We start from the raw sequence: 68,695 nt of genomic DNA, 5'->3' as shown, positions 1-68,695 counted from the left end.
GGCCCCATACCTGTGGCTCCTCCCTTCTCAAACCCAGCCCACAGTTTGGGAGCCGGGCACCAAGCCTCCGGGGAGAGGGGGGTTAAAGGTGAGCGGGCACGAGCAGTTCCCAGACGGGGATTGGCAGGCGCCTGGGCCTGCGGCCCGGACCATGGCTGTCCCACAGGCCGCCAGACGGCTGAGCGGCTGCCACCCACGTGCTAAGGAGAGAAGGAGGCACCGGATCAAGGGGCAAAGGACATATGGAGCGGGCGGGGGCCGGGCAGCGCCCGCGTCCACACCCGCTGCTAAAAGCCTGGCCCAGGGCGCAGCGCGCAGAGCCCTCTGCCGCCGGCGCAGAGAAGACGCGGCCGCTGTGGCCCGCCGCCCGGGAGCATCCCGCGTGCGCCCCGCGGCCGGGCCGCCGGACGCTGCCGGAGGGGACGCTGTGGCACTGCCTGGGAGCCACCCCGCCCGCAGATCGCGCGGAATCCAGGTGAGGGGCTTGGAGGGCATCAGGTGGGTGCAGGGGCCTGGCCCACGGGGAGTCAGTCCCTCCCCTAGGCTGGACCTCCGTCTCTGCACTTGTCAAACGGGGAGCAACCCTTGTCCGGCTGCTGGGGTTAATTCCTGCTCTTGTGTACCTGTCCTGGCTCAGCTGCCAGGAGAAGGAGGCTCGCTCAGGTTTGAGAACCCAGGAGTTCATCCTGCCCGCTCTTCCAGGAGCACAGGGTGAGGTGCATGCAGGTTCCCACGGCCTTCTGGGGTCCCATGGGCTGGGCAAGGATTGAAAGGTGGTCTGGGGACTCTCCATGGAGCTGAGAGTGGGCTGAGGGAGGCAGGAGGGAGTTAAGAGGGAGGGCCTTCCTCCCGGTTGCACCCTCTGCCCCGGACAGGTGTGGGTGCAAGCGGAAAAGCTGGTTCCAGGTGGGCCCTAGGATCCGGAGCAAGGGCTCAGAGCTCCCCCTGGCTGGGCAGGGAGAAGCCAGATGTTACCGTCCGGCAGGGAAGCCCTGTGGATTCATGACCACGAGACGCCTAGCCAACAGGTAGGGGCTAGAGAAGTGGCAAAGCGCACTCCCACTGGTCTGGCCCAGAAAGGCCAGGCCTTCCTTCTGCCTCCCAGCCACCTTACCCCCACCTCAGTGTCTCCTGAGGTCACCCTGGTGGGCAAAGAGGCTGTGGTCAGGCCTGGACTGGGTTTAGGAGCTTTGAGTTCTTGTCTGCATCTGGCTGTGTGACCTTGGGCACATGACTTCCTCTCTGGGCCTGGCTCTCCCTCTGTGACATGGGGAAACTCGTTTCTGGGCCACTTGGAATGGAGATAGGGACAGAATTAAATGGGACACCAGGATGCTTTGGAGGACAGGGCAGCCCACTCCAAGCAAGGTCCTTGTGGTCTGTCGTCGCAAGGGGGATGATATCCCAGGGTCAGCTGAATGAGGTATTGGGTGGGGCTGGGGATCCAGCCCAGGCCTCCATCTTGTCCAGGTGTGTCTCCTTCTGTTCTCTGCATCTAGCCTGCCCATCTCCTGCCCAGACCCCCCCAGATCCGGGGGAGGAAAACTGGGGCCTGGGGATCTCAGGCCCAGGAGCCTGAGCAGTGGGCTCATACTTGCCCCAGGGAGGCTCAGTGCTGCAGCCTCAGTGCAGGGGCAGCTCCTGGAGGAGGGGGGAGATTCCCACTGAGGAGCTCTGTGCTCTCTTGAGAGGGGGATCCTTCTGGCTGCAGCACTATTCCCCACTAAGGACATGATCTACTCCAGGCCGGGACTCAGTTTGGAATCCCGCTCAGGGCTCAGGTTGCGGGCTCAGGACCGGACCTGGGCTCGGGTGAGGGGGCCAGGGTCATGGACCCACCTGGGGTCTTGGAACTCTGTAAACGAAATCCCCTGGCCTGTGTGTGTGTGGCACCAGGGCACGCGACACTGGTAAACTGAGACAGAGGACACAATGAGCTTTGACAGACCACAGAGTGGAAGGCAGGAGAGAGAGGCCATGCTTTTGAGGCTCCCATTGACCCCACCTGCCCAAAAGCCCACTCCTTCCCTTTGGGCAGAAGCCCTACTGGGGCCTCCCTCTGAGGCTGCTCTTGACCTTGCTGCTGGCTCTGTGGGGGGCAAAGGCAGGTGGAAGAGGCCCTTATCAGCCCAATTCTCACTCCCTGGTCAGTACTGATGAAGGGGTTTAGGCTCAGATGTGAGGCGGGGGAGGAAGGAAAGAGAGGTTCCCTCAGGCCCAGAGTAGCTGGGACAGGGGAAGGAGGAACTGAGATTTCCTGGCACCTACTCTGTGCAAGCCACCATGATTTTCTGTCACTGTTTCCTTCTTCTTGACAACCTGAGAGAAAAGGGAGACTGTCTCCACTTTATAGATGAGGAAACAGAGGAAACAGAGACTCAGAGAAGTCAAGGCACTAGCTGAAGGTCACACAGCCTGGAAATGACAGGGCTGTGATTCAAAACAAGGCATCCTGATTCCAAAGCTCCGATGTGTGCACCCACTGCTCCCTCGGACGTGTCCCTTGTCGCCTTCCAGGCCTCACTCTGCTCATCTAAGTGGGATTGTCGGGACTGTGGGCAGCAGCTGTGGGCAAGCGTGTGCTCTGCGTCCGGGGGCAGCACACAAGAGGGGGTGTACTCCCTGATGCCCATGGGTTTCCACACGGTCTGCCCCCGCCTCCCCCGCCTCCTCCTCCCCACCTCACTTTCCTGCTCTCAAGCTTTGAGCTTTGGGAGTAAGACCGCGCACATTTGCCTTTCCTCTTTGAGAGAGCCTAAGCTGACCTCGTGTAGGGGGCCCCCAACAGGGCAGGGCCTGGCACCGATAAATATATAGGTGACGCATCCCTCTGACTGGCTCTGAACTATGGGAGCGGGTCTGTGGCCGTCTGCTAGGTCCTGCCCAGAATCCCCAGGCCTCCCTAATGCTGGGTAGCCCTGAGAGTCATACCAGCTCTTGGCCCACACAGCCCCATCAGCCGTGTGACTCTGGATGAGAGATATGCCTCCCTGGGACCCCTTTCCGTGTCAGTCCAGGGACCCGAAGCCCTGATGGGCTGGTGTGACTCCCACAGCTACCCATAGATGGTTTGAGAAGGCTTTTTCCATCCCCAAGCCCCCTGGGGGAGGAGGTCCCCACTTCGTCTCTCCCACAGCTCCTGGTTCTTTCTCTAACACCGTACTCAGAAGTATTGGCTAGGCAGGAAGGGAAAAAAGAAAGGGTAGGGGCGGGAGAGGAAGGAGGGAAGGAGAAAGGAAATCCACACTCTGGTGCCTACCACTGGCTCTCACACATTTCATTTGATTCTGCCAACAGTCCCATAAGGTAAATTTAACACCATATCCCCACTCCCATTTTAAAGGTGAGAAACCAGTGCTCAAAGCCCGTGGTACCATTCTTTTCGCTGTATAGGAGTCACACTCAAAGAGGAAGTCACACACAGGGGCAGGTTTGAGCACCACAGTCCACACCCTGTCCCCATGCCTCAGTGCCAGGGAGCCCTGAATGGCAGGGGCATCGTCTGACCGAGATGGCAGGGGTCTGGGGGGACCAGGCAGGCTCCCAGCCTTGACAATCATTCCACACCCTCCAAGGCACTCCCCTTTCTACTCTCCCTGGGGCTGACTCTGAACAACCAGGCACAGACCCACCCTGGCACATTGAGGTGGCCAGAAATGCCATCTGGGTACAAAGAAGGACACTGTATATCTGCTTTCTAACCTTCTGTATTCTCATCTGTAGAATGGGTAGACTAACGCCGTGGTACCTGTTCTACTTCTGAGTTTCTCTTGTGAGGCTCCAATCGTGCAGCGTGGAGGGGCCCCGACGTGACACGCCAGGTAGCCTGAGGCAAGCCGCTGCTCCAAACGGAGCCCCTCCCAGTAACATGAGCCTGTTGCCCTTGCTGACTTGCACAGCCTAGCCCAGTTCTGACGTGCCAAACTTCCAAGTAGCGGGTATGAGTCCTGAGCAGGGTCTGTTTGGTCCTTCTCCTTAGTTTCTGGCACCCAGCTCTGAAAACCCTCGAAAACCCTCGGAAATTCCCAGAGCCCTGGGTGTCTTTTGTATGCTAATGAGATGACTGGTGGCTGGCAGCCCCTGACAGTTTCAGGATGGAAGTTGGTCATGAGGGAGATCAAGGTGGGATGAGAAGGTCGGAACCTTCAGTCCCACCCTCCATCTCTCTGGAGGGGAATGGGGGGGAGATTGAGTTCAATCACCAATAACCAATGATTTAATCATGCCTACCTAATGAAACCTCCAGAAAAACTCCTAAATGAAGGAGTTCAGAGAGCTTCTGGGTCAGTGAACACAGCGAGGTGCTGGGAGGGTGGGGCATGCGCCCCCCACCCTCCATACCTTGCCCTGTGCCTCCCTTCCATTTGGCTTTCCCGGGTCGTATCCTTTAGGATAAAATGGCAAACGTAAGCAAAGTGCTTTCTTGAATTCTGGTAAGCAAAGTGCTTTCTTGAATTCTGTGAGCCTTTCTAGCAAATTGGAGTACCCAAAGAAGGGGTGCTGGGATCCCCTGACTTATAGGCGGTCGGTCAGAAGTGCCCGTGATGTCCTGGACTTGTGGTTGGTGTCTGAAATGGAGCCAGTCCTGTGGGTCTGAGACCTTAACTTGTGGGATTGGATGCTAATTGCCAGTAGATAGCATCAGAATGGAATCGAATCGTTGGACACTCAGCCGAGGTGTCCGGGAATTGGAAAAGCAGTGTTGGAAAAGACATCACGCATTTGGCGTCAGAAGGGTTGGGGGTAAAAATGGTCCACTGGTGAATGGTGGCCAGTGCCATTTTTGTAGACTGGCAGACTCTTGGCATGATGGCTCTTCTCGGCAAAACCTCATCTCTTGGCTGTCCCCCATCCCTGCACGGCTGTGTACCAGATTCTCACCCCTGGCTCTTCACTCCATACCTAGGGGGCTAGACTGCTTCTGCCCATGTTATGGGGAGTGGGGGGAGGAGGTGAAGTCCAGAGAGGGTGAATGGTTTGCCTGAGATGACCCGCAGATTCCTGATGAGTCTGCCTCCTGAGCCTTCTGCCCTAAAGAGAAAATGTCCCCCATGGCGTCCTTGGGCTCCGTAGAATGGGAAAGAGTGTTCAAGGGGAACTGGGCCAGGAGGCTGCACCTTCCCCTTCCCCAGTGCCTGGTCAGCCAATCAGGAAGCTTTTTGTTGTTGTTGTTGTTTAGACAGCTTTGATCTGTGGACTTAGGGGTCCTCAAGAAGAAAGGAGGGGGGTTCCCATGCCATCATCTACTCTGCTCTTTCCCCTTGTTTTCTTTACTTTTTTGGAGAATTGTTTTTCCTCGTTTCAAAAGTCATACACAGGGCTTATGCAACTTAAACGTTTACAGAAATTTACAAGCGAATGTCTGTTTCCCGCCTCCCATAAAGACCACCAGTGTCCTAGTTTGGTGGCTATAGGTCCCGACTTTTCTTCTCTTTCCATATGTGAGTGTTCACTGTTATTAGTTCCTACTCAAATGAGATCACACTTCTCACATTGTTTGGTAACTTTCTTCTTAAGTCCGCATTACTTCTTAGCCACCTTTTACGATTTCTACACTTACCATGATAACGATAGCTAGCATCTACCGTCTGTCCATCTGTCCATCTGTCCATTCTTCCTTCCATCCATACATCTACCTAACCTTCTATCTCTTCATCTGTTTTCCACCCAAGGACCCCCTCAGCTGCCCATCCAGCACACATATTAACTGCCTGTTGGTATCACGCCCTCAGTTAAACCAGGGATGCAGGGGTGGAGGGGAGGGGGATGTACAGACACTTATACCATGATTCCTGCCTCCAAGCAGCTCAGCATGAGATACCGAGGCATGCCCACCACAGACTCAGAGAAGGGAAGAAATAGTGCCCGGGACTGTGGAACTTCAGTGGAGGGAGGGCTGATTTGCAGCATGGGGAGGGGTCAGAGAAGGCTTTCTAGAAGGTGTGCTTGAGGTCGGCCTTGAAAGACAAAGTGGGCATTGGATATGCAGAGAAGGGGGAAGGTATTCTGGGAGGGAGCAGTGGGGGTGAAGGCAGGGCTGGGGAACCACAGGGTGCCAAATCATTCAAGGGGCCGGGGTGAGAGTAGGGGGCCAGCAACCCACATAGCTGCCGTGCTCCCCATCCCTGGACCTGCCCCCAAGCCCAGCTCCAGTGGGCACTGAGGCTTCTACGCTAGTGCCCCTCAAAGTGGGACCCGTGGACCACCACCAGGCCACGGATTCCCTTACCAGTTCACAACCAGATCAATACATAACTTGAGAGCAAGTGTTTAGAAACATATCGGTTTAATAGAGTCAACTGATGCCTATTGAATATAATAATAAAACGCTGGGCTTCTAGTTTATTTATTTCTTCAATTGAATTTTTCTAGTAAGTCATTTTTTATCGTATCTGCATACTTACACATCCATGGCAGATTAAAAATAAAAGTGGGCCCTTTGCCCATTTCATTTGGGCTGCAGGTAATTTGAAAAGCACTGCCAGACAAAACATACCCTTGGCCAAGGTGGCTTCATGGTCATTATCTCATTTCCCTGAGAACGGGGCAGGGTGAGAACTTTCATCTCCATTTTATTACGGCTTGACCGGCTGAGGTTCTCACAGACAGTCAGGGGGCGGGGGAGAGATTTGAACCCAGGGCTGACACCATGTTGGGCAGCCTCCCATGAGCTCCTGCCCCAGGCTGGGCTGAGCTGGGGCGTGAGACTGCGAGGGCCCAGGAGAGGAAGAGAGAAGCAACTGGAAAAAGACCAGCAGACAGAGTGGGAGCTAGGATCTGTCAGTCTGGGCTTCCCCAGATGGTCCTAGAAGAACCAGGCCAGGTCCCTGGGACCTGGGGGAACATGCAGTGAGGCTAGTTCCAGCCCCAGCCCCAGCCCACTTCAGTCCCTCTCTGGTCTTCTTCCTTTCTCTTCTCTTTCTGTGCCCCCTCTGCCCCCATCATCCAGCTTCCCAAGGCCAGGACCTTGGCCCATCCATCTGTGCTCCAAAGCCTGTCCAGAGTTTAGCTAACAAAACCACCAGTCTCTGCTCGGCCCTTGGTGGGAACCACAGCATACTTAGATGTTTCTCTTCTCTTGTCCCCCAAGGAGACTAGACGAACAGGGATTATGATTACTTGTTATCTATGAGGGAACAGGCTCAGAGAGGTGAAGTTACTTGCTTGAGGCCACAGAGCAAGTAATCTAAGGCTCTAATTCCTTTTTTTTTTTTTTTAAGATTTTATTTTACTTATTTGACAGAAACAGCCAGCGAGAGAGGGAACACAAGCAGGGGGAGTGGGAGAGGAAGAAGCAGGCTCCCAGCGGAGGAGCCTGATGTGGGGATCGATCCCAGAATGCTGGGATCACGCCCTGAGCCGAAGGCAGACGCTTAACGACTGCGCCACCCAGGCGCCCCCTAAGGCTCTAATTCCTGACCCTGTACTTTTTGACTAGTACAGTTGAATAGTGGAGAGGAGAGGGGAGCCATTTCCATAGGGCCCTGGGGTGCAGCCGATGGCGGGGCTGCGGGTTAGTGGGGAAGGAAGAAATCAGTGGCGTGACCGGTGGGGGTGTCTGTCTGGAAACATCCCCTTCTCCAGCGCTTTGGTTCCTTCCAGGCAGCCTTTAAACCCCATCCCAGGCCAGGAAAAGGCAGAAATGATGTGGGCGGGGCAACCTGTCTTTCCCCTCCTCTGTTGGTAAACAGGTAACACGGGGATTATATTTTTGGATGACCATTTGGCAAAATCTGTGACACCAAAAACATTTCTACTCCTCTTTCTCATTCTTGTCCATCCCCCCATCCCCTACTTCTTCAGCTCACTCAGTGATCCCCCCCATCCTCTTCTGGATCTGATACACCACCTCTCTCCTTCCCCCACCTAGATGCCCAAGTCACCCCCACCTGGGGCAGGCTACGGGTAATAGCTTTGGAGGGGACTCAGGAGGCAGAGTGGCTGATGTGTGTGTGTGTGTGTGTGTGTGTGTGTGTGTGTGTGTGTGCGCGCACGCATGCAAACTTGGTTTCTCTTTTCAAAAACTTTTAAATCTAACATACCTATAAAAAGTGCACATATCAGGGGTGCCTGGGTGGCTCAGTGGCTTAAGCGTCTGCCTTTGGCTCAGGTCATGATCCCAGGGTCCTGGGATCGAGCCCCGCATCAGGCTCCTTGCTCAGCGGGGAGCCTGCTTCTCCCTCTGCCTCTGCCTGCCGCCCCCCCCCACTTGTGTGCGCGCTCTCTCTCTCTCTCTCTGACAAATAAGTATAATAAAATCTTTAAAAAATAAAAAATAAATGAAGCTTTACAGCGCATACACTTCCATGTCAGGTTTCTTTGGTCAACGTATGATCAGTGAGATACATCCATATGGTTGCATTTGGTTGTAGGCGGTTCATTCCAACTGCTGCGTTAATATTCCATAGCCTGGCTGTCCCGCCATGAGCGTATCTGTTCGCCGGTGATAGACATTTGGGTTGTTTCCAGTACTGAGCTGATAAGAACGGTGCTGTATGAACAGCCGTGTGTGTGTCTTTCGGTGCACGTATACACCTGCTGGGTTATAAGGGATGCAGATGTTCGGTGCTAGCAGGTACGGACAAATAGTTTTCCAAAGTGATTGTGCCAAGTTACTCTGACAGCAGCGCGGATGAGACTCTCCTGCTCCCACGTCCTCCCGCACAATCACTAGTCCTTAGAATTCGAGAACGTAGGTTCTTGTGGGCAGGCTGGGTGTGTGTGACTCTCAGCTCTCTTCTTCCATTGTGACCTTCAGCAAAGCCTGTTTCTTTGTCTACAAGACGAGTTGAAATGAGTTGAAGCGGCTCACGGAGCTGGTATGAGGAGTCCATAGACTGGTTAGGTTAGGCTCCACCAACGTTAGCCATTTAGAGTCAGCTCTCACCACAGCACTCTGAATTGCCTGCAGAGCCTCAGTCTCCCCTTCCGTAAAATGGCCATGACACATTCACATGCACACACAATCGAGGGGACAACCAGGAAATGGAATGGTGTCTAAAAGTGCCTAATTCTACTAAGATATAATACAGCTATTATGCAATTCATCCTTTTTCAGTGTCTTTTAGTATAGTCACAGAGATATGCAAATATCACCACTATCTCATTCTAGAACATTTTCACCGTCCGGAAAAGAAACCCCATACCCACTGGCCATCATTCCTCCCTTCCCAGCCCCTGGCAGCGCTAAGCTACTTTCCATCTCTTTGGATATTACAAGCGCCAAATCCTTGCTCTTCTGTATTTTTGAACTCTTGCCAAAGTGAAATGCCTTGCCCTGGAACAGGCACATAGTATACACAGTAAATGTCATCTGTGTGTGTGTGGGGGGGGTAGATAGAGCACACGTAGTAGACAGATATAGTATAAACTCATCCATTTGGGGGCGCCTGGGTGGCACAGTGGTTGGGCGTCTGCCTTTGGCTCAGGGCGTGATCCCGGCATTGTGGGATCGAGCCCCACATCAGGCTCCTCCGCTGGGAGCCTGCTTCTTCCTCTCCCACTCCCCCTGCTTGTGTTCCCTCTCTCGCTGGCTGTCTCTATCTCTGTCAAATAAATAAATAAAATCTTTAAAAAAATAAAATAAAATAAAAAAATAAACTCATCCATTTGACAAAAACCGGCTTGCACACTTGCACTTGGAGGAAAACGGTCTATAGAGAGAAATAAACTGATGGTCCCATTCAGGCAATTCGCCATCTAGTGGGACAGGGAGGAATGTGCACCCCTCACTGTGAAGACAGAGCCAGACGCGATTGAAAGTTGTGTTGGAATAGGGTTGTGGGAACTCCGGGAAGATGTTGGAGGCAGCAGCGGGAAGATGTTGGAGGCAGCAGCGGCACCTGTACTTTGGGCGAACTTTCCCGATGGGGAGGGACAGCCTGGGGGAGGGATCCCAAGAACTAAGGCTGGGACACAGGGCAGGTGTGATGTCAAGCAGGATCGCTGGCCAGCCTGGGCTTCATACACCAGTGCAGACCTGGTCCTGGACCTCTGTGGGCTGTGAGCAAGACTTGGCTATAGAGAGAGGCTGTAAACACCGGGCAGTGGGTGACAGAGGCCAGATGGGAAAGGGAGCACGAGGGTGAGCCAGGCCAGCTCACACAAGCCTGCACTGTCATCTGGGCAAGGGCACCCTCAATTGGCTGTGCCCACGTCCAGGCATGCCAGGGCCCCCATGCCATCAGCTGGTTTGATTTCTCCAGTTAACTGTGGCTAGAATTGTATTTAAGAGGGGAGAGTGGCAGCCTCGTAAGGGAAGGAGCCTGGACTTTAGAGTCAGACCTGGCTCTGCTCTTTCTCACAGTGGGAACTTGAGCAAGTGCCTCACCTCCCTGAGCCCGTTTCTTCAACTGTAAAACGGAGGTAATGTTACTTACTTCAGGATGGTTAAGGAACGAGGATTGGGGGAAGCTGGACAAGGTGGAGGAAGCATGCATTCAAGGTGCTAGCAAGCTTGGAGTATTTATTTATTTATAAAAGATTTTATTTATTTATTTGAGAGAGAGCGAGCGCGCATGCACAAATGGGGTGGGGGGGCAGAAGGAGAGGGATTTATCGTACACTATCGTGTTGTTTTGTTTTGGATTACACACAGAGGGATTGTCTTTTCAGGACTTAGTCCTCCAAAGGCATTACCAGGCCCTGAGGAGGGCAAGAACGGGGTGCAGAGGCTCGTTGAGAGCCAACTGATGTCTAGGGAAAGGAAGGGAAATGGGGTGACACATGTAAGTCACCCCCCTCAGACCCAACTTGCAGGAAAGTCTCTCAAACCACAGGAGACAATTCTGAGATTTTTATCCTGGGGACAGGAGGCCGGGGGGAGCATGGTGGGGAGAGGTGGGACGCTGACGGCATAGACTCAGAACCGAAGGTGTTAACAGCCACTGAACCCTAAGAAATCACTGAATTCAAGAGCCTCATTTTACAGGTAGAGACACCGAGCCCCAAGAAGGCAGAGATTTGTTGGGGTGCTAGCAGTCTCCAAGGGAGAGAAGGCCCTGCTTCCCACCCCATCCCCCACAGTGGCCACCAGCTCTGTTTAGTGTCGTGCATTCCCCAAGTCCTTCTCCACACGTTCCCCAAGTCCCTGCATGCTCAGCATAGGGGTTCAGACACCAGAGGAACAGTCCTGCCTCAGGGCCCACAGGCCAGGGACAAAGCCAGTCAGGCACATCAGGGATAAGTTCAGTCTCTGTGCCAAGGATCCCAAGAGAGCCACTTAGGAATGACTCTCTCTCCAGAGGAGGCAGGATGAGGGGGGCACCCGAGGCCCCCAGTTTGGCTGAGATGAGCAGAGAGAATGCGCCTCCTGCAGACAACAGCAGGGAGGACAAGGGAGGAGAGCACGCAAGGCTCCAGGGTGTAAGAGGTGACTGTCTGCCAGGGACAGAGGGTACCTGGCCAAGGGACGTGGGTGGGTGGGTGGAGAGCAGGGCTTGTGAGCAGCCTGGGGCCATCATTTTAGCATCTCCGATGGTCACAGGGACCCCTGAGGCACTGCCATTTAATTTCGGGATCCTGGGCGGAAGGAAAGCACTCCGAGGGAACCTTTTCCCAGCTTCCAGCCCCCAGCAGACTACCCCCCTTTCCCTCCTGTGACACACCTAGGCCACACCCTCCACCCTTGGCCTCTAACCCTCTCCTCCCCCACCAGAGATAGCCCTGGATGGGAAGTCTGGAATTCTAGACCAGGTTCCGTGGCGGGCCTTCTGTAGAGACTCAGGCGTGTTTCCACTCCTGTGGATTCTGGTGACACCGCCTGACATGGGGCAAGAATCCCACCTTGGAGGATTGTTAAAGGTGCCAGTGTGAGTGCCTCAGACCAAACACCCTGGTTCGTGTTCTCAGGGTGAGAGGAACAGGAGCTGGACCTCAGGGCGGGGAGAGGGGGTGTCCAGATCTCCTGAGCAGGTGCCCTGCCTGGGGGATGTCCAGGGAAGGGTGACCAAGGCTCCTCCTTGCCAGCTGTCAGCCATCACCACTGGATTCACACTCATTAACCCTCTGGGCCTCTGTGCAGGCGTAGTGATGATCATAATGGCAACTGGGGTTGCTGAAACCTTCCTGTGGGCCAGGCCACACAAGACTTTTGAGCGGTGGGTGCTTCCGGCTGTGTGCAGGACTGAGAAGGGTGAATGTGAGCCGAGAGATCAGAGAGGGCAGGGAGAGAGGGGTGTAGTTAGGTGAGAGGCTTCACAGGGGGGTGCCCCTGGAAGCAAGGAACCCCAGGCACTGAGGCACTTTCAGGCTCAGGTGTGAACGACTAATAATCAACTCTTGAGACCCCTTTCGGGCGAAGGAGGGTCACCACAAAAGGAAAGGCGGGAGGGGAGATAAGGACCCCTCCCTCTTCCAAACTCCAGACCCGCAAGCAGCTCGGGGATCCGGACGCTAACATTTAGCACCTTGATTATGCTAATTTAAGCCCCACCCCGCCCGCTCCGGAGGCGCCGCCCCTCGGACGACCTATTGCGGTGGAGGGGCGGGGTCATGCTAATGAGGCCAGTCGGGCCTCGCTAGCGGCGCCGGCGGCTTCTCCGAGCCCGGGCGAGGCAGCGGCGACGAAAGCCATGGCCGGGGCGTTGGTGGGTCTGGCCGCGGGCTTGCACGGCCCGCGGGTCGTCCCCAGCCAAGACTCGGACTCAGACACAGACTCGGAGGACCCGAGTACCCGGCGCAGCGCGGGCGGGCTGCTCCGCTCGCAGGTCATCCACAGCGGTCACTTCATGGTGTCGTCGCCGCACAGCGACTCGCTGACCCGGCGGCGCGACCAGGAGGGGCCCATGGGGCCCGCAGACTTCGGGCCGCGCAGCATCGACCCCACACTCACCCGCCTCTTCGAGTGCATGAGCCTGGCCTACAGGTGAGGGCGGCTCCGGGGCCCGACAGCCTCGGCCCTCCGTGGCGGGACCATGCGCTGGGGCCCCGGACACCCGACCCGGCCCCAAACTTTGGTCCCCGGCTGCTCTCGGACACTCCGACCACATCCTGGACACCCCTCTGCCCCGGCCCTCAGAGTCCACCGGCCCGGGCCCAGCCCACCGGCCTCCGCCTGGAGTGCGCACCTCCAGGTTCCCGTTGCTCACCACCCTCACTCCCTCCCCAGGGCTCGGACCGCCTGCCCTCCACCTTGACCGCCATAGGCCCACCGCGGGCCCCTCTCTCCGTCCCGACTCTTCTGCCCCCAAAGAAATGCCAGGGCATCCTTCGCGCCCCAGGACCCTAAGCCGTCCACACCCTCCACTCTGGGGGCCACCCCACCAGACCACCTCAGCTCTCCGCTCCCTCCCCAGCACCCCCGGCCCAGACCCACTCCATTCCAGCACCCTGGCGACACTCCTCACGCCCATGATCGTCAGGACTCATAGCCAGCGTAGACCGAAACCCAGTCTCTCGTCCACCCTGCACTCCCCAGTGGCCGAGACACCTGTTCTTGACCTGCTAGATCGAGGGGGGCGGGAGAAGGGTGCCCCGGGGGGACCCAGAGGGGGCGCAGCTGGCAGAGTTCTCCAGCGGTCGCCCGGCAGGGGGTGCTGCACGCCGCGTGGGGATTGGTGCCCGGGAGGCCTGGGCTAGCCTACCCCGGCTGCCGCGCGAGGCTGAGAGCCTAACCCTGCCTGGGACCCCTGCTCGGCGCCTCGCAGAGAGCGCGGACCGCGCCCCGCCCCAGCTCCACGCCTGTGTCCCAGGGGAGGGCGCGAACCCGGGTTCTGGCCCAGTGCCCTGGAGCAAAGTTCCCAGGAGCGGAGGGGCCAGGATAAATTATCAACTGAAAACCGTAGAGGTGAAAGGGGGATCGGCCGGCCTTGATCTTTTCTCTGTGCAAATATTCCTCTTCCTCTGCGGCGCCTCCTCCCCTTCTGAGAACCGCTGGATACGGACCGGCCCTTCAGGCTCTGACCAGGAGCCCGGGTGGGGATTGCGGGGGTGTTGCCCACCCCCAACCGCGGCAGCCCAGCCGAGACCCCATTGGCTGGAGGCGATGTAACCTTGGCCCATATGCTCTGGCCCCGGGCCCAGGTCATGTTGCAACCTGATCGTCCAGGACGCCGGACCCGATGTGGAAAGTTCAAATTCCCGTCCCTTTCTTCCCTTCCCCCGCCTCCTGGGACATCACGGGACCGACTGGGAGAGGGCATTTAAGGTCTTGGTACACCGGATGTGGGCACCCCTCCTCCCCAGGCTCTCCCAGGGCGCCCCATTTCTCACCTGCTCCCAACTTTAGCTCCCTGCTTTATACCACATCCCATCCAACCCCAAACCATGGGTGGCCAAAAGGGGAGGTTCAGGGGGCAAGGGACAAGGTTGGGGCCAGAGCACACTCCAAGAACTGCCCCCACTAAGAGGCTGACTAGAATCTGATGTGACCAGGGAGCTGGGGAGGAGAGGACTGTGCTTTCTCCGGAAACACCCAGAATATTCCATCTCTGTGGGGACCCAAGCACCAGGGATGGAGGTGGCTCAGTTCTAGAGGACACTTTGGCTACCCCCACTTCGCTAGAGGAAAAATCTGAGGTTCAGACTGGGACAGTGTTTTAGCCCTTGAATACCCCTAAATATAGGGGTCCCCTGGAAGGGACAGTATTGGGAAAGCCAGGGTGACCCGAGAGAGTGACCGGATGGGAAAGGACAGCAAGGCAAGGGGTCCAGAGGTGTTTGACCGGGAGGACAGCCTGTGGCTGCCTGGCCAGCTTTCATCCTCAGCAGGGCGGTGTGGACAGAGGGAGGACTTCCCTCCTAGGAGGAGGCCCAGAGTACACGGTTCTGTGGGTGGAAGGCCCAGAGAGACAGGTTCTGGAAGTTCCAAGAAAACACTCGTTCAGGGTCAGAGCTGGCTAGCTATGGAAAGCATGGCCTCCGGGAGAGAGCAAGGAGGACCTTCTCAGAGAGACTCTCGGGAAATTCCTATAAGGTAGATTGGGGATGGGGTAGGGGGAGGGGGGTCGGTCGGGCTGAACTAAGAGTCTTAGGTTTTCTCCGACCCATCCCCGAGATTCTCAGACTTTCTATGGGTCATAAGAAGCCTTAAACCCTGGTGCCAGGCTTTTTCCTCCAGGCTGGGCCCCTTGCCTCCCATCCCAGCCAACAGGCCCAGCATAAACAAACTGCTTTCCTCCTGGGCTTGGATGTTGTCACTGTCTCATTTCCCCGAACACCGCCTTGGCCACACACATCAGAGCCTCGGCTGGGAAATGGTGGGAGGGCAGGCAGGCTGGGCGTGGGGCACTGGGTGATCAGAGTGGGCTGGGAGGTTGCTGGGATACAGGCGGGGGCAACAAACTCAAGAGTCCCCCCCCCCCCAGGTGCCACAGAAGAAGCTGGCCCGGGAAGTATCAGTGTACCCCCATCCATGTCTCCCTACTAGACAGATGGTGTTTGTCTAACTTAGGAGGGAGGGGGCCAGCCAGCAGGCATGGGCTATGTACTCTATTTGGGTAATGAGGCCTGTGGTACCCTGGGGTGGCAGTCCTCCCCACTCCCTACCCCAAAACAAACATAGGAGCTTGGAGACCAGAGAGGAGAGGGGACCCAGTGATCCATGCACCTAAGGGGCTGTAGGAGTCAGATTGTCACCCACCCACCCCTTACCCCCAAGATGAGGGAGAAGCCTCAGAAGAAAGCAGGCCTGGGGTTCTGAAAAACGAAGCCTTGGGGCCTTAGCCTCTCATGTGAGCAAGGGTTGGAGAAGGTGGGCCAGACAGGACTGGTATACAGCCCTGGCTTGTGGACCAGGTGGAGGGAGGGAGAAGGGAGGGACCAGTGGGGGTCTAGACCCTGAGCATCTTGACCTCCTAGGTCAGCTCCTTAGGGGTGGTGGACTTGGCCTGTGTCTAACACATCCCGACTTTGAGAGCCAAGCTCCTCACCTGCGTAGGACTCCTCCATCTCGTGGATCTGATTGACCGCTAGGATTAGGATCAGGGTTAGGGGTCGGGATCAGGGTGCTGCCTCCCCACCGCCCACCACTCCCCCATCCCAGCTGTCATCCTTTGGAGACTGACGGCCATTGTCTTGCACATACCCCTGAGAAGGGGCACACCTTCCAGCTCAGCCCAGATCGCCATCCTGGGATTCCGGAGTGGGCAGATGCCAGAAGGGCAGTAAAAAGGCAGCGGCTGGCTGCTTGGAGGCCACTTCTGGAGAAGGGACTCCCTCCCCCACCCAGGCACACCTTCCCCATCCCCTGGAGGCTGAAGGGGGCCAGTGAGACCGGTGGAGAGAAAGCCACCGGGCCTGAGTGAATCTCCACCATGTGACCTTGGGAGTGTCCCTTCACCTTCCTGACGCTCAGTTTTCTTCTGTTAAGAAATGGGTCTGAGAACCCTCCCTAGCGGGCCTACCGACAGATGTCTGTGAGGCCATGGGCATTATTGTCCTGAGGACGGAGCTGACAAACAGGTTTCAGCCCTGGCTTTAGTCCTGGCGGTAGGTTAATGAGCAGCTCCTGCCAGAGAACATGAGGGCCCCCAGCAGGGACCTATTTTGAAGGTTTGACTCTCAGGGTAGGAATTTGAGGCAGGTAAGAAGGAGGTGCAGGATTTTCGGGGTTGGGGAGGAGACCCTCAGGTGGCCCAGTGTGAATGAATACCCAGTGAATGGCAAGAGCAGGGAGCCAGGCCTGCAGGAGCATCCGTCCCCCCTCCCCCCCAGCTTCCCTTTGCCCACCCCCCTGACCCAGCCCTCTCCCTTTGACAGTGGCAAGCTGGTGTCTCCCAAGTGGAAGAATTTCAAAGGCCTCAAGCTGCTTTGCCGGGACAAGATCCGTCTCAACAACGCCATCTGGAGGGCCTGGTACATCCAGTGTGAGTGGGCACCATGGGCCTCACCAGCAGGGGGGCTGCAGGTGGGGGACACCCAGGAAACCCCCTGCGGCCCTTAGGGGCCAGCACCAACATCTGACCCCCAGAGGGTCTCAGGGAACTCGTCCCAAAGCATGCTCTCTATGGGGACTCTAGGCACAGCAAGGGCCACCCCTTAAAAGTCCTAACATGGGCAGAGACTTGGAGGGCAGTTCAAGGCTCTTCCTGCATTCCATCAGCCTAGTCAGTGCCTCAAATGCCAGGTGGAAAGAGGTGCTAGAAGCTGTCCGGGCCAGTGGCATCATGTCATGAATGGGGAAAATAAGGATCTTGCTGGGCTGGGTCTCCCCCAGACTTTACTGAAGTTCTTAACCCCAGCAGGTGCCCCCATGGACCCTGGGGAGAGGCCATGTGGTAGAGTGGAGGGGGCTGCAGACTTGGGACTTGCCCAGAGATGCTTTCCTACCCAGTCTCTGCCCTGGCTGGCTGTGTGACCACAGGCTGTGTGACTAACCTCTCTGAATCTGTTTCCTCACCTACAAAATAAGGCCACAGTCCTCCTTTTCCTGGTTGGCCTGGGGATAACAAGTATGAATGGGCCCGGCGCAAAGCTGGTGCTAAATAAATGATGGTTGAATCTGATATGCCCTTGAGAAGGTCACAGTCGTTCATTCGGGGATTCGAGACCCACCCACCCACCATGGCAAACTGAGCAGCCTCAGACCAGTCGGCCCTGGGTTGGGACCTTGTCCAGCGCAGCGAAGTCCTACTACAGGATCAAAGGCTACCCTGAGCTGGGAACACACAGCCCAGGAGGGAACATACTCAGTATTCTCTGTCCTGGTCCCCTGGATTCCATCCAAGCAGAGGGAGGGAGGGTTTTCTGGTTTCTGTTTATCTCGGGTGCCCAGTACTTCATAAACCATCTTATTTGAGGCTTCCTGGCAACCCTGGCAGATAGGAATTATTACCCCCATTTTATGGATGAGCAAGTAAGGCCCAGGCCGGTAACTTATTCAGGGTCATGGAGCATAAAAGGAACAGAGCTGTGACTGGCTGGAAGTCCAGGGCTCTCCTGCTCTGAGCCCAGTGCTCCTTTCACTGCTCCCAGCTGGCTGGCTTCCAGTCCTCACCTGAGAACACGTAGGATGGCTCACCTGAGAACACGTAGGACTGGGCCCTACCCTAACCAGGAAGCTGATAGGCCAGAGGGAGTCACTGCCACTGCCCCCACCACCCCACACTCTCTACCCTTCCCCCACAAAGCTGGATGGGATGCAAACATTTCTCTCTGGAGAAGAAATTTCTGATGCCCCCCCAGGGTCCTCACCCTGACAGGCAGACCCTGGTCTCTGGCTATTGCCCGAGTTGCTGGAAGCACCCCAGGTTCTGTGTCAGAGAGGGGTTTGAGTCAAGTTCTAGGATGCCCCCCCAAAGTTGTGTGACCTTGGGAAAGTCCCTAGCCTCCCTAGCTGAGGATAGCTCGTCTGTAGAATGGGAATAACAGAAGGTCCTGCTCTGAGATTTGCTGTGAGTTTTCAGTGAGATCATTCGTATCTCAGCATAGTCCTGACACACACAAGGGCTCCGCGCAGGCGATAATATTATCGTGATAATAGCGGCAGCACAAGGCACGCCCCTTCTGCCTGAGCTCTGAGGGTTTGAAGGTGGGCTTCGGGAAAGGGCGAGGGGTGGGGACAGCTGGAGGGCTGCCTGGCTCATCCTACTTGTACTTGACACCCCTCTGCAGGCTCCTGGACTCCAAGATCTCCTCCTTTGTCACACCCCCAGATCATCCTGGTGTCCTCTGAGTTCCCAGACTACTGTGCCCCTCTCGTGGGTGGGATCCCCGCCTTGCATGAGCTCATGTTATGTGTGCGCTTTTCTTATCTCTCCAACTAAGCCGTGAGTGCTCTGATTGACCTGCAGCTTCCCTGTCCCAGCATCTGTCCCAGCACAGGTGCAAGGGGCTAGGTGGCTTCCTGAATGGATGAGCTTATCAGTGTTAAATAAAGCCTGCCCCAGCCCCAGAAGCCGCATGGTCCCTGCTCTTCTGTCTAGAGCACAGGGTCCCTGGGGTGGGGGAGGGAAGGACCAGCCAGGCCTGCTCAGACCTGATCCCCTGGGGATCCTGGTGCTCATGTCCTCATCTGGGAACCCAGAGCAGCTACTCTTTGAGACCCTCCTTGCTCTCACCCCCTGGGAGTCCAGACACCCAGGGGCCCATCCCTTTGTGTTCCCAGCCACGCTCAGCCACCAGGACAAACCCCTCCCCTAATCCCATGGGGATCATTTTGGAGACTGTCCTTTAGCACAGAACTTTGTAAATGAAGCTGAAGGTCCCGATACTTTCATGTTCGGGTGGTCCCCCTCATCTGTTAATTGTCCCAGAGGAAGTTTGCTGAGGGCTGAGGCAGGGAAAGTCACTGTGTGGGTGTCCCAGGGTTCAGAAGCCCTACTGTGTGCCAAGCTCTGTGCCAGATTCAGGGATTTGAGGCTAAAGGGCCACAGCTCCCACTTTTACTCCCCACGGGGAGGCCAGCATGCAGAGAAATGGCCAAGGCCAAGTGGAGAGCCAGGCAGATAAGACTGTGGGACTTCAGAGGAGGGAAGGCTTCCTAGAAGAGGGACTGCCCTGGGCTCTCCTGATGGGTGGGCAGGTGTGGGTGAGGCAGAGGAAGGAAGGGGAAGGCATTCCGTGTAGAGTAAAACCAGAGGGTGGTGGGCTGTGGTGGGAGGAAGCTGTTTGGCTTCAAGGTAGGGCTTATGAAGGAGGTCACCAGACCTGGGAGAGGGGGCTGGTGACAGAATATGGAGGGGAGGGGACAGTGGCAGAAATGCCACACATCCTCGGGAGTGAGACAGGAGGGAGATGATTAGGCCATGGTTAGATAGGAATGCTGAGGGTCGATGGGCAGTTTCTGTGACTGGGAGGCAGTGTTGGCTGTCCAGAGGAGGCACAGGCTTGGGAGGGACGATTCTGAACATCTGAGAGTGTCAAGTTTTAGGACATCCTTTTTTTTTTTTTTTAATTCCCCGCCCCCCAAGTTTGGGGACATCCTGACAGAGATTCTATGGGCAACTGGAAAATCTCTGCAGCTGGAAAGGGGCAAGATGAGGGAGATTTGGAGGCACACGTTGCAGAAGGGCCAGTGAAAATAGTCAAGGAGGCAGGAGAACCAAGGGAAGGCTCCCTGGCCAAGGGAGGAGGGGGTGCTCTGCACTGAGGTCCAGGAGGATGGGTCCAGGGCAGGTAAGCACCTTGGCTGGGCAGTGGGGACAGGAGCTGAGTCACAGGAAGTAAAGAGGAACCCAGGAGGCATGGAGTGGGGATGCTGATGACAATGCTTCCAGAACTGGGGGCAAAGCAAAGGGGTGAAAGGGAAGAAGATTAGCTTGTTAGGGTAGCAAAGAAAGGGAAAGTTTGGGAGGTAAAGGGGAGCCTGAAATGTGTTTATGGGCCCCAAAGAAGGAGCCTGGGGAGAGAGAGTTTGAATTGGAGATAGGGAAGGGAGTGGAGGTGGTGGGAAAAGCGCTCAGCTCGGTGGCTTGAAGGGACAAGGGTGGTTCTCTGACATCGGACTGGGCAGAGCCAAGGAGCCTGAGGCAGGAGACCAAGGGCTCCAGGCCCTGGCCTGCCAGTCTGACCTTCTTGGAGCAGCTCACTTCCTGTGGTCCCACAATTCCATTCAGCGAGTGTTGCCTGCACACCTCCTGGGCTCCCAAGGGAGGTGCAGGAGGTATAGGAGGTTCCTTTCGTAGGGTCCCCTAAAAGAGGGGGCTCTGGGAGGTCTAGAGCAGGCAGGAAGGCTTCCTGGAGGAGGTGGCACTTATCTAAGCGTCGGAAGCCAAGCAGGATTTCATAGTGTGGCATTTGAGTCCCAGTCCCCTTGGGGTGGGAGGTGAAAGAGCCGGGTACCCCGCTGACCTGGCCCCCTTCTCTCAGATGTGGAGCGGAGGAAGAGCCCCGTGTGTGGCTTCGTGACCCCCCTGCAGGGGCCTGAGGCTGACGAGCACCGGAAACCAGAGGTAGCTGAGCCGCGGGACCTCCCGCCTGCCTGCCTCCTGCCTGCCTCCCTGCCGAGCCCGGCCCCTCCGAAGGGGTGTCTCCGAGCGCGGGGCAGGAGGGGCTGGCCCAGACGGGGATTGGGAGGGGTGGGGTCAGTGCCAGCCGTCTCACGGAGCCCCCTCCTTGGCCCTCCCCAGGCCGTCGTCCTGGAGGGCAATTACTGGAAGCGGCGCATCGAGGTGGTGATGCGCGAGTACCACAAGTGGCGTATCTACTACAAGAAGCGGGTCAGTGGTGGGGGGAGGGGGTCCGGGGGGCTGCGGACTACTGCCTCTCTTGGAAGAGCCCGGGCGAGACTCCCCTCGACGCCCCCCGACCCCGCCTCCCATTAAGACCCAGGCTGACAGCGCCACCGTGTGGCCCCGAGTCTCCTCGCCGCCTCCTTACCTCCCAGCGCGCAGGAGCTCCTGAGGGGAAATGGGGCTGCCTTTGGTCCGGGGGAGCTTGTGAGTAGGGGAGGCCTTGGCGGGCAGTGATGCAAGAGGGACAAGCGATCCAGTGTCCACCTCTGTGTGTTCCTGCAGCTCCGTAAATCCAGCAGGGAAGGGGATCTCCTGACCCCAAAGCAGGTGGGTGTGCTCCCGGGACCCAGAGAACTGACAGCTTCCCTCTTGGTGGATAAGGAAGTGGCCGGGGAGGGGGGTCACGAGGGCAGTGGGTGTGGCTGCCATCCTCTCATTGATGGAGCCCTTCTCCCCGGAGGAAGGGGAGCGTTTGAGCGCAGAGGTGGGAAGACCCCTCCAACCTCTGGTTAGCCCAGCAAGTGCTGGGAGGCATGGGGGAACAGAAGTCCCTAAGAACTGGGGTTCCGGGCAGGAAAAAGTATAGGAGGCAGGAAGGGGACCCTTATCTGTTCAGCAGATAAGAGGCCATCCAGCTCTTTCTGTTGGGGGCAGTTGTTAGAGAGCAATGGGGTGACCATAGAAACTGGTCCTCCAGGGAAAGGTGAGGACGGCCGTGCACACAGAGGCTTCAGGCCTGCTCATCACTTCATCTCCCAGGCTGGGGCCAAACGGAAAGGCGAGGGGCAGTGGAAGACCCCGGTGTCCCTCTCGTGGCTGCTGAAGGCTCTGTCTCCCTAGGCGGAAGGGGGTTGGCAGCCACCAGAGCGATGGTGCGAGCAGCTCTTCTCCAGCGTGGTGCCCGTGCTGCTTGGGGGCCCAGAGGAGGAGCCCGGCGGGCGGCAGCTGCTGGACCTCGATTGCTTTTTGTCCGACATCTCCGACACGCTCTTCACCATGACGCAGCCCAGCTCTGCGCCCCTACAGCTGCCCCCTGAGGACGGTAAGGGCCTGCACCTGAAAAGGGAGGCCTGCGAGAAGCGGGGCAGCCAAGGGAGGGTGGCCGGGGTGGGGCGGCCCCCACTCCACCCCTCCTGGCGCTCCTGACGCAACCCCTGCCCCCCTCCAGCCTACGTGGGCAATGCTGACATGATCCAGCCAGACCTGACGCCTCTTCAGCCCAGCCTGGACGACTTCATGGAGATCTCAGGTGAGGCAGCGCCCCCTGCTGGGGTGTGTGTGGACTGGCCCGGCCAGTGTGAGGAAAGTCACGCCAGATGACCACCAGCCCTCAGGCCGGTCCCAGGCCCCTCTGGGAGGACGGATGGTCTAAGAGATTTCTGACGGCCCTTCCTGGTCTCCCTTTGTCCAGACTCGGGATGCAATTGCTGTGACCTCAGGTGAGAGCAGGCTCAGACTGAGCACCTGGGCAGGCGCTGGGGCCCAGGGGCATGGAAGCTACAGGCTCTGCCAGCTCCCAGGAAATAGTGGATGTTGGGAATCTCAGGAAAGAAAGGGACTTTGATTCGTTTGGGCCCGTTTATTATTTACATAATTCCCTTTAAAAACTATTCAAGAACATTCCAGGGGCGCCTGGGTGCCTCAGTCGGTTAAGTGTCTGCCTCTGGCTCAGGTCATGATCTCGGGGTCCTGGGATGGAACCCTGAGTCACTGGGCTCCCTGCTCAGCGGGGATTCTGCTTCTCCTTCTCCCTCTGCCTCTCCCCCACTCGTGCTCTCTCTCTCTCTCAAATAAATAAACAAATAAAATCTTTAAATAAATAAAAAAGAATATTCCAAACATACACACAGGTAGAGAGAGAGTGGTTCACTGAACCCTCCTGTAACCATCACCGACTTCTATATGTATCAACCCTTGACTGGTCTGGTTTCATGGAGGCCTCACCCACTTCTCCTTCCTACGTCATTTTTAAGAAAATCCCAGGCATTTTGTCTTGTAAAGTTATTTATTTATTTATTTATTTTATTTATTTTTTTTTTAGTAATGTGTTTCTGTGCCTCTCTCTCCTGACCCCAGGGCTGCTAGGTCACTGGTTTCTTGTGTCCTCCTGGAGATACCCGTGTCTGCATGAGCACCTGTGGACAAATGTCCCTTTTTGTTTTCACAATAGGCTCTGCCCGACATTGCTTCCTTTACTTAGCTGTAGATTCTGGAGACTTCCCGGTAGTCATACGTTCAGGGGACTCTGGAGCCCTGCTAGGGGTCAGGTAGCCATAGAGGCTTGGCTTGTCTCAGCCAAGGCCCAGGGGGTAGGAAGGGGGTTTCTGGAATAAAGGCTTAGTCCCGATGACCCCTCCACTTCTTCCCCACAGGGTCCTGGGCCTGTCAGTCAAGAGGTGGGGCGGGAACTAGGGAATGAGGAACCACCCCCACCCCTGCCTCAGCCCTTGGCAGGGTGGGGGCCGTGGGGGCAGAAGTGTGGATGGCAGTGCCCAGAGAGCAGACCAGTCTGGGAGGGCAGCGGTCCTGTCTGGGCACACGTACCCCCACCACAGGTAGGAAACCACCTCCAGCCCGGACTCTGGGCCAAATCTGGGGCTAGGAGGTCACTTCTCTCAATCCAGGGTGGCTGCTGGGTGGGGGTGGGCATGGGCAATCAAAGGGAGGGGATGTGGGTCATGCAGAGGAGGTGGCTAGTGTGGCCCCTTCTAGCACTCCACGTACAGGGAGGGCCGGGAGCATCCAGGCCACCAGGGCTGCTGCCTTGATTGTCCCCCAGAGCTCCTCACTTGAGTGGAAACCCAGTGAGGAGGCCAGAACTCTATGGAGGAAGGGGGCTTGGGGAGGAACGTTCAAGGAAGGGGAGAGGGCTTGGAGCAGGGGAGGGTCTCAGAGAGGGGACGTAGGTCAATGGGGGGACCGGAGCTGGGGCGGTCTAGGGCTCCCTGGGTGGCCGGCTAGGGCTACGAAGCAACTTCTCTCAAGGGGGAAGGGACAGTTGAGGGCAAGCTATGGCTGGGGGTTGGTGGTGACTGGTCTCGGTACCCCATGAGCCCTTCAGAGCTCTGGGGAGGAGGCAGCAGCAGTAAGCAGGGAGCAGGACCCATACATAGCTGGTTCTAGAGCCTAGGCCTCAAGGGGGCTAGTAATGAGGCCCACAGTCTCTGGGGGTTGGGGAAATAGAAGATCAGTGACCACTCACCCCCTGCCACGCAGTCCCCCAGTTAAAGAGAAACAGTAGGACAAGATGACCCTTTCTGATCAGGTGGTCAAGGAAAGACACATGATAAGCACGCGCGCACACACACAGAGACACACACACACACGGGCACAGAGCCAACGTGCGCATGCGGCGCGCCTCACATCAAGGCAGGCACACACGGGCTCAGACAGAGCTACAGACACCGGGGCACACACCCAGAGATGGAGCCTGCAGGAGGCCACACGCTCACACCCGCAGAGTGACAGCCGGCCAACGACACATGGCCACCAGAGTCCCATAAGATGCACATATGAAGTTTAACCCCCATAGGCTCCAGGCTTGCTGAGGGCTTGTCTGTCCCACTCCTGGGTCTCCTTCAAGGAGGGAGGCCTGACCAGCGACCCTGGCTGGGGAGCCAGCGCCCATCCAAGGCCAGAGGGGCTGGGTCGGGCCAGACCAGGAGGCCTTGGGAGCTGGTTCAGACCAAAGGCTGGTCAGGGTCAGAGAAAGGTGCCCGGAAGGGAGCGGGTGGGCGGGCGGCGTCCAGGCCCGGGATGTGGTTAGGCCACAGGCAGCTGCTTCCCAAAACCAGAATAGCTTGGGGCTTACACAACCCGCACCTCAGACAATCTGGCTGCCCCCTCCCCGCCAGCTCTTCCAGACTTTGCAGGCCCCCCCCACTCCTGCCCCCACTCTGAGCCCACCCTCTGACCCCTGCTATGACCCCCTTAGCCCTTCACCCCACTCGCGGGCTCTACTTTGGAGGCCCCATTTAACCTTCCAACAAACCAATTTATCCCAGACCCACTGACTTCCTGACCCCTCTCACCTCTAGCTCACCCCTTGAACTCCCGTCACCCTGGGGCTCTTCCCTATCGCAGACCTCCACCCCTTGTACCCCACTCCTTTCCCTCCCTGGCATTCTCTATTACCCTGCCCCTTTCTATGGCTCCAGCAGAGATGGTAACAGGAGTCAGAGAGGGGAGTGGCCAGGCCTGGGACGGGGAAGGGGACCCCATGAGCCAAGTGTGAGGCTCAGTGGGAGGACTATTTCCCGGGGTCCTACTCACACCCCCACAGAGCCTCTCCTGTCCTGCATGCAGGCCCATCCCACCCAAACCTCTGTTGCTGCTTCCCCTGAGTGAGACAGAAACTCTCCCAATTTCACAATCTCCTGTGGAAGCCCCCCCCCCCCCCCCCTCATTGCCAGCCAGGCCAGCCCAGCCTGGGGACAGGGCACGAGGCCCACTCTCCTCCCACTGCTTCCAGCCACGCTTGGCCTTATCCCTAACTTCTATCGCCTTGTATGTCTGAATTACAGATTTCTTCACCAGCTACCGTCCCCCACCGACACCCACGCCTTCACACTTCCCGGAGCCCCCCAGCTTTGGCCCCATGGCTGACCCTTTCTTCAGCGGTGGGATCTTGGGCTCAGAGGTGCCCCCTGCCTCGTCAGGTGTGACCCACCTCTCAGGGCATAACCGCCTGCAGGTGAGCTCCCACCCCCCACTCCACTCAGCCCTGCCTCCATGTTCAGGAGCTAAGGTACTTCCTGAGTGCCCAGTCCTGTGCTTGGTCGACTGAGAGGGACTGGAGGGGGAGAGAGACCCCATCTCTGTCGCCTGAGAGGGAGCAATTCGGCTCAGGAGGAAGGACCCTTGTGAAGCAGAACTGGACCAGGTGGTTGTAGAGGGGAGGCTAAAGACAGTGGCGGGGCGGGGGGGAGCACCACTGAGGACCGGGTTGCTTATGGAAGGCTTCCTGGAAGACGGGATGTTCTGGGCTTAGTGAATGGGTTGGATTTGGACAGAGGAAGAGACTGGAAGAGGGCAAGCCAGATGGGAGGGGAAGCACAAAAGAGCACACGGAGACAGAAAGCTCAGTGTGAGTGTTCAGGACACGGTGAAGCTGCCATTTTGGATCAGGAACCCACAGGCTCCATTTGGAGGTCTCCTCGCTGCTGCTCGGTCAGACGCCTTCTCCTTCTATCATCAGACTGATCAGGCACTCTTGTAGTTCACCATTGAGAGGTCTCTCTCCAACTAGGCAGTGAGCTCCTCGCTGGAAGAGTGAAGCCTCGCTCAGGCTTACCTAGCACAGTTCAAGCACGTGAGCCAGGGAGTGAGTGTGTAGAGGGGTGGGTGTGTTGGTGAGCAGAGGATGGGCTGTAGATGAGGGTGGATGCTTACACGGGCTGGTGTCAATATGGGTAGGTGAGTGGTTGGTTGAATGGATGGGCTGGTGGATGGATTTGTAGATGGACAGTTTGGGGGGTCGATGAATAGACTGGTGGCTGGAGAAGTGGAGGGTCATTGAACAGATGGTGGCGAGGTGGGGGGATTATGGATGGGTTGACGGATGAATGAAATAGAGACGGTTGGATAGATTGGTGAATGGGCTAATACCTGGTGGGCTGGTGGAGAGACAGGTAGATGAGTTAGCTTGCAGGTGAGAGGAAAAATAGGTGAATGGACGATGGGTGGGTTAGTGCATGGATTGGTGGCTGGATGGAGTAATTATCTGGAAATGAAAGATGGGCAGGAAGATTGATGCTCTTTCTCAGGCCTGATTTGTGCATACATGTGTTCCACTCCCTCCCCTCATTAGATTACAATTTCCCTTGGTGTGTGTGGGGCACACCGGACAGCAGGGACTGTTTCTCCTATCTCTCCCAGTGCCCAGTCCAGAGCCCAGCCAGGGCAAGAGGTTGCCGGGGTGGCTGCAAAGACCAGCTCTCTCCCCTGCTCTGTCTGTCCCCCAACCAGGCCCGGAACAGCTGCCCTGGCCCCCTGGACTCCAGTGCCTTCCTGAACTCTGATTTCCTCCTTCCTGAAGACCCCAAGCCCAAGCTCCCACCCCCGCCAGTCCCCCCACCCCTCCTCCAATACCCTGCCCTTGCCAAGGGGCCTGGCCTAGAGCCCTGCCCCCCACCCGCCTTCCCTCCCATGGGTCCTCCCCCTGCTTTGCTGCAGGAAGAACCTCTCTTCTCTCCCAGATTTCCCTTCTCCACTGTCCCTCCGGCCCCAGGAGTGTCCCCACTGCCTGCTCCCACTGCCTTCCCTCCCACCCCACAGCCTGGTCCAGGCCCGGCCCCTGCCCCCTTCCCCATAGACCTTCTGCCCTCAGGGTATCTGGAGCCCCCGTTTGGGCCCCACTTCACAGTGCCCCAAGGCATGCGGCCCAGAGGCAGGCCCCCCACCCCATCCCCTAGAGGGCGGAAGCCCAGCCCCCCGACCTTGGCCCCTGCCAACCCCACTGCCACTGCAGGGGGCAGCAACCCCTGCCTCACGCAGCTGCTCACAGCAGGTGAGATGGGAAGAACCGGGTCCACAGAGGGGAAGACAGGGATCAAATGTGGAAGTGGGGGTCCTGTGGGAGCAGAGGGCGAAGGTTTAAGGGGCAGACTCAGGCTCAGCTGGGAGGGGGTGGGAGGTGGTGAGGAATTAGGGATGTGGGCCCTGAACCTGAAAGAGGAGTGGGCTTCTTTGGAGGGGAGGGATGGGGTCTTGGGAGATGACGGGGTTAAGGCTGGCCCCAGTGGCCCTCACACTTCTGCCCGTGTACAGCCAAGCCCGAGCAGACCCTGGAACCACCACTTGTGTCCAGCACCCTCCTCCGGCCCTCAGGGTCCCCGGTAAGATGGCGGGCACTGGGAGGTGAGGGTGGGCCCAGGGCTTCACTCCAACTCTCCGCCCTTCTCCACCCCAGCAGGAGACGGCCCCTGAATTCTCCTGCACCTTCCTACCCCCGACCCCGGCCCCCACACCGCCCCGGCCACCTCCAGGTCCCGCCACACTGGCCCCTCCCAGGCCCCTGATTGTCCCCAAAGCGGAGCGGCTCTCGCCCCCGGCGCACAGCGGTAAAGAGGGCTTGCGGGGCTTGGGGGACTCCAGGGGATGGAGAAAGGGGAAGGAAGAAGGGGGGGCTACATCTGAGGCCAGGATGAGAGGGACAGGGCAATGGGACCCTCTCCTCTGTGTCGGTCTGTCTGTGGGTCTGTCTGTCCCTGCCACAGGTGGTGAGCGGCGGCTGTCTGGGGAGCTCATCTCCATGCGGAGCCCAGGGACTCTGAGTGTCTGCGTCTCTCCCCCTCAACCCATCCTAAGCCGGGGCCGTCCAGACAACAACAAGGTGGCACCTTTCCCTCACCCCAAGATCTGTTTGCTACCCCTAGGCCCTTCCATGCTCCTTCCTAGGCTCACCCCACTGTCTGCCCCCCAAGACGGAGAACCGGCGCATCACGCACATCTCTGCGGAGCAGAAGCGGCGCTTCAACATTAAACTGGGGTTTGACACCCTGCACGGGCTGGTGAGCACACTCAGCGCCCAGCCCAGCCTCAAGGTGAGCCCCCAGCCCGGGCTGGCACCCCAGAACCGCAGGGCTCCTTCGTCGTCGCCCCCCGCCCCCACCCAAGACCAAATCCCAGGACCCTCTGGACACCCAGTTTCCTCCTCCCACCCAGTGCCTCAGTGGGCCCCAGAGTGGGACCACCTCCAGCACCTGAGCCCACCCTGGTGATGCCTGCAGGTGAGCAAAGCGACCACGCTGCAGAAGACGGCCGAGTACATCGCCATGCTGCAGCAGGAGCGGGCGGCCATGCAGGAGGAGGCCCAGCAGCTACGGGACCAGATCGAGGAGCTCAACGCTGCCATTAAGTAGGCGGGGGGCCTGCGGGCGTGGGGGGTATGGGGGGGTCATGGGGGCGCGGGGGTGCCGGGACATGCCGCCCGACTCCCCAGCCCTGACCGGCCCCCTGCCCCCAGCCTGTGCCAGCAGCAGCTGCCTGCTACTGGGGTGCCCATCACACACCAGCGTTTCGACCAGATGCGAGACATGTTTGACGACTACGTCCGCACCCGGACACTGCACAATTGGAAGTTCTGGGTGGTATCCTCCCTCAGCCGGTGGGGGGGGGGGCTTACAGGCCAGGCTGGCGCTCCGAGCTGTGCCCAGGGGAAGGGACTCAAGTTCTGCCCCCTCCTTCTAGTCCTTCAGCATCCTGGGGGCAGGAGTGCCCCATGATTCGCTGGGAGCAGAAACTGAGGGAGGAGCCCCTGGGAAAGGGGAGCACAGCCCTGCCTGCAGAGCATACCAAGGGGAGTTTGGGAGAACCTCGAGTCTGAGTGGCGTGGGTCCTGAAGAAGATGTGGAATCTCTCACTCCCTTACCTGGTCAAGCTCCTGGCTGAGCTGGGGCAGGAAGCTCAAGGATGGGGGATAGCGCAGCCCAGAAGATGGGCACAGAGGGGCCGGGCAGGCCATGGCAGGATGGGAGGGCGGCTGCAGCAGGGGGCCTCCAAGTTCAAGGTGCCACGGTGGCCAGGCCTTTCCTCGGGGTTTGGGCCAGATGTCAGGGCTACACGTGAGCTGGGGGAGGGTTACTGGCTGATCAACAGGCCTGCTCCTTGACCTGGGCCCAGTTCAGCGTCCTCATTCGGCCTCTGTTCGAGTCCTTCAATGGGATGGTGTCCACGGCAAGCTTGCAGAGCCTCCGCCAGACCTCCCTGGCTTGGCTGGACCAGTACTGCTCCCTGCCTGCTCTCCGGCCAAGTACGTGAGCCACCCGCCTGCCCACCAGAATGTCCAGGAATGTCCACGCCACTCAGACCGCAGGTCTAGCCTGCCTTCAAAGTAGCCTAGAGTTTTGGCCATCCCGCCATGTACCCTGGAGGGTCCTCCAGCCTCCAGGACACCTGCAGACAGAGGTCCTGGGAGGGGCTGACAGTCTTGCCAGCTAGTATCTCTCCCTCAACCCTTGTCTTCAGCATCCAGAGGAAGGGCCTGGACCCCAGGAGGTATCTCTCCCTGTCTGTCTCTCTCATTCTCTCATTCTCTTTCTCCAGCGGTCTTGAACTCCCTCCGCCAGTTGAGCACATCTACCAGTATCCTGACAGACCCAGGCTGTATACCTGAGCAAGCCACACGGGCAGTCACAGAGGGCACCCTTGGCAAGCCTCTATAGTGCTGGCCAGACACCGCCGCTCACTCAGCTGCCCTGGGGCTGCTTTCCCTGGGTGTGGGCTCCAGGGACAACTTCCGGGCACTCCCTTCCTGCCCCAGGCTCTGGCTGTCCCCTTTCCTGAAGGTCTAGCAGGACCCAAATCTCTTCCACCTCCTGAAAGCCAGGAAGAGCTACGTTCCAGTCACTGCCCCACCAGCAACGAACACTGTGACCTGGGGGACTCGTGCTCTTTCTTTGGACCTCCATTTTCCAGTCTGCAAAATGGGGCTGGAGAAGCTTCAACCAGATGACGATCCCAAGGCCTTAGCAGCTGTGACACTTGGGGCCAAAGCTGGCAACTCAGGGGAACGATCCTGTTTCCCGGCCCCCTCCTACCTGCTCCCCACTCCCACCCCGATAGGACACAGGCCTCTGTTTCTCAGCAGAGAGGCAGAAAAGGAGGTTCCCACTCTCTGCTCCTTCGCTGGTCGCTCAGTGGGGGGTGGGGTGCTGCAGGATGGCATCCCGGGGTGAGGCCAGAAAGGTCTTTCCCAAGAGAGAGCAGGGCAGGGGGGTAGCCAAACCAGGGGCAGGCACCTTGTGTGCATGTAGATGCGTGTGTGTGGATTTTGTAAAGAATTCTTGCCAATAAAACCAAAAACTGTTGGCGACTGTCAGTGTGTCTCACTCTGGGATGGAGAGAGAGGCAGTTGGCAGTGGGAGGTGGACTTGAAAGAACCTTAGCTTTTCCTCTGAGCTGGAAGCCACTGGAAGGTTTTGAATAGGGGTGGGACAAGGTCAGATGTAAGTTCTTAACAGGATCCCTCTGGGTGCAGAGCCGAGAACAGGCCACAGTGGGGCAAGGACAGAAGCAGGGAGGCCAGTTTTAGGCTGTGGCTGTCATCCTGTGAGAGAGGACGGACACTCATCCTGCAATTCCTCTCTCCATGGCCAGGAAAAGGTTCAGAAAGCCTTACCACCTTCCAAGTTGGAAGAGGGCAGAGCCGAGCCAAAGAGTCGAAGTGACAGGGCCCTCCTTTGAGAATCAGAAGAAGAACGTGCTGCCACTGGGGTAGTGACCTCCCCATTAGGTTAACACAGAGAGGTTAACTAGCCCAGGGCTGCGTGGTTACTGTCCGACCCTAGTCTCTGCTTTTTCTTTTCTGAGGGCCCGCAGTGGACCAGGCGATGGCCTTGGTGCTGGGGATTCTGTTCACCGCTGGATCCCTCTTCTCATGGAGTTGATTCAAGCCTCCCACATCTCAGGACTTCCACGGATGACTGCAGGACATAACTAGCAGACAGTCAGTCTTCCCCGCGTTGTGTGGCCATTGACTTCCCCTCATTTGTGTGGAATCACAACAGGGATAACAATACGAACTGCACACTCATCTCATGTTTACTCAGTGCCAAGCAATATTTTAAGCACTTTATGTATGTATATTAACTCACTTATTACATATATTAACATCTACCTCTATAAGTCAGTTGTGAGGATTTCAGGGTCAATATATATAAAGCACTTACAACAGTAACTGGCATATAGCACTATATAAGAGTTATCGTAATTATTTATAATCCCCACTTCACAGATGAAAAGTTGAGGCACAGAGAGGTTAACTAGCCCAGGGCTGCATGGTTACTGTCTGACTCTAGTCTCTGCTTTTAGCCAGCTCTCTCTACGGTGCAGGGAACAGGTGCACCCAGGTGTGAAGTGCTATCTGTCGCTGCAGACAAAGGTTTGAAGTGGCTCTCCGAGAGGTAAAATTCCCTGGAAGTTCCCCACAAGACATCCCCTTGACTCTGTGTCCTCCCTTTAGATGCCCCTCTCCCTCAAGAGAGCTATCTACACTTGCTCTCCCTCTCTCTTCCCCTCCCACTCACCCCGTCTTTGGTCTCCTCCTCCACTTCCACCCCAGCCTCACCCCTACACTGACTTCTTGTTACTAAGGTCACTTGATTCCCTCATTGCCAAATCCAATGACCACTTTGCAGTGCTCTTCCTGCCTTCCCCGGGCCCTTGGATCTCATTTTTTTTTTTTTTTAAGATTTAATCAGAGAGAGAGAAAGAGATAGCATGAGTGGAAGGGCAGAGGGAGAGGGAGCAGCAGACAGACAGACAGACAGACAGACACACACACACACACACACACACACCACTGAGCAGGAAGCCTGACGCAGGGCTCAATCCCAGGACCCTGAGATCATGACCTGAGCTGAAGGCAGACGCCTAACCAACTGAGCCACCAATGCGCCCCAGCTTGGACCTCATTCTAGAACCACCCTTTCCTCATGAATCGAGTTCTCTCCAGGCTCTCCCTCCTCCCTGACAGTGCCTTCCCAGTGCCTGCTGTGGGAGCCTCTTCTTCCGCCTGTCCCTTCCTGGCCCACTTCCTTCTCATTTTGTGGCAAGCCTCGTGTAATAGCATTCCCTTTGGCCGTATCTGCCCTGCTCTGTCCCCGGAGCTACAAAAGCACATACCCAACAGCCACCCTGATCCCTCCCTTCTGGATGTTTCACAGCTCCCTTTACCTCGAACGAACCAAAACAGAACTCATCGTTTCATTTTTTTTTTCTTTTTTAAGATTTTATGTATTTGACAGTGAGAGAGAGAGCACAAGCAGGGGGAGCAGCAGGCAAAAGGAGAAACAGGCTCCCTGCCAAGCACGGAGCCCGATGCGGGGCTCGATCCCAGGACCACAGGATCATGACCCAGACTAAAGGCAGACGCTTAACGACTGAGCCACCCAGGTGCCCCAGAACTCATCATTTCTGAGACCATGGCCCACGGTCTTCCTCCTCAAACCTGGTCCTCTTTGTGTTCCCCATCCCCAGGAAGGGTGCCACCAACCAGACACCTGCACAAGCTGGAAACAGTCATGTTCAGCTCCTGCCAACGTCCCACTGCCCTGTGGTACCTGTTACCAAGGCCTGGCCAGGTGGCCTCGTAGGATCCAACGGAACATCCCCTTCTACATATAGTCTTGAATTAGTCGGCTGTATCCCTGACAGCTGTCTCTCAAACTTTAATGTGCGCTTGAATAACTTCGATGGGCTTTAAAAAATCTTCACGACCAGGTCTAGTCTAGACCAATTGAATTAGAAGCCCTCAGTGTGGTAGGTTTGACCACCAGCATTTTTTAAGCGGTTCCAATATGCAACCAAGGTTAAGAACCACCGTAAGAAGACACTTGGAGCTGCAAATAACACGTGTCTGGAACTCAAGTTAGTTAAATCAGTGGATCTTAAACTGTACTGTGTGTCAGAATCACTTAGCTAATGCGACTTTTTAAACTACAGATTGCCAGGGGCCCCCAACTCCAGAGTTTCTGAATCAGCAGGTCTGGGATGGAGTCTAAGAATTTACATTTCCAATGATGCTGGTCCACGGCCCATACAGCCAAGTCTCACTGCCCCCGCAGATCCATTGGCAGAGCTCCGTCCCTGGTCTGCCCAGCCTTCCCAACTCCTGCTTTGTGTCATTGGTTGTCCTTCCGCAAGCTAACCTTGCCGTCCAGCTGTGACGCTCGAGGGTGAGAGCCGTGCCTTCTCATCACCAAGTGGCGAGGTAGGAGGAGGATGGGTCTTAGGAGTGTAGCAGACCCCAGTTTACCACTCACCCCAATGAGCTGTATCTCTTGCTTCCTTGGTGGCCTTGGGTAAGTCACTTGACCTGAGCCTAATTTTTTTTCATTTGTTTAATTTCATAGCATCACTGGCCTTAAAGGCCGCTAGAAAAATCAACTAAACTCCTGATGTGGAAGAATCCTGTAGCCTTGACTGAGCTGTCCACTGAGCACTAGTCTTTCTTTTCCTTGTCCCCCACATCAACAGATTGGAGTCACAGACCTGCATGTGTCCCCACATTCACTCTTCACCTGTGTGATCTCTGGAAAAATCACTTAATGAGCACCTCCTACAGCATCTGTTTCCTTATCAGGGGGATGGGAGTATGAGATTAAATGAAATGCAAAGCTCCCAGATCGATAAAGGTCACATGCAAAATGCTTGGTGAATGAAGTTCTTAAAAGTACAGCTTTGTCCAGGCACCTGCTTGGCTCAGTCGGAGGAGCATTCAACTCTTAATCTTGGGGTCGTGAGTTTGAACCCCACGTAGAGTGTAGAGATTACTTAAATAAATAACTAAAAAAAAAAATACAGCTTTGTCTCTAGGTGATATAGTGGTTCATGGCTGGTCCTACAGTTCTAAATAGCAAATTAAGGATATCCCCAAGATATTCCGGACACCCCCTCCCACAGCTGTCCCCACACACTGCCCACAGCTGAGTCAATGCCACCCCCACCCCACCAGCCCAAGGACAAAAGGGAAGGAAATGAGGCCACACTCCATTTGCTCTCTGACTGGATCTATGTCCTCACCGAGCTTATGGGTATATCTGTCTGTCACCCGGTCTCTGCAGCAGCCCGTCTCCTTAGAGGGTCCTTCTAAAGGCCGGAGAGCCTGCACTGTCAGCAGAGGTTCCCTGGTGGGCATGGAAACCTTTGAATCTGGAATCCCTGACCCTGGTGTTTCAACTCACTCTGGGTTGCAGGGCTGGGAGGCCCACGGGGCACTGCTCCCCGTACTGGGAACATTCTCCTTCCAGCCAAGCAGGTAGAATTCACACCCTATCAATCAGTCTTTCAGAATATCTCCCTGTTGGTTAAGTCTGAAAGAGCTCCGTAGACCCTATCAATGCCAATTTCCCAGTTTTGATACCGCTGCTACAGGAGATGTTACTACTGGGTACACCGGTGAAGGTACAGGGAACCTTCTTGTTGGTTTTCCCAAACTCCTTGTGAATCTATAATTTCAAAACAAAAATATCTCGTTAAAAATCTTTTCAAGTTCCTTTCCACTCCCCAGGCCACACCTGTCTATAGGCCCTTACCACCTCTCTCTTGGATCCTTGCAACCTCCTCCTGATTTTCCTTCGGTCTTTGGTCTTGGCGCACACTGTTCCATCCAGACGATCTCATCCCCGCCTTGCCTCCTCCGAAGGATCCACTGTGGTGATGGCTGGAACAGCGCCTTTAATAAACGATTATCAGTAAATTGCTCAAGAGGAGAACTCAGCAGAGCCTACAGATCTTGCCCTGCAGCTTCCGAGACAAAGCCAAAACCTGGAAGGGGCCCCGCCCCTCCGACCGCTCCAAAGATCAGGCCCCGCCCCGCGAGACGGGCCAACGGCTAAGCCCCGCCCCTCGGGACGCTCCTACGGTCAGGCCCCGCCCCCAGGTGCCCAACGGCCAGACCCCGCCCTCGGGATGTGCCAACGGCCAGGCCCCGCCCCGCGTGCGTGCGCGGCCTCGCGGAGGCGTGCCGGCGCCCGCGTAGTCGGAGGCTGAGGTGGCAGCGGCCCTGCCAACATGGAGCTGCTGCAGATGCCGGAGCTGGTGGGCCTGTCGCTGTTGCTCGGGCTGCTGGCCCTGATGGCGACGGCGGCGGTAGCGCGGGGGTGGCTGCGCGCGGAGGAGGAGACGTCCAGCCGGTCAGCCGGTTAGTGGAGCGGGAGAGGGGCGGAACGGGTGGGGACGACCTCCCCGTGGTCCGACGTGCGGCTTGGGCCGGCAGGGGTGCCGCGGACCACCGGGGCCTCAGTTTCTCCTTTGGTGAAATGAGCTTCGCTTCCCGAGACGAGGTACCGGCTCGCCGGGGTGGTCGCGCCCGTAGTTACAGGTTGGGTTCCGCGCTGCCGCTTTCTCGGTGGCCGAGACCAAGGAGCTGTCCCGTTCAGCCTCCGCGTCTTCCCGGGGTTGCTGCGAGAGCGCTTGCAAACTCTCGAGCGCCCTACTTGCTCGTTATTTTAGGAAAGCGGGGAGGAGTGAGGGGAGACGGACACGCATTTGGAAGCGCTCCGACTAGTTCTCAATAGGGGGGGGGATTTTTCCTTTAGGGAGCACGCTGTCGCGTAAGGAAGAAGAACATCCGAAAATGTAAGTGAAAAATAGAGTGTAATAGGTTTCAGGGAGGAGGTCGGTACCAGCAACCGGAAACCCACGGGTGGGAGTGGTCAGCCCTGCTTTCTTGGGGGGGGGCGGGTCAAGGAAATCTTCACTGAGTAGGAAACACGTGGTGTGGGGTCTTGAAGGCTAGATGTGTCAGTTTGGCAAAGGAGGGAGGAAAAACATCACCGGCAAAGGCAATGTGCATAGAGGCGGGCAGTTCTCAAAGGGCATTTGATGGGACTCTAATGTGAGGGGAGAGGAGAGCACTGGGGGGACAAGGCTGGAGAGGGCAGATTGTGGTGGTCTGTGTACATGGGCTTCAGGAATTTATTTCCTGTAGTAATTGAGGGGCATCTGCAGTAATCTTAACACATGCCAGCTTTGCACCTGTCCTGATTCTCAATGAAAATAGCTATTTTATGCAAAAGTGACTGGCACCATTCCCGGCACAGGGTTGGTGCTCAACAGGTGTTGACTACCTACCTCTCATCCCTGCGTTCTCTCTGGTAGTTCTGTGAACCTTTAATGCTTGTGTTGGGTAATCATAACTTCTCTTTAAGGCAGCCAAGGCCCAGAGCAATTAAGTAACTTGTAACCAAGGCCAGGGCCACCAGATTTGGTTGTGCTCCTTCTTGCCTACCTACGGATGTCTGGCCAACCATCTGCACTTGGCTGGCTGTGCTATGTACCCACTGAGCTGCGCCTGCCCAGAGAGGGTGCCTTTTCTAATTTGCACTGAGGTGCTGTATGCAAGCAGTCTCCTCAAGATCACTCAGATCACACAATCCAAACCCAGTCTGATTCCAGACCCCTGTTTTTGCCGACATCACTGTCTCTTCTCGAGCTTGGGACCCTATCTGGTCATTTCTTGCTGCTCCACTCCATGCCTGGCCCAGTCATAGATGGTCAGAAATGCTTAGTGAGTGAGTGAATGGTTAGATGACACGGCCCCTCCTCACAGGCCAAAAAGCAAATGGATTGCCACTTGACAAGTCCTCGAGATCCAAGAAGCAGAAACAGCATCAACGAATTCGCAAGGAGAAACCTCAACAGCACAACTTCACTCACCGCCTGCTGGCTGGGGCACTGAAGGTACATGGGTCCCCATGCTCAGCACACATATACAGAGACTCACCCTCCCCCCCAGACTTTTCCTCGTTAGTATTCTGTGCACACGACAGACTCTTCTGCTTCTGACCAAAATCAGTGGGGATACCCCATCCTGTCCCTCCTAATCACAGGCCATCAGCAGCTTGCCGTTAATCCAGGCGACAGACCCCATCTGCCCAAGGGGTCCCTGTTCATACTTCCTGCAACCCTTCCCTTAGAGCCACAGTGGGAACATATCTTGCATGGACTTTAGCAGCAATGGCAAGTACCTGGCCACCTGTGCAGATGATCGCACCATCCGCATCTGGAGCACCAAGGACTTCCTGCAGCGGGAGCATCGCAGCATGAGAGCCAATGTGGAGCTGGACCATGCCACCCTGGTGCGCTTCAGCCCCGACTGCAGGTGGGACTCAGCGGACTCAGCTTTGCCTGCAGGTGCCCAGCCCCAGGCTTATGTCTTTCCCATACCTGATGAGGATAGCAAGGGGGGAACTTGGATCTCCTTGGGGGTGGCAGAAAGAGTATCCGGATAGGTTGAGCACTGCCTGGGGCTCCCTGGAGGTCTCCGCATTTTACATAGCAAGGAAGCAGAGAGGGGAAGATGTGTTCCTACTTGGGAAGTACCAAACAAAGCCTGGCTCCAAATTCATCTTGGAAGCTATCATAATGGTTTTCTAAACTCTAGAGAGACACTGCAGGAGCCAAAGCTATGAGAGTCATATTTTCTGAGGAGTATTAAGAGGTTTTGAACCAAGGGGTTAGTTAAGTTGCAGGGCTGGACTGGGGCATGATTTTCCTCAGAGCCTAGCATAGGGACTGGCACACATAGGTCTCTGTGTCCAAACAAATGAGTGTCTTGTCTGCTACCTGTCTCTAGAGCCTTCATCGTCTGGCTGGCCAATGGAGACACCCTTCGTGTCTTCAAGATGACCAGGCGAGAGGATGGGGGCTATACCTTCACAGCCAACCCAGAGGACTTTCCTAAAAAGCACAAGGCACCCATCATCAACATTGGCATTGCGGACACAGGTAAGAGGCATTCAGAGGGTGGAGCTTACCTAAGACTAGAAGGAATAGCCCCAATTATTTGTGGAATGAGTTAACACTGCCTGAGAATTATGCTCAGCCCTAGTGTGACAAAGGGGCTCCAGCCGTTGGCCCCCCTGGAGTCCTGGAGCCATAGCAGGTCCCCAAGGGAAGCAGGTAAGACCCACAGTCTTGAGCAAAGTCCTTATCTGTGGGGACCCTTGGCCCAGGAGGGGAGCATGGATATTTGAGGCAGCAGAAGCCTTTATAAGTGTCTCCTTAGACAATGACACTTGGTCAGGTCATTGACCTCAGTTCATGTCACCCTCCTCCCCTCTCAGGGAAGTTCATCATGACGGCTTCCAGTGACACGACTGTCCTCATCTGGAATCTGAAAGGTCACGTGCTGTCTACCATCAACACCAACCAGATGAACAATACCCATGCTGCTATATCCCCCTGTAGCAGGTGAGGAGGGAGGGATTTGGCATCTGGGATGGGCAGAAGTTGTGGCCAGGTACAGACCAGAGAGCCAGCTTCAAATAGTGGAAAGAGCATACAGTGTGGAATCAGGACGCCTAGACCCAAGTCCTTAGTCTCTCTCCATCTATAGTTTTTAAAAGGCTAGGTGGGGGGACTATATATATTACAGCGTGGTCATGAGGATGAACTAAAGTCATGTGTATAAAAGTGGTTTTAAAAGATTGCATTGTTTACATATAAGATTATTCACTTTCTCAGGAATGAGGTTTAGTGGGTTGGCAGAAATGAGATGCCCTTAAAATTAAGTTGTAAAGGAACCTGTTTGTGTGGCAGGTTTGTGGCCTCGTGTGGCTTCACCCCAGATGTCAAAGTTTGGGAAGTCTGCTTTGGGAAAAAAAATGACTTCCAGGAGGTCGTGCGAGCCTTTGAACTGAAGGGGCACTCTGCAGCCGTCCACTTCTTCGCTTTCTCCAATGACTCCCGCAGGTTAGTGCCTCCTCTCTTACGTCTTACCGGTGGCTCTCGGCTCCTCTTGGCAACCAGGGCCCTTTTGCCTATCTCTGCAGCAGCTCTGAAGCATGTGGAACGCCTGGCTGGCCCTCAGCAGGAAGTAGGCCGGGCAGTGCGATTGGCTTCCTAGCTAGAGCCCCTCACGCCGTCCCAGTGCCTCCCCCCCCCCAGGGTGTGTTGGGGCTAGAGCCGTGATTTTCCATGCTGCAGGATGGCCTCGGTCTCCAAGGACGGTACGTGGAAACTGTGGGACACAGATGTGGAATACAAGAAGCAGCAGGATCCCTACTTGCTGAGGACAGGCTGCTTTGAAGAGGCGAGCACCATGCCGTGCCGCCTGGCACTCTCCCCTGACGCCCAGGTCTTGGCCTTGGCCAGTGGCAGCAGTATTCATCTCTACAACACCCGGCGGGGTGAGAAGGAACAGTGCTTTGAGCAGGTCCATGGGGAGTGTATCGCTGACTTGTCCTTTGACATCACTGGCCGGCTTCTGGCCTCCTGTGGGGACCGGGCAGTGCGGCTTTTCCACAACACCCCCGGCCACCGGGCAGTGGTAGAGGAAATGCAGGGCCTCCTGAAGCGGGCCTCCAACGAGAGCACCCGCCAGAGGCTGCAGCAGCAGCTGACCCAGGCCCAGGAGGCTCTGAGAAGCCTGGGCGCCCTGAAGAAATGACTCTGGGAGGGTCTGGCAGGAAGGATCTGGCATGCTGCTGCCACCATGGCTGCCACTTTTCTTCCCAGGTACTCCCCAGCTGGAAACCTTTTGAAAGGAGTATTCTGATTTTCTCAGTGGTGGCTCCTCTCTCGTTTTCCCCATTGAAACTATTCTTGCCTACTTTGATCTCTCTCTCTCTTCTTGCTGGTTGTGACTCCTGGCCTTACTTGACCTCCCAGTCTAATGACCAAGGTGCTTCTCTTTCTCCTGGGCCCAAGGGATGGAATCTGTCTTCCAGGGAATTAGTAAATTGGAGAGAGAGAAGACATGGCCTTGACCTTGTGGCAACACATCCTGGTACCCAACGGAGTTTGTAATTGTGGAGGCAAAACCTAGGGGACACCTGCGTACTAACCAGCAGTCTTGACAGGGGTAGGAGCCTGGAGGACCTTCCAGTGACAGAACTGTGGCATGGTGTCAGGGAAGGGCTAGTCTTGACCCAGGCAAAGCTCCTAACTCCATCGAAAAGGAATTAAGAGATTCCATTCTGTGCCTCAGTTTTTTTATTTGTAAAATGGAGAATGATTTTTTCTTGAGCTGCTTATTGCAAAGGTTTTGTGAAGGAATGCACACATGAAGTCTCTAGATTTGGAAGAAAAGTGGAAAAGAGTAGTAATCTATGTGGTCTGTCGGCCAATCTCACTTATTAACTACCGGGTAAAAGTGGGACTCCGTGTAGTTTGAAACTAATTAAAAGGAAAGAAACACATCCCTTGGGAAGGTGAAGTTTCTGGAACTTGCTCATACATGTTATATCTGGTTCTGCTTTAAGTTGGGTAGAGGAATCATAGGATTCCAAGATAGGACTCCTCTCTTCCAGGTTATATGCTATTTGGGGAGACCTCCTTTCAGTTTGTCAGATATTTCAGTGCCTGCTCTGTGCCCAGCACAGCACTAGGCACTGGAGATAAATATGAACAAGACATGATCGCTGCCATCAATGATGGCTAGTGGGAGAGAGGCACACGTGGCTATTAAGGGCTTTTTGCTAGTTAATTCATAGCTATAGATGGCTGCTGTAAAAGTCAAGGCAAGAGAGAGGATCAAATCAGGACGTAGGCGATGGATTTGAAGTTGAAGGGATAGAGTTGGTAAGAGATTAGGTATTTCGAAGTTCAAATGTTTTGGATTTGAGACTCCTTGGATGTGGGAGAAGGGAAATGAGGATCTTGAAGACTTGAATCTTGGCCAAATGTATTCATCTGAAATCACGTTCTTGCTGTCTCTCTCCCTAAAACCGGGGCCTCCCCTAGACATCCCCAACTCACAAAGGTTTGAACAAGGCACAACCTTGGAGTTATCCCTAATGACTCCCTTTTTCATTAATCCCTCCGGCCTACTCCCACTCCTACCATCTACTCCATCAGAAAATTCTTTCAGTTAGACTCCAGATTATATCCTGAGTCTGCTGCTCTCCATCTTTTCTGTTACCATCCTGGTCCTAGCCACTGTCACCTACTGCACTGTGATAAGGTAGCCTCTTCACTGGTCCCCCTGCTTCCTCTCTTGCCTCATTAAGTCACTCTCTCCATAGAGTGATTTTCGAAAATGCAAACCAGATCACATTGTTCCCAAACAAAAACCTTCCAAAGGCTTCCCATCGCACTTGGGACAAAATCCAAAATTCTCATCATGGCCTACAAGGTCCTATGTAATCTGGCTTCTTCCTTCCTCTGTGATCTTGTTACCGCCCTCCCAGCCACCCCAAGTTTGCTGTTACGATTTGACCAAGCCAGGTTCTGTCCCGCCTCAGGCAGAAGCTGTGCCCGTGCCCTTCCCTGTGCTTGGAAGCCTTTTTCTGTTCTCTTGGCCGACTTGTGCTTGTCATAATTTAGTTCTCCGTGTCAATTACCCTTCAGAGAGACCCTCCCTGACCACCCAGGCTGAAGTAGCCCTTTCCACCAATCCTATCACACCTGTCACATTAGCTTACTTTATTTTGTGTTTACCTACTGCTATGTGAAATTATCTTGTTTGGATATTCGCCTGCCCCAGGGGTTTCCGCTGAAATGCTTCCGGATGTCAAGTGGAACGTGCAGATGCACGCATGGGCCCACCATGGCCTGGGTGCCACATGGTGGGAAATGGGGGAAACAGAAGTGATCTCCAGAGGGCAGGTGTCTGGGGTGAGGGCTAGGGGTGGCCACTACTTCTTATTCAGGAATCCAGCAGAAGTTGCTTGTTTGCGAGAAGCTAGAAGTTGGCGATTTATTATAAAAAGACAAAACTTAAGCCCTGTGTGGACCAAACAAAACACTTAACACGGGCCAGATGCAGCCCACCAATCTCTCAATGGCAGCTTCTGGGTTGTTCGTCAAGCTACAGAAATGTGAGCTTCACAAGGGCAGAATCTTTGTCTTATTTGGTCTGTTTCCCAAGCGCAATACCAGGGGCGCAGAGTAAGCACTCAATAAATATTGAAGTCAAATCGGGGGCAGTTCGCAGACATTTCAATACCCTCTGTGCGCGTTGTCGCACTCAGTTTCCATTGTGGTTTTATGCTCCTGATAACAGACTTCTGGTTAGTAACACTATGCACATGGGTCCCGGTGAATATTTGCTTTCAGGCTGTCAGAAGAATGAGGAAAACCATTCTTCGCATGTTGGCTTAGCTTTGTCTTTACTCTCACTGTGTATCCAGGAGGCAGGTGACCGTAGCATGTTGAGTTACTGAAGTCAGAAGTCTTTGGCTCCAGGGGCGCCTGGGTGGCTCAGTCTTTGGGCGTTTGCCTTCGGCTCAGGGCATGATCCCGGCGTTCTGGGATTGAGCCCCGCATCAGGCTCCTCTGCTGGGAGCCTGCTTCTTCCTCTCCCACTCCCCCTGCTTGTGTTCCCTCTCTCACTGGCTGTCTCTCTCTCTGTCAAATAAATAAATAAAATCTTAAAAAAAAAGAAAAAAGAAAAAGAAAACAAAAAAAGAAGTCTTTGGCTCCAGGTTTGGCCAGGTCACTTACTGACTTGAGACCTTGAGCAGATAGATCACTGGGCCTCTCTCTGAGTTTGTTTCCTCATCTGTAAAATGGGAATAAATCCTGTTCTGAGGGCCTTGCAGGGCTGTGTCTCATGAGACGAGTGAAGCCCTACAAAAAAAGTCAGAGACTTCCTGAGGACACTGCTCCTCTCACTGATGTCGAGACTGCTTCTCTTGTCAGCATGGAGAAGGTATCTAGATATTAACATAGAGCAGAGGCCGCCGTGTGTTTTTGATTAAAACTCTGTGTGTGTGAAGGCAGCATTAATATTTTAGTATTACTATCTCAACTTCTGTGGGTTTGCAATTTTTCAAAATAAAAAGCTGGGGTTATATTTTAAATGGTGGTATATAGCCTGTTTTTATCAGTCATCAAAAATAGAACACAGTATTTAAACCACAAAAGTGCACGTTTAAAGGCCTATTGATAGTCTAGGTCAATTTCCATCAAGGTGAGAAGGATCCTCCTATTCAAGATTGTCCTGTAATTGGAGATGACAGGAGGTGAGCAGGAAGCACATACTGTCGTGATGAGTCATCAGTGGTAGTAGCTTATCTCAGTGTTAGACCGAACATTGCCCCAAATTGGCCACAGATCTAGAAACTTAATAATTTGGGGGTTCATGTACTTCTCGACACAATTGCAGAGGAGTCTTCTTGGCGAGCATGGCTTGGTTTCACACCCAGCTCTTGAGGCAGAGGCGCACTGGTGGGCACGGGTTGGCATTGCAGGATTGGCCGCAGCAACCGAAGGCGTTCTTACCCGCAATTCCAGTGTGTCTTCTAAGCTTGTCAGCGCATTTCCAAGACTCCATTTCTCCGATTCCAGAGTTCGGGGTGGCTGGAAAATGAGCGTGGTTTCCACTTTCCAGTCCTCATGCTCTCCGGGTGTGAGTCCATCCGTGTTCTCTCGATCACATTAGTAGCAGCTAACTTGAGTACTAAGCATGTAATCCCCTCCAACCCACAGTTGTTTTTGCCTCAGCCATTCTCCCAGCAACCTCATCTTAATTTTTATTTGGTGAACGACACTTCCCTGACTGTTAATCCATATGGCTTAGAGGAGAGAGACTGAGACAACCTCCATGGTGGGCACATAACCAATCGTCAGGTCCCGGCACTTTGCCAGATCTTTAGAAAAGTGATATCTTTAATTTTCTGCCTGGATTGCTTAGTAAGTCGGATGTAGGCTTATTACGGCAGGTAGTCCTGCCCAAGAAAGAAGCTAATGCCGGAAAGCCCAGACCACGTGCTGAGGATGCTGGTGAGGCTGGCGGACCCAGACACACCTGAGGTGTCTGCCATTGGACTTGTCAGTCACAAGAACCAATAAATTCTGATCGATGATTAAGTCTGTTTGAATTGGGATATTCTTACTTGCGATGGAAAGGCCTTAACATCAGTATTATTAGAGAATGCAAGTAAGTTGCCTGAGGCACATGATAAATGGCACGCTCCAATATTTCAGTTGAGGCCCATCTGGTACATATCTTTAGCCATCAGGCACATCCCCAACATTTGTAAAAGCCAGAGGCAAGAATACAAATGGAGATCCACATGCCATGTCTTAATATTTCAAAGTTAAAAAATCAAGGTGAGCCCAGATTCGTTCCATCCTCTAACCATGACATAACATTCTGGAAGGCCAAGTTTGAATTTACAATTCTCAGAGTCTGGTCTGTGCTACAGTGTGGTGTCACAGATGGCCATCCCGTGGTCTAGGCCTCTTCCCTTCTCTTCCCATCTGGTTCTTTCCCATGTTGCAAGGGCAACCCCAGCACACACCTCCCAAGTAGCCTCATATTGCTGCAAACCACCATCCCTTGGCCACCCGGCACTTGGGCCTTAGGGTGTGCACCATCTTTGTGAAAATGGCCCCGGGGCAGAGGCTCCTCCTGTAGGCCTTGGAAGCAGGCTTGGGTCATTTTGGACAGAGATTCCAAGGTCTAAGATGGGTACCTGAACTTGTCTGGTGGGTGAGATGGGGACACAAGCTCTGGGTGTCCCCATTTCCCTGGTCCTGCAAATCCTGTGCCTCGTGCAGAGGGACATAGCCGGAGGAGGCCAGGACAAGTCCCCTAGAAGGAGTCCTCTTGGCCCACATCTAACACATTACCTTTTTAACCACACCTGGTTTTTGCCTGCAGTTTCAAGTTCACTAACCTAAGCCAAGCTCTTCTTTTTTTTTTTTTTTTGATAATGATTTTTTATTATATTATGTTAGTCACCATACAGTACATCCCCGGTTTTCGATGTAAGGCTCGATGATTCATTAGTTGTGTATAACACCCAGTGCACCATGCAATATGTGCCCTCCTTACTACCCATCACCGGTCTATCCCATTCCCCCACCCCCCTCCCCTCTGTAGCCCTCAGTTTGTTTCTCATAGTCCATAGTCTCTCATGTTTCATTCCCCCTTCTGATTACCCCCCCTTTTAAGCCAAGCTCTTCTTAACCCATCAGAAATGAAATACAGTGAGTATTGTGAGTTCGAAGGGTATAGCCAAGTATGTCTCAGAGTTCTTCTAGAAGTTCGGGATATGTGGAAACAGCCCTGCATATTAACCTGTATCTGTAGCCTGATTACTGCCTCTCCAGAACTTTTAAGTTCCTCCAAGTATCCCACAGAGCAGCTGCAGCCAGGACACCTGTATGGAAGCCATTCACACCATCATTCCTCCATCACGCCCCAGGATCAAGCTGACCGGAAGTCATGGGGGGCTGAGCTTTTCCTCTTGTGGATGCTGTCTTTGCAACATGGGCACTCAGCTTCTCAAACTGCTCACTGGCTGGTAGCGTAGGCTAGCTAATCAAGTAGGATTTTCTGTTTGTTTTGGTAAAAATCTCAGTTAAATGTATCAAATATCCTGTTTTACCCTCTAATCCCTTCCTTTAATTTTTTTGGCTTCTCTGGTGGCACCTTTCTGCCACAGCTGAAAAAGGCCAGAGAAAAATGGGTACCATTCCCAGAGTGCAACTCCTAGTCCAGACACCGTTCTCAGTGCTGTGCCGGTAACAACTCACTCCACCCTCCCGGCAGCTCTGACTTACGTACTCTTAGAATTTCCATATCACCAGCAATGAATTGCCGGAGTCGCGGAGGAGGTGCGTGGCTGAGCTGTGATTCAAATCCACAGAGTCCGTGTCCAGAGCTCATGTTCTTGGTTCTCAAGCTGTGGCAGGTGACCTGGGTACGAATACAGAGTCCCAGGTCCTGTCCTGCTTGGGCAGGCCTGGGCCTCTGTGTTCTTTACCAGCTCTCAGGTAATTCCGCTACCAGAGTGTGGGAGGCACTGCGCTGTGCTCTTCTGCCTTGGTTTGGAATATGCTTCGTACAACGCTGCCTTGCCTGAGCGCGTGGCCCGTTCTGCAGGTGAGTGTTTTCTTGCTTGTGCTCAGCAGAGGAAACGCTGCAGTGAACCAGCCAGGGGCCCTCTCGGGCTATCCCATTCCCGGCTTGGCCCAGGAAATCCTCCAGCTCTTGTCCCTGGCCGCATGGGCCATGACCTCAACTCCCTCAGGAGTTGTCTTTGGAGACTGCTCTCCTCCCATTACCTCAGACTAACTTAATGGCCCCTCATTGTTTTCACAAGCCTTAACTTTCCTCTGTCTATGCCCTACATTGTGTTCGGATTGTCTGGAGGGCAGGAGGACATGTCTGATTGATCTGGGCATTCTCACAGCCTAACAGAGGGCCAGCCAGCCGAATTAAAGAACTTCCACCTCCCTGGAACCTTCCCCAGTTGCCTCCAGGGCCTCAGGATCCCTGAGCACCCACTTGGGTGCTTGTTCTGGATACCTCCCTTCAGAAGGGGCCTTTTCCATACTTGACCCAGGCGTACAGAAGCCTTGAACCAGCCTCGGGTTGGGGGCACATCCTTCAAACTCCCAGAGCCTGAGGCTGCTATAAGAGGAGGTCAGGAATAGAGCTTGGCTTGTAGGTTTTTAAGCCACACAATACACGGAGAGATTCAGATGGAGTTCTCATCCTCATGGCTTGCTGTTACATCCCAGGGACTCCTCCTTTCCTCCTCTTCACCTCAGCCCCACACTCCTTCTGACCACTTTCCCAGGGGCCCTGGGGTCTTCCCACTGCCTGCGCCCAGCCACTCAGCATCCAGAAAACCAGCTCCTTCGTCTGCTGATCTTTCTGTGATACTTGAAGCCCAGGACTGTGTCTTGTGTATGGATGTGTTTTCCTAATTTTAGCTACTCTGGTAAATGCATGTTTCAGAGGCTAATATCTGGCAGAAATGTGCATAAAGTTTTAGTCCTGTGTTGTCTGTTTCCTACAACGAATGTGTGCTTTTACAAAACCAGTAAGACCATCACATGATACACTGCAAGTATTCACAATAACCTCTCATTACATCCATTTCCTCATTGATTTCACAGCAGCTCCCGTGAGGTAGCAGTAATTCCCATGTTGCAGATGGACAAACGGGTTTGTTGAGGTTAAGTGACAAGAATTCATCCCTGAGACAGAATCTAGAGTTCGAGCTTGTTCTTGGTGTCACTCCTCCCCACCCCACCCCCATGCCTCTGACCTTGCCATCCCGAGGCAAGTCCCTTGAGGGCAGGGACTCTGTAGTCTTCGGAGTCTTAGCGCACCCGTGCAAGAGCAGTAGTTGGCACTTCACGTCTGTTGGCCAACATGATAATGAACACATACGCTTAGTGCTCAACAGTTAATGAGCCCACCATGGCCTCCACTTACCCCCTCCACCGTGCAACTGTGCTGCCAGTAGAAATCATTCCCTTACTTTCTGGGATGACAATGTCTTGTGAGTTCACACCGGAGTGTGATTCTCCCAGGGGCTAATTGCTCCTAGTGAGGAGATCATTAAAGCTCCAGCACTGGAAGGCCAAACCCTGGAGTTTGGAGGCTGTAGCCACCCTGGGCACCTCCCAGGATTTCAGTTCACCTCCTTCACGTCCAGACAACTTGAACTCAAGGCACTGGCTACCAAGGAGACTTCATGGCCATGCAGGAAGGGTGGGGTGGGGTAGCTGCAATCCACCAGACCCCGAATACCTGCTTGCTCCACTGGTCTCTCTAAGACTTTCTGGGATCCCTGGAACCCACCACCACTGTCTCCTCCTGTATTGATTCTGAATCAGCTGATGGGAGCAAGGGTGGGGGACCCATTCCTCATCAGCGACAAAACACCAGAGGCCAGGGTGATGTGGCAAGATTCAGCAACCCACCCCCTGGTGCCTGCTGGACTGCACCATCACTTTTCCCTCTGTCCACTAAAAGGTCTCCCTTCTCATTTGCTATCGTGTCTTTCAGATCCAGCTACTTGATCAGATCTTAAATGAGTGCTAAGTTCTCAGCCTTGGCATTTACAGGATGTAAAATGATGGTCAGGCTGGGACATAGACATGTACACAAACCATCCCCATAGAGCTGGTGGGTTTGACAGTCCGGCAGGTTTCAGTGGTTTGCAGAGCCCCAAGGGGGGAGAAACAGCGACCATCACAACAAACCCAAAGTGAAAGAAATGCCGATGATGTTATTGTGATGATGACTGGTTTCTGATCTCCGAGTGCCTTAATGAGGTGGCCTCTGCCCTACATATGGCTACAGCCCAGGGCAAACGCGAATTTCTCGATGTGCCACACCCCGAATTTGTCCGCTGTTGGAGAGATTGCTGTTGCTCACAACATCATGCTTCTCCTCTTTCTCCTACAAGGTGAGACAATTTCCAGCCTCTCTTGCAACTAGGTGACACCATGTGATGAGTCCTGGAATGTGTGCAGAAGCGATCTGTTGAGTCTGGGACTACCTCTAGAAACCCTCCTGGGGTTCTCCGTGTGCTGTCTTCTCTTCCCTGCTAGCTGGGAGCAGAGGATTCACCGGAGACCGCTGAGGCTGTAGATGGAGGGAACCTGGGCCCCTGAACAACTCTGTGGGGTGGGTCCTCCCTGACCCTAGCATTGTATTGTGACCATGAGCAAGAAATAAATTCATATTGTGTTAAAAGGCATAGAACGAGTGGGGTTGTTTGTTATTTCAGCTAGCCTGTCCTGATTACTTAGGATAGAATGAAAAGGGTCTTACTTTTATGGAGGAAGGAAAGAAGTTGGGAGGGGCTGTTGACAAGAGCTTAGGGTAGTGACGGGTTTTCATTGGTTGAGTACATTCGCTGGGCTGGGCAAGGAGACTTCCTGCTGGGCTATGCGAAGTAAGCTTCCTGCTATTTGGGGCTGAATGGCAGTGCATTGAGAGCTGTCCCTTCAGGGCTTCCCGACACCATTTTTAATGACATTGTCTTTATTTATTTTCACATTGCTTTATTATAAAGACAACAGCCAGCATCTCTCTTCAGTTATTTCTCTGTTGTGATTTATAATAAGGCGTAATATACTTTGGTCTTCTATCGTGGCTCTGACACCCAGCTCCCATAACCCTTGTCATTTTCTAAGTGTTTAGAACAAAAGGGGCAACTTTTGTTATGATATTTGGGGTTTGTTAGCGACTCCAGAAATAGCTCCATTATTCCTTACGCCAATGCCCTGCCTGAGGGTGTGTCCTATTTCTACAGGTGAGTGGAAGTAACAACAGAAGCTGGAGAAAAGAGAACAGGTCACTTGGGGAGGCAGATGGAAAACTGGGCAGACCCAGTGTCAGGAGGATGGTAAGGAGAGCTCCCTCCCTCCCTCCCTCTCTCCCTCCTTCCCTTTTTCTTCTTCTCTCATTTTTTCCACACATAGTTGCTGAGCCTTCTATGAACTGTGTGTGGCGTATAGGAGATGTTTCCTTTCTGTGGCTGTGGGGAGAAGGCAGGCCCAGCTGTACGTGCTTAGGTTACAAATCTCAAAGGATATTTTTGTTTGCTTGTTTTTTTTATGTAAGGAGAATATATAAATAAATAATGAAACTGGGTCAGAGCTCCCTACTCAAACTTGAGTATTCTTTCTGAGCCGGGGCCCAACCTGACTTCCAAACTGGGCTACTCATAAGATTATCTTTTAAAAAAGACATGCCCCCCCCAGCAAAAAAAAAGGGGGTGCCTGGGTGGCTCAGTCAGTTAAGCATCTTGATCTCAGCGTCCTGGGATAGAGCCCCGCGTCAGGCTCCTGGCTCAGTTGGGGGGGGGGGTGCCTGCTCCCTCTGCTTGTGCTCTCTTAGTCGGCTCTCTCTCTCTCAAATAAATTAAATTAATTAAATTAAATTAAATTAAATTAAGGGCACAAATACCATTCAGGAGGGCTCCACCTTCGTGACCTAAGCACCTCCCCAAGACCCGTCCTCCCAACACCATGATGGGGATGGTGAAGAGGTGAAGGATTTCAACATAAGAATTTTGTAGGGACACATGCCAAGGGGAATTAAAGTAGCAGATGGCATTAAAGTCTCTAATCAACTGACTTTAAAATAGGGAGATTATCCTGGATTATCTCGGTGGGCTCACTGTAATCACAGGGATATAACATCCCTAAAAGTGGAAGAATGAGGCAGAAGAGGGAATCAGAGAGACAGCAGCTTGAAAATGACTCAATCTGATGTTGCTGGGTTTGAAGATGGAGGAAGGAGCCATAAACCAAGGAAAGTGGGCAGCTTCTAGAAGCTGGAAAAAGAGAGGAAACAGATCTCCTTTAGAGTCTCTAGGAAGGAATGTACTTTGATCTTCGCCCAGTGTCAGACTTCTGCTCTACAAGACAGTACACTTATGGGACTTTAACACCCCACTTACCTCCATGGACAGATCATTCAAACAGAAAATCGAGGAAACAGTAGCTTTGACTGACACATTGAACCAGTTGGATTTAACAGATATATTCAGAAAATTCCACTTTAGAACAGCAGAATATACATTTCTAGTGCACATGAAATATTCTCCAGAAGAGATCACATAGGAGGCCACAAAACAAGTCTCAACAAATTCTAGAAGATCAACAGTCATTCCATGAATCTTTTCTTTTTCTTTTTTTAATGGTTTTTTATTATATTATGTTAGTCACCATACAGTACATCCCCGGTTTCTGATGTAAAGTTCGATGATTCATTAGTTGCGTATAACACCCAGTGCTCCATGCAATACGTGCCCTCCTTACTACCCATCACCGGTCTATCCCATTTCCATGAATCTTTTCTGACCACAATGCTAGGAAACCAGAAATCAATCAGAAGAAAAAATCTGGAAAGAACATAAATTCATGGAGGTTAAATAATATGCTACAAAACAGTGAATGGGTCAACCAAGAAATCAAAGAGGAAATAAAAAATACATGGAGACAAATGAAAATGAAAACACAACAGTCCAAAATCTTTGGGATGCAACAAAAGTGGTTCTAAGAGGGAAGTTTATAGCAATACAGGCCTACCACAAGAAGCAAGAAACATCTCAAATAAACCACCTAACGTTACACTTATTCTGGAAGGTGAGACAGTGGAGGCACATGGTGACTGCAGGACTGGGGAGGGAAAAAGGGAAGGGTTTGTTTTATTGGTTTAACCTTTGAACTTCACTGCATACCTTGAGAAGGGTTTTATTATAGAAAGTTTCAGAATATAATGAAAGTAGGGAGAACAGTATCATGAGCCCCTGTGTGCCCATTACCCAGCTTCAGAAGTACTAACATCATCGTACCCTTTTAATCTTCCAGCGTGGAAGTATCGTATATTAAGTATTGTGTATTGTATACGTGGAAGTATTGTATATTAAGATAAATATAATGAAAATAAAATACATGTGCCCAAGCTGGACCACTGAACTATGGAGATAAAACCTTAGGGACATAAAAAAAACAAAACCCCAAAACCAAAAACAGCACCTTGGGGACGGGGCTCAGGGATCTGCCTTTTTAACAAGCTTCTTGGTGGCCGGGTGGGTCCTCATAGTTGGGGCAGCACTGGGCTCTCTCTGCCTCTGAGGAGCCCTCACTAGCTGTATTCTTTTTTTTCCCCAAGAAGCTCTGGTCAGTTTCACTAAAGCGAAATTTTGTGTGATTTACTTTTCACCAGTCTGTTCTGGCATGATTCTAATGATAGCAGAATCACCTGGGTCAGTGATGGCCAGTGTGCATTCTCTGTAGTATTTCCCACAAGCTGTGCCCAATTCAATATTATTGTCACTGTAGTAGTGACGGACCACGTTTTGGCCAACATGGCGTAGCATTCTAGTTCAGATCTCCTCAAGCCTGGGCAGTTTTTGGCAAGGATGACTAGCTCTGTTTTGCCATGTCCAATCGTTTTCAGAGTCTGCTCGTACCCCAGCGTGTATGTTCCACTTTCCATAATGAGTTGGAGCCTAGAGTGGATTGACTCCAGCGACTTTTTCATCTTCGTTTTGGCTGCCTTCCTTAGGTCAGGGAGGGCCGCCACCAAGAGCAGCCACCAAGATGGCCAGGAGCAAGAAAGGAGAGAGCTCCTACAATGCACAGCTCTTCACTGCTGGCTGTTTCCTTGTTTGTCACTTCCTGTCACTGCTCATTAGCAATGCATGAGGGACCCACCGCCTGTGAATGTTTTGAAGTCCTCATTCAACCTTCCATTTTTAGCCCATACGAGCTCTCAAAGAATTCCAAAAAGTTTCCTGTCCCTGCTTGCAAAGACACAGAGAGTCCTTCACAACCCCCTATAGGTTTCCCTTACTCCTTAGGACTGGTTCTTGGGCCTCTGCGGCCTTATAAAGGAGCACAGCTCCAAAGTGCCTTTCACAGAAAGACGACCCTGATCCTGGTCCTCTGTCTTCTCTCTCAACAGGGCTTCTGACACAACCAAGAAGGAGGGAAGAGAGAGGAACTCCAGCATAGTTCAGGCTCTTTCTCCTCGAGGCTTGTCTTCAAACAGGTTTTCGCAGTTACCAGTGTGGGAGAGGAACACCCAGGGTTCTAGGCTGGAACCAACAAGCATCACCAGGTTCCTTGGGCCCTGTCGTCCACTGAGGCAGCCCGGTGAGGATCTCAACTTTTCAGGAGGTAAAATAAAAAGAGAGGGCTGACAGGGGCGAATTCGGTGCTCTGGGGGTCTGATTAAGGGTGGGATTACATGCTTTGGGAACAACTGTGGAGGAGGTGGAGTCTTGAAAGATGGGTAGTTTGGGGCATCTGGGTGACTCAGTCAGTTAAGTGTCTGCCTTTGGCTCAGGTCATGATCCCAGGGTCCTGGGATCGAGTCCCCCACATCGGGCTCCCTGCTCAGCGGGGAGCTTGCTTCTCCCTCTCCCTCTGCTTCTCCTCCTGCTTGTGTTCTCTGTGTCAAATAAATAAATAAAATCTTTGAAAAAAATTAAAAGAAAGATGGGTATTTCAAAAGGAGGGCGGTGAGTGGGGAACAGGGAGCGGGGCTTGTTTGGCTGGAACTGAGTACAGGCAGGAGCAGTGGCACCGGAAACCAAAAAAGAATTTCTGCCTGCAAGGCACTTTGTAGTTTACAAATCTCACCCACTCCCCACCTCATCAGATCCTCAGTACAACCCTGTGAGGTACAGGGCCATTGATGGTGAACTCATTTCATAGAAAAATAAAACAAAAAGCAAAACGAAACTGGGATTCAGAGTGGTTAGGTGACCTATGCTATGCCACAAATATGTGGCCAAGCTGGCATTCTGACCCTGGTTTCTGTCTCCTGGCCTTCTTTTCCCTGACCAGGGTCATACTGGGGGACCTGGGCAATACTACAGTGTGAGTTTGAACTGAAGCAATGGGGAGCCACAGAAAGGATTTTAGAAGAGCTGTGGTCGGGGCACCTGGGTGGTGGTTGAGTGTCCGACTCTTGGTTTCACTTGGGTCATGGTCTCAGGGTCATGGGATTGAGCCCCGCGTTGGGCTCTATGCTTAGCAGAGAGTCTGCTTGGGATTCTCTCCCTCTCCCTCTGCCCCTTCCCCTTCCCCTGCTCTCTCTCTCTCATTCACTCTCTAAAATAAATAAATAAATCTTTAAAAAATAAATAAGAGCTGTGGTTATCACAGGTGTGCTGGGCCTTGGGCACATGTGCTGGTTGAGGGAGGCTGAGCACTGCAGTGGGGCTATGTCGCTCTGAAAGAGAAAGCGGGGTGCTCTACAGGTCATGCGGACAGGGCAGGGAGGGAGAGCACAGCTGATGTGGGCCCTGCAGGGAAGAATGGCGTTCATTCATTCATTCATTCATTCATTCTTCCAATCTGTCTTTAGTAAGTACCTTCCCTGTGCTAAGTGTCATGCTAGGCATTGGGGATGTAATGGTGAACTTGACCACAGGGTCCCAGCCCTCACAGCACTTCAGGGGCTAGCAGATCATAAGGAACAAATGAACAAGTACAAGAACTTCCAGTTGTGGTTTAACATAGGATCTACAGAAACATGAGGACATATACCCAGTGTCATGTGGTCCTCAGGGTGGCTTCTCTTGACTGCCCTGGCAATCCCTGCCCCTGAGTGTAATGCAGACTGTGTTCGGGGTCCTGTGGGGGTTCAGGGAAGGGAGGCATCCTTCTTCCTGCTCAGAGTGATCTGAGGAAGGCTTCATGGAAGAAGATGCATTGAGGTTGGGCATTCATTCAACAAATATGTAATGAGCACCTACTGAATACCAGCTTCTGTTTTATTTTATTATTATTTTTTTAAGATTCTATTTTTAAGTACTCTCTGTACCCAACATAGGGCTCAAACTCACAACCCTGAGATCAAGAGTCGCATAGGGACAATCATTGAACAAAATGAAACAGACCATGTTGTACCTTCTCAGAACTACTGAAAAGAGGATAGATAATAAACAAGAGAGATAAGAAAAATATTATTTCAGGGGGTGATGAATGCTCTGGAGACAAATAAATTGTGGAAGGGGAATAGTGAGCAGAGGGATGGATACTACACTCTTTGGTAGGCGGTTAGGAAAGGCTGCATTGAGAAGATAACATTTGACTAAAGATCTGAAAGATGTGAGAGAGGGAGCCATGAACTATACATGGGATGGGTGTTTCAGGTAAAGGGGACTGCAGTACAAAGGCCCTGAGGCAGGATCTTTACTGGATGTTTTCAGAGACAGCAAAGGGTTGAGTTCTTTAAAAGAAAAGGATGTCAGCAGAGGGCATTTGTGTGGCCTGTGGGGAGTTGTTGGTAGGTGCCCACTTTGATAATTCTCTCTTATGCAGAGAGCTCCATTAGAGGTGAGGTGGGGAATATGGCTAGGACAAATGTGGCGGAGAACAGGGAGCTCATTGGGTGTTCAGGGCAGGAAATGGCCTGAGGATGGTGGCTGACTAGCAGGGTGGGCTGGAGGAGAGATGGGTGTAGGATGCTAGCAACCTGCTGGAAGGAGCACTGCTGGAAGGAGCAGTGAAGTAAAGAGAAGCTGTAGGCAAGAAACCTCAGTGGGGAGGCTGGCCAGCACTTAGACAAGAGTGAGAGAGAAGCTAGATATAACTGTCAGGTGTTGTTGAGCTGTGTGCTTACACCAGGGAGATCTGTGAACAGAACTGGGAGAATCCTAGAGAGCTGGCCTCTTTCATGACACTTACTATGTTCTGCCTTGTGTTTTCTTTTCCTCCTGCTTTTCTTACCCTCACCGCAAGGGCAAGGAGTGTGTCTTACTCATCTTGGCATCACACACTGTCCTATATGCTGTAGGGCATATAACAGGTGCTCAGGCAGTACTTACACTGAGTTATTTTGGATCAGTTGGGCCTGAGAAACAGACGTGCCACCTTTGATCCCATTCGTTCTAGAATCATCCCTTCCCTCCACATGCTGGTTCAGCTCTTCCAGTCCTCAGTCAGGCAGATGCTATTCCCGGGCTTCTCATTAGCAAGACAACATATGCTTGTCAAATCGTCATGTTAGCAAGTCATGAAAGCCTGAACATAGTCAGAGGCTGTGTCAAGTTCAGAGTTAGCTAGGCATTTCTCTGGGGCACACAGAAGGAAGTTTCTCTAGAGGCGAGAGAAGTAACCACTAGTAACCAATTAATCATTGCAAACTGTCACCTGCCTCCTTTATATCTCCTGAGGCAGTTACTATATGATCCTCACTAAATACTTCAGGCATCAATAAATGCCTGTGGGGAGGGGGAGAGCAAGTGAGCTGCGCTCAAAATTAAACATTCACCCAAACATTTATTGAGCACGTTCTACGATGTGTGGACACAGGCCTTACATGTACCCTATTTTCAGAGGTCAGCTTCAAGGTTATATTTTCCCAGAAGCCTCTGGACACCCCTCATTTGGATTAGGGCTGTCACAGCACCCGGAACTTACTTTAGCCTATCATTTATAAAATGGCATTTTAAAGGCCTGTTTTCTGGTCTGCGTGTTCTTCTAAACTGGAAGCTCTTTGAAGGCAAAAACCCAGATTGTGTCCTCAGCGTTGACCCCATAGCCTTGTACAACACAGGCACCACCCAGTTAACGATTGCGGAATTAAATCACACAGTGCTGTAGAGTGCTCAGTGGAACCCGAGGATATCAGGCGAACGCTTCTCTGAGTTGGATCTGGATGTCAGAAGAGTAAGTGGTCAGTTCACCAGGTAAAGCGATCGGAGAATTCCAGCTAGGGAACAGGTGTGTGCAAAGTTCGGAAGGCATACTGGAGAAAGGTGTGAAATTCTGTGGTTACAGCACGGCAGTATTACCTGGAAAGCGAGGGCGCTGGAGACGAGAGGCAGCAGAACCCCGCACCCATTAGGGTCAAGTGCATAAAACATAGGTAAAGGCAGCAACCACTGCCAGAGGACAAAGGTGCCAACCTTCAAACCCCGAGAACCAGAGACCCCACTGGGAGCGCCTCGCACCTCGCCTTGTCCGCAGCACGTGCCGCCCGCCCGCCGCACACCCCGGCCAGCTTGCGGCCGAGGGGAGTCCCGGGGCGCCCAGGGAGGGCCGCCCGGGGCGGGGCGCGCAGGCGCGCTGAGGCCTCGAGCCCCAAGAGGCGGGCGGGTGCGCGCGCTTCCTCGCGCACGCGCGCACGGAGGGGGCGACGGCCGCGGTGACGCTGCTGCGGTGGGCGGGCGGCGGCGCGTGAGGCGCGCGATTCCCCGTGTCTTGGGAGCAGTGCCCCGGCCCCCGCCGCTCCCGCTGCCGCCATGTCGGGCCGGTCGGTCCGGGCCGAGACCCGCAGCCGGGCGAAGGACGACATCAAGAAGGTGATGGCGGCCATCGAGAAAGTGCGGAAATGGTGAGGGGCCGGGCCCGAGGGTGCCGGCGGGGTCGCCGGCCCAGGGCCCAGAGGAGCGCGGGACTGGCTGGCTGGGTGGGAGCCGACCGGCAGGCGCTTGGGGGGAGGGGGCAGCGGGAGACGGCGGGAGGAGGGTGTAGCTCGCGTCGGCGTGAGGTCAGAGGGCGCGCCGGCTGCCACCAATCAGGGGGTCGCCCGGCTCGCGGGCCCGCCCACCTGCCCGAGAGCCGCGCGTCTCCCGAAGGGGCTGCTGGCTTCCGGCAGCGCTGGGGCTGCAGGCCCTGCCTGGCACGCCGGACCCCGCGGCGGGCTTCAGGAGACTTTCGCGTTCTGAACTGCCCGGTGTAATAGCCAACAATCTCTGGGGGTTTCCCGCTGGCCAGACAGAGCGCTCTACGTGTTAACTCGTTTTAAGCTCGGGGAGAGCTTCTCGCTAAACCTACTTGTCACGAGAGCAGGCGTGGTCATCGGAATGAAAACCCCTCTCTTTCCCGCAGTACTGGCCCACACGGAACCAACTGGGTAGGCTTTTTTTTTTTTTTTTTTCTTTTGGTGCTGCGAGTTTTTGGTGAAAGAGTCGAGACCTACCCTTATTTGGAAACGGCTTGTGTAATGTTCATTGCAGGGCCGGTTGACTGCCTATTTTGTATCAGGAACTCCAATCATGATCACATTAAAGTTTAACAGCCAACTATTTGCTTCAACTTCTTGAATCCTTTTCTCTGGCTGACTACTAGTAATAGTTTTAAAGCCCACGTAGGGGTTAGCTCCCAACAAGTTCCTTATCTCGTTGTATATAAGAGTTTTATATGTAGTTGGGACTCCTAAATATTAGTTAAATAATGATTTTTTGCCCCCTCCAAATCTAATCCTCTAGGGTTTTGTTGTGAAACCTAAGAATCACCATGCCTTTCTCTTCTGACCATCTCTGCCCACCGCCCCCCCCCCCCAGCAGCCTAGGCCAGATGACCATCGTCTCTCACCTGGAACTCCTAGCTTGCTTCAACTCTTGCTCCATTTCGCAGTCCATTCATCACATTGCACTCAGTGTGATTTCATTTTTCTCAAGTGTGAATCTTATCATAGCACTCCCCTGCTATAGAAACAATGATTCAGTGACCTCTTCTTGCTCTTAGGTTAGAGACCAAAGATGGTCCTTGCTGCCTCACCAGACTGTCTCAAACTGCCCTCTTTCTGGGGGTTGCTGGTCGTTTTTCAGCTGGAGCCACATGCTGCCTGACATCCTCTACCCTCTCTTCCTTCTTGCCTAGTTAACTCCTAGCTCTGCATAAAAATTGCTTTCTTGAGGGACACCTTTCAGGATCCCTAATTTAAATCAGTTCCCCTTCATAGAACTTTCCACAATTGTATTAGATTGAATCATAAGACATTTACTACATTTGACTTTTTAACTTAACAGAAGTGGCAGTTTGATCTGGTTAAACCTAATGATTAGGTGACTATGAAATGAGTTGTTTGATGTCTGTTTCCAATTGGAGCGAGGCTCTGTGAAGCTAGGGACTGTACATCTTGCTGCCTGTGTGCCCAGGGTCTAGCATAGGGTCATGTATAGTATTTGTTGAATATATGAGGACGTGGGGTGGTCTGTCCAGGAATTAATTTCAGTTTCCTAAGTTTGTAGTTGATTCTTTCTGTTTGCTGAACAGCATCATCAATATCAGCAGTCACAACAGTTACTTTTTTTGCTTTTTTGTAACCTCACATTTAGACATTCAAAAGTCATACTTCCGGCTCCCCAACTCTGCTTGTCCATAATCTGGTCCTCATTCAAGAATGTCACTTGCATTTCCCCAAATGGCGGCAAATTTTTTTAGGCTTAATTTTTTTAAGGCTTATCTCAAAAGTAAGTTTCTCTGTAAGATAAAACCTTAAAGCAGTCTTTGCGTGGCTCAGTCATAACCTCTTTCAAAAACTAGTGTAAGACTTGGAAGCATCCTGTCCTGCACCTGCAATTATTTCTAAATGGAATCATGTTTCAACATAGAGTTACACAGGAGTCCTAAGAATTCTCTTTCTGTGCTATAGCCCAGTCTTACTGTCTTTCAGCCTTCTCAACTTCATCACTTCCATGTGTCACAGTGATGTCCTTAGTTTTTTATTGCTTTGTGCTCCTATATAGGACCATATCTTATACATTCTTTATCTCCTGTAAGGCTTTGTATAGTAGGGTTTTATAAATATCAGTGCAATTGAATTAATTTTTGAAAAATAAGAAGTAATGCCAGGTAGATACCTCAGTGTGAAAGTGTGCTGGTACTCAATATGGGTGTAGTCTGTGAGGTAAAAAGGGCTTTGGTACACTGAGAGAAGGCAAGTAGAAGGTTCAGAACCAAAGGAATTTGGTAGTGAAGTGTTTCTGGAAGAGATGATTTTGCAAGGTAAGGTATGGGTATAATTTGATGGAAAGGAAGTATAGAAGGCGTTTAAGATTGAAGGAGCTTGGGGCACCTGGCTGGCTCAGTTCGGAGAGCATGTGACTCTTGATGTCGGGGTTGTGCATTTGAGCCCCACTTTGAGTATAGACATGACTGAAATAATAAATTTAAATTTAAAAATTTTTTAGAAGATTGAAGGAATGGTCTGCTGGGAAGTAGAAAATCACATTATGAACAAAAAAATCTGTTTCATTATTTATCGGTTTACTTTTCTTTCAGGGAGAAAAAGTGGGTGACTGTGGGTGACACTTCCCTTAGGATATTTAAATGGGTTCCTGTGACAGACAGCAAGGAGGTAAGTGTGGAAGAAAATCAAAACAACAAAAAGGTACTGTTTACTTCCTTTTGTTCTTTCCTTGATTGTCTCTTAATTATAAAGGAATTTATTTCCCAAAATTGAGTTGAAAGTACGTTAAGGCGCTCTGTGTGGTTGATCCATGCAAAGCCTCTCTTACTTTATTATTTCCCCCCTTTATTCCCTTTTCTTAACCCATTCCTTTTTTCTAAGGCTTGGTGAACCACAGCTCAGGCCTGCTCCTTGTGGTTGTCGATATGGTTTTATTGGAACACAGCCATGCCCATTGGATTCCTTATTGTCTATGTCTGCTTTTGAGTTACAGTGGCAGAGTTGAGTAGTTGCCATAAGACCTAAATACCTGCAAAGCCTAAAATATTTCTTATTTGGCCCTGTAAGAAAAAGTTTGCTAACTCCTGCTCTTATCTGAGTAGCTATCTACTATAGTGTATTATATGTATTTTATATGTATATATACTTTTCTAATTCCTCTTCCATGGGTTTATGTGGATAGCGTGTATTCTTGAAAAATACATAGCATTGGGGCACATGGGTGGTGCAGTCAGTTGAGCGTACAACTCTTGGTTTCGGTTCTGGTCCTGATCTCAGGGTTGTGAGATTGAGCCCCACGTTGGGCTCTGCACTCAGTGTGGAATCTGCTTCAGATTTTGTCTCCCTTTCCTTCTGCCCCTCCTGCTCATGCGCTGTCACTCTCCCTCTCTTTCTCTCTCTCTCTAAAATGAATAAATAAATATTTAAAAAAGAGAAGGAAAGAAAAATACATAGCATTGTATCATGTTTGTATTTTAAAATTTATAGAACATTGTGCTAAAAACTTGTTTCTTTTCTTTTGTTCAGCCTTGTTTTTGAAAACTGCCCACGTTTCTGTAATTGTCAATAGAGTTACTACCTTTGATTCTTGCATTGTATTCTCTTATATGCAGTGACCACATTTATCTACACCTTCCCTGAGTGATGAACACCCAGATTCTCCACCTTTTTTCCATAATTGTTTTCAAAAAGCTCACATATAAAACACATACAGAAAAGTATATAAAACATAAATGTATGGCATAATGAGGAAACATAAAGCTAGTACCCTTGTAAAAACCACCCGGGTCAAAAAACAGATCATTCCCAGCTTCCCTAGCGACCTCTGTTTGACTCTTCCCAGCTTTCCCTCCCTTGCCAAAGGAAGTCTCTCTCCTACTTTTCTTCTCTTATCACTTCTCTACTCACTTGTAAAAACTTTTAACTTTTAACTTGTTAACACTTTTAACTGTTTATATAAACAGCATCATAAAGTATCAATTTTTGTGTGTCTTGCTTTTTTTGCTCAGTATTATGTTTGTAAAATTCATCCATGCTGTCTTTGGAGCCATTTGTCCCTTTTCCTTGGTGTATGGAATTTTATTATAGGCCTGTACCATGATTTACCTCTCTAATCGTCCTGTAGATGGATACTTGGGTTATTCCCAGTTTGGGGTAATAGGAACAACGCTCATGTGAATGTTCTTATTTAGTATATGGGCCAGCAAATGCGTGGTTTTTCCTAGGATGTGTTCCTAGGAGTGGAATCGCTGGGTCTTAGAGTATGCATATGTTGACCTATAGTAGCTAATGCTAAACTGTTTCTCAAAGTGACTATACCAGTCCGTATTCCCACCAGAAAGAGGAGAGTTCTCATAGCTCTGAATCCTCATCTGCAGTTGGTATTGTTACAAATCCTTTATTGATTATATACTGTCCAAACCTTTTTCCAGTCCACGGCTTGCCTTTGTACTTCCTTTAGGCTGCCTTGAGTCACAGAAGTTGTTAGTTTTAATGTAGACAAAATAATTAATCTTTTTCCTGATAGTAGTACTTTTAAATATCTTAAAATCTTTTCCTTCTTTGAGGCCACAAAGGTAATCTTCCGTATAGTCTTCTACAATATTCAGTTCCCGTTTATAACAAACACACCTGGCATTGATTTTTGTGTATTGTGAAGTAGGGGCCCCGTTTCATTTTTTTCCACCTGGATGTGCATTTGTCCTAGCACCACTTATTGAAAAGACTGTTCTTTTCCTCCCGCTCTGTAGAGCCACCTTTGTCATATTTCAAGTGTCTGAATATGGGTCTGTTTCCGTGTGTTGCCTCCAGTTTTTTGGGAGCACAGATGACTGCAGTGGACATCCCGTAAACTATTTTTCTGGATGACTTGTGGGGCAGATCCCCAGGAGTGGGATTGCTATTAAGGGTGTACATACCAGTTGTGCGCGCTCTCTCTCTCAAATAAATAAGTAAAATCTTAAAAAATCAAAATAAAAAAACAGCTGCTGCCCGATCTCTCCCCAGAAGAGCTGCACCAGTGTAGTTAGTACACTTCCCCAGGAGTGCCAGGGGCTTCCCATTTCTACAACTTCACCAGCATTTGATCCTATCAGTCCTGCCAGTCTGCTAGATCTCTGTTTATTTTACATTTCCCTGATTGCTTGTGAGGTGGGTGATTTCATTTCTTCAGGTTTCCATTCGGATCTGCTTTTTTTTTTTTTTTTTTAAGATTTTATTTATTTATTTGACAGAGACAGCCAGCGAGAAAGGGAACACAAGCAGGGGGAGTGGGAGAGGAAGAAGCAGGCTCCCAGCAGAGCAGGGAGTCCGACGTGGGGCTCGATCCCAGGACCTTGGGATCACGCCCTGAGCCAAAGGCAGACGCTTGGCTCTGCCACCCAGGCGCCCCTATTCAGATCTCCTTTTTATCCATTTAAATATCCTCTTCTCTGATTTCTTTTGCATATTTTTGTATTGGGTTTCCTGTCTTTACCTTTCTGACCTGCATGGATTCGTTGATATCCTAGATACAGAAAACTCTGGTCAGATTTGTACCTTGCAGATACCTTTGACATGTTGCCTGTCTGATAACTTTGTCAGTAATAAGCCTTCAATTTTTTTGTGTGTCAAATTAATCAGTTTTTTCTTAAGGGTTTTGCTTTTTGAGTCTTGTTTCAAAATTATTCTCCACTGCATGGTCCTAAAGAACATCTCCATCTCCTGTTATGTTTTGTATTTGGAGTAAGGAATCTAATTTTAGTTTTCTGTCATACAGAGAGCTGTTTGCTGTATTACTATTTACTAAATAACCTGTCCTCTCTCTTCTGATTTGTGATGTCATCTCTGCCGTGTGCCGTATTCGTACCTAGATCCGTTTTTGAGTTCTCCGTTCTGTTTTGTTGTTTATTTCCTCCTGGGCTAGAGTGGCTTTTATTTATAATAGTATATTAAATTATATTAATTTGTATATAATTTATACTAAATTATAGATTTAATATTAAGTAGGATGAATTTTCTCTCTTGCTGTAAGTTTTTGGAAAGATAGCCTTTATCAAAATAAAAAGTCCCTTCTCTTTTTAGTTTTCTAAGATTCATTAAAATTTATGAGTAGATGTTGGACTTTATCCAGCTGCCTTTCCTGCATGTACTGAAATGTTCATGCGATTTTCCTTTCTAATCTGTAGTGTATTAATGTGAATTATATTAATAAAGTTTCTGATATTGAAACTTTTACATTCTTTCATGCCTAAGAGAAATTCTACTTGGGTATGGTTTCTTTTTCCCCCCATAGAATCTAGTGTTTAATTCACAGATATTTCATTTAAGGTATTTGCATCTGGTTCATGAGTGAAATTGGTCTATAATTTTTTTTATTCTACCTTTACCTTGTTATGGTATTAAGATTACATTCGCCTCCTAAAACAGTTTAGGCGATTTCCCCTCTTTTGATTTCTAGAACAACTGGTATAAAATGAGAAGGTTTGGTAGAAGTCACCTTTAGTACTTTCTGGACCTTTGGTGGAGAGATGTTGATTATCATCATCGTAGCTTTAATGGTGATTGATGCATTTAGGTTTTCTCTTTTTTTGGTACTTATGTTGCATTTTATATATTTCCTAGAAATTTATCCATTACAGATAGACCGTTGGTTCTTTAATAGGGTTCAGTGCTAGGTCCTCCCCTTTCTTCATTTTCCCAGTTGTGTTTAGAAATGAGGCAGGGCACTTTTTGGTTGGCCAGTAATGCTAAACTTTTGGCAGTGCATGACTCAGTCCTGTATAATGAGGAATTAATTGGCCTGTTCAGATGCCAGCAATACCCTGAACACTGATCAGAGTTTTCACGTGTTGGTATGTAGTTATTCGTGATATTCTTAGGTACTTTAAAGTCTCTGTATATTGGTAATTATTTTACCTTTCCCACATGTTATTTGTGTTTTTTCCATAATATGATCTGGTTTATTGTCTCTCCTTAAGTGTTTGTTTAGGGGCACCTTGGTGGCTCAGTCCTTAAGCATCTGCCTTCGGCCTAGGGCGTGATCCAAGCGTCCTGGGATTGAGCCCCATATCAGGCTCCCCGCTCCGCGGGGAGCCTGCTTCTTCCTCTCCCACTCCCCCTGCTTCTGTTCCCTCTCTCGCTGGCTGTCTCTCTCTCTGTCAAATAAATAAATAAAATCTTTAAAAAAAAAAATCAATGAAGTGTTTATTTTAAAAATGTTATGGGCACCTGGGTGGCTCAGTCAGTTATGTGTCTGCCTTCAGCTCAGGTCATGATCCCAGGGTCCTGGAATCAAGCCCAGCATTGGGCTCCTTGCTTCTCCGACTCTCCCTCTGCCTGATTCTCCCTCTGCTTGTGTGTGCGTGCATCATCTCTCTCTCTGTGTCTGTCAAATAAATAAATAGAATCTTAAAAATAAATAAATAAAAATGTTGTAATTTCTGTTGATCTTTTTTTTGTTTGGTTCTCTATTTCATTAGTTTTTGCTTTTATAATTTACTTTTTTGTTGGGTTTACTCTGTTGTTCTTTTACTAGCTCCTTGTATTGAAGTTAGCTCTTTTTTTCTAGGGTTTTTTTGTTTTTTTTCGTGTTTTGGGTTTTGTTTTTTTTTTTTTTACTCCTTCCTTCCTCCCTCCCTCCCTCCCTTCCTCCCTCCCTCCCTCCCTCCCTCCCTCCCTTCCTTCCTTCCTTCCTTCCTTTTTAAAAGATTTTACTTATTTATTTGACAGAGAGAAAGAGCACAAGTAGGGAGAGGAAGAAGCAGGCTCCCCGCTGAGCAAGGAGCCCGATGCGGGGCACAATCCCAGGACCCTGGGATCATGACCTGAGCTGAAGGCACACGCTTAACCAACTGAGCCCTTTTTTGTATTTTTTTAAAGTTTTATTTATTTAAGTAATCTCTACGCCCAACGTAGGGCTTGAACTCACAACCCCAGGATCAAGACTCACTCGCTCCTCCGACTGAGCCAGATGGGCACCCCTTCTTTTTTAAAAAATACATTTTGCTTTTGGGGCACCCAGTTAGCTCACTCTGTAGAGCATGTGACTCTTGATCTCAGGGTCGTGAGTTGGAGGCCCACATTGGGTGTAGAGATTAGTTTAAAATACATTTCACTTTAGTCTTCTCCCAAATTTTGACATATACGAATGTCAGAATGTCATGTATGGTGTAACTCAGTTTTAAGTTTTTCGTAAGTTCCTCTTTGGTTTCTTCTTTAATCCAAAGTTTATTTAATAGAATGATTTTTTTTTCAGTATATGTGCTGCCAAAGTGAGCACTAATAGAATGATTTTTAATTTCTCGGTATATGAGATTATTTTTTAACTGTCTTTTAAAATTGTACTGATTTTATTGAATTGGTAGGATATTAGTTCTTTGGGATTATTGGGGCTTTTTTTGTGATCTGGTCTGGTGCGTGATTGATTTTTGGGCCATTCACTTGTGATTAAACCAAACGTGCTCTCTAGGCATGAAATCAAACAATGAAGCGTTTATTATGTTATCCAAATCTTCTGTAACTTTGCTCATTTTTTGTATGTCCTGTTACGTTTCTGAGAAGGGTGTGTGAGGTTGTTGATGTTTGCGTCTTCATAGCGGATGAGTCCCTTGTTACGAAGTATGTATTTATGATGTATTTATCTGATTATGCCATTATTATGATGTCATCTTGACCTGTCATTCGTTCTACCAGTATATAATGTCCTCCTTTGTCACTTATAGCGCAAACTTCTCACATTCAATTTTGTTTGATATTACAATTTCTACCCTGTCTCCTTTTGATTTACTTTTAATTAGTGTGTCTTGAAATTCTTTTTTGTCACCCGTTTCATTTTTTTCTGTTGCTGTTGTTGGGTGTGTTAGCATTAGGTTTCGCTGTGGGTGACAGAAAACTCAAAATAGCAATGGTTTTACGAAGTTTATTTTACTCTTAGTCCTTAAAAGCATGTAGTCCAGGACTGGTGTGGTTCTGCTGCGTAAGTCCCCAGGGGCCCAGGTTTCTTCCAACCTTTCTACTCCCCCCCCCCTTTTTTTTTTTTTAACTTTGTCAGAGAGTAATGACTATTAATTTTAGTTTAACATACCATAAAGTTTACCATCTTAACCATTTTTTAAGTGTACAGTGTATTTTTTTTATTTTTATGTTTCAGTGTACAGTTTAGTGGTATTAAGTACATTCACCTTGTGCAGTCAATCTCTAGGCTTCTTCATCTTGCAAAACTAAACTCTGTACCTGTTAAGTAACTCCCCATTCCTCTGCTCCAGTTTTGACCTTGTATTCTAAAGTCAAGATCCAGCCATTCATTCTACACATTTAGGCTCGAAGTAGCAGAGGAGTACAAGGATGGGCAGATAGAATTTTCATGAATTTTCGTAAGAATCTCCTAGAAATTGCCTCAGGACATATGTACTTACTATGTGTGTTTGTAATAGCTTTATGACATCTAGTGGTCAGGAAGGCTAGGGAAGTGTGACCATCTAAAAATTCTATTAATATGGACAAGGATTTTTGCCATAATGCGCTCTTTTTTTCTCCCTTTGCCTCATGATGGCTAGGCCAGTTTTTCTCGTTGATTTGCAAGTTCTGCATTCTGTTTTCATTTTTCTATTGCCTATCTCTAGCTTAATAAGACATACTTAACTATTCTTCCCTGTCAATGCATAAAGTTTTATCAAAATCTGCATTTACCCTTGGAACTTGGTAACACCCATAACACATTTTAACCACTTCTCCTTCACCCCTCTGACACTTCCATCCCTACCCTGTCCTTAGTTTTGACTGGAATTTCAGATCAGATATTCAGTTCAGATATTTCAGTTTTTACAGATGTTCCTTGTTTTAGTCATTGCTTAGTTAGCGTGAATGTTACCGATCACATGCTCTTTTCACTTATTTATTAGTGCCTTCTCCTAGATTCATTTCTTTTCTTGTTGCAATATATCCTTTAAGAGTGTTTTGTCAAAGAGAGCTTTTGTGGAGAAAACTTCTGAAAGTATCTTTTTACTCTTGAAAATACTTTTGTTTCATTTTTATGTTTAACTGATGATTTTACCTCCATCTGAAATTCTAGGTTTTCTTTCAGCATTTGGAAATTATTACTCAATTGTTGTGCTTCTGGTGTTGCTATTGAACAATCTAGTGTCAGCCTAATTCTTCTTGATTCTTTCTAGGTGGTCCTCTTGTATTCCGGGAAACTTCTAGAATGTCTTCCCTGTCTTTGCTCTCCTAGGACTTCTGTACTAATATCCTGTGATGTTCCTATCTAGCTTCTTTATTTTTCCCTTTCTTATTTGTTTCATCTCTTCATTCTTTTCTCACGTATTCTGATTTTTCAACCCAGTTTTTGCTCGTTTTCAGCTGTATCTATTTCTGCTACTCGACTCATTCACTTAATTTTTATTTTCAACAATTACATTGTTCATACCAAATTTCTTCAATTGGTGGGTCTTCAAAACAACTGTCCAGTATCCTTATCTTTCTGAGGAGACTTACCTCTGCCTTTTTTTTTTTTAAATCATTTTCTTTTTCTTTTTTCCTTCTCTTCTTCTTTTTCTTTTTCTTTTTTCTTTTTAGGGAGAGAGAACACCACACACAAGAGGGGCAGGGGTGGGGGAGAGAAGGACAGAGGGAGAGGGAGAGAAAGAATCCTAAGCAGGCTCCGTGCTCAGCCCTGAGCCCAAAGGGGGGCTCAATCTCATCACCGGGAGGTCGTGACCTGAGCCAAAATCAAGACTCGGACACTCAACCAACTGAGCCACCCAGGCACCCTGAGACTCATGTTTCATCTAAATTCTGTGTCCTCTTAGTCTCCTTCTTCTGGTATAGCTTATTCAATTTATTGTCTTTAATGGTGCTTGTTTCTTCCAGTGTCTGGCTAGTTTTTTCTGTGCACTCATTTTTTATTCCCTGGGGACTCTGAGCTGCCTTGGCTAGCAGGATGTAACTGAGGGAGGACGTAAGCCCAGGCTGTGGTTTTCCTTCCTCTCTGTGGATTTAGGTCATTGGGTGAGCTTCAGGATTCAGCCTTTCCCTTGCCCCCCTCCCTCTTCTCCTCCCTCCCGGGGAAATCTCTAGTCCCAGTCTTGCAGGTGCTGCTTCTGTCTGGGAGCCGCCATACTTCCTTGTCACTGCCAGCCCCAGGGAGCTGGTGGGTGAAGGTTAGGGCAGCTCTGGAGCCACCCTTGATTTTTTTATCCAGTCCTGGCTCTAGTGGTGCCATTACCCACAAGGGCCAAAGGTCAGGCAGGTAAATCTCTTGGGCATGTGAATGAGGAGTTGGGGGGCACTGGTAGAAAGCGCCTCCCCACCCCAACCCATTTCTCACATGTAAGCCTCTGACCCTTTCCTAATTCAGATTCTCCCCGCCCGGGTCCCAGCTTCCTTTGTCTCCCAAGGGCTTCTCACAGTGTTTGCTGAGGCCCCTCAGTTATCTGCCCTCCAGTGGTCCATGGTAGAGTGCCATCTACTAAGGTATTAGTATAGACCTGCTAGATTAGGAAAATGGGAAATGATC

General features: G+C 51.8%; 3 protein-coding genes, 1 long non-coding RNA gene and 1 pseudogene across 13 annotated transcripts in view; 4 read left to right on the top strand and 1 right to left on the bottom strand.

Moving 5' to 3' along the window:
• The first annotated feature begins 12,549 nt into the window (after positions 1-12,549).
• Positions 12,550-30,922, top strand: MLXIPL (MLX interacting protein like). 8 transcript variants are annotated; one of them, XM_040634938.1, is made up of 17 exons: positions 12,550-12,865; positions 16,699-16,805; positions 20,749-20,831; positions 21,009-21,098; positions 21,396-21,440; positions 21,954-22,155; positions 22,282-22,362; positions 25,637-25,806; positions 27,081-27,621; positions 27,882-27,949; positions 28,024-28,174; positions 28,331-28,446; positions 28,538-28,657; positions 28,844-28,971; positions 29,080-29,203; positions 29,736-29,865; positions 30,159-30,922. In XM_040634938.1, the coding sequence occupies exons 1-17, from the start codon at positions 12,573-12,575 to the stop codon at positions 30,275-30,277; spliced, it is 2,568 nt and encodes an 855-aa protein (XP_040490872.1). In that variant the 5' UTR covers positions 12,550-12,572; the 3' UTR covers positions 30,278-30,922. The 8 variants fall into 8 exon arrangements, with proteins under 8 accessions (XP_040490872.1, XP_040490870.1, XP_040490869.1 ...); XM_040634936.1 differs by having other exon boundaries at positions 26,991-27,621; XM_040634935.1 differs by having other exon boundaries at positions 20,749-21,098.
• Positions 30,923-32,911: 1,989 nt separating this feature from the next.
• On the top strand, positions 32,912-34,273 carry LOC103670153. Its single transcript, XR_570500.2, has 2 exons — positions 32,912-33,825; positions 33,968-34,273. It is a non-coding gene; the product is annotated as an uncharacterized LOC103670153 (long non-coding RNA).
• Positions 34,274-35,574: 1,301 nt separating this feature from the next.
• On the top strand, positions 35,575-43,363 carry TBL2 (transducin beta like 2). Its single transcript, XM_040634931.1, has 7 exons — positions 35,575-35,757; positions 37,168-37,298; positions 37,535-37,719; positions 38,194-38,345; positions 38,684-38,810; positions 39,159-39,311; positions 39,546-43,363. The coding sequence occupies exons 1-7, from the start codon at positions 35,628-35,630 to the stop codon at positions 40,006-40,008; spliced, it is 1,341 nt and encodes a 446-aa protein (XP_040490865.1). The 5' UTR covers positions 35,575-35,627; the 3' UTR covers positions 40,009-43,363.
• An 8,529-nt stretch (positions 43,364-51,892) lies between these two features.
• On the bottom strand, positions 51,893-52,311 carry LOC103670222 (annotated as a pseudogene).
• Positions 52,312-56,890: 4,579 nt separating this feature from the next.
• Positions 56,891-68,695, top strand: part of BCL7B (BAF chromatin remodeling complex subunit BCL7B) — a 17,425-nt gene continuing 5,620 nt past the window's right edge. The window contains exons 1-2 of one of the 3 annotated variants that reach the window (XM_040634930.1): positions 56,891-57,120; positions 59,796-59,871. In XM_040634930.1, coding sequence (XP_040490864.1) covers positions 57,029-57,120; positions 59,796-59,871 — 168 coding nt within the window. In that variant the 5' untranslated portion in view covers positions 56,891-57,028. Of the gene's footprint in view, positions 57,121-57,387; positions 57,643-59,795; positions 59,872-68,695 lie in introns of those variants that run through there. The other 2 variants (XM_040634929.1, XM_008698543.2) reach the window with 2 other exon arrangements.

The sequence above is a fragment of the Ursus maritimus genome, unplaced genomic scaffold (assembly GCF_017311325.1).
Source record: "Ursus maritimus isolate PB19 unplaced genomic scaffold, ASM1731132v1 scaffold_2, whole genome shotgun sequence".
In the NCBI taxonomy this organism is placed as follows: domain Eukaryota; kingdom Metazoa; phylum Chordata; class Mammalia; order Carnivora; family Ursidae; genus Ursus; species Ursus maritimus.
The sequence above is the reverse complement of the archived record's forward strand: the minus strand, read 5'-3'. Positions and strand labels throughout refer to the sequence as shown.

What these genes read in the sequence shown, in the direction of transcription:
- TBL2 (XM_040634931.1), top strand. Translation starts at nt 35,628, where the DNA reads ATGGAGCTGCTGCAGATGCCGGAGCTGGTGGGCCTGTCGCTGTTGCTC. An exon ending in TGCTGGCTGGGGCACTGAAG is followed by an intron (nt 37,299 to 37,534) that starts GTACATGGGTCC and finishes CCCTTCCCTTAG; the next exon opens with AGCCACAGTGGGAACATATC. An exon ending in TTCTCCAATGACTCCCGCAG is followed by an intron (nt 39,312 to 39,545) that starts GTTAGTGCCTCC and finishes TCCATGCTGCAG; the next exon opens with GATGGCCTCGGTCTCCAAGG.
- MLXIPL (XM_040634933.1), top strand. Translation starts at nt 12,573, where the DNA reads ATGGCCGGGGCGTTGGTGGGTCTGGCCGCGGGCTTGCACGGCCCGCGG. An exon ending in CAGGGCATAACCGCCTGCAG is followed by an intron (nt 25,807 to 26,990) that starts GTGAGCTCCCAC and finishes TATCTCTCCCAG; the next exon opens with TGCCCAGTCCAGAGCCCAGC. An exon ending in TCCGGCCCTCAGGGTCCCCG is followed by an intron (nt 27,950 to 28,023) that starts GTAAGATGGCGG and finishes TCTCCACCCCAG; the next exon opens with CAGGAGACGGCCCCTGAATT.